Source organism: Daphnia magna, linkage group LG4 (assembly GCF_020631705.1).
Source record: "Daphnia magna isolate NIES linkage group LG4, ASM2063170v1.1, whole genome shotgun sequence".
Classification (NCBI taxonomy): domain Eukaryota; kingdom Metazoa; phylum Arthropoda; class Branchiopoda; order Diplostraca; family Daphniidae; genus Daphnia; species Daphnia magna.
Window position 1 is genome coordinate 7,483,629 of NC_059185.1, and position 56,541 is coordinate 7,540,169.

General features: G+C 42.3%; 2 protein-coding genes, 3 long non-coding RNA genes and 1 pseudogene across 9 annotated transcripts; 4 read left to right on the forward strand and 2 right to left on the reverse strand.

Moving 5' to 3' along the window:
* The first annotated feature begins 7,343 nt into the window (after positions 1-7,343).
* On the forward strand, positions 7,344-10,745 carry LOC123470965 (breast cancer type 1 susceptibility protein homolog). Of its 2 annotated transcripts, none has more exons than XM_045171665.1 (6): positions 7,344-7,425; positions 7,496-7,734; positions 7,844-8,253; positions 8,312-8,585; positions 8,644-9,845; positions 9,927-10,745. In XM_045171665.1, exons 1-6 carry the CDS (start codon positions 7,373-7,375, stop codon positions 10,572-10,574), a joined length of 2,826 nt encoding a protein of 941 aa, XP_045027600.1. In that variant the 5' UTR covers positions 7,344-7,372; the 3' UTR covers positions 10,575-10,745. The 2 variants fall into 2 exon arrangements, with proteins under 2 accessions (XP_045027600.1, XP_045027601.1); XM_045171666.1 differs by having other exon boundaries at positions 7,356-7,415.
* Positions 10,746-12,626: 1,881 nt separating this feature from the next.
* On the forward strand, positions 12,627-13,139 carry LOC123470967. The gene is made up of 2 exons (XR_006644653.1): positions 12,627-12,808; positions 12,880-13,139. It is a non-coding gene; the product is annotated as an uncharacterized LOC123470967 (long non-coding RNA).
* Positions 13,140-13,494: 355 nt separating this feature from the next.
* LOC123470966 lies at positions 13,495-14,625 on the forward strand. Its single transcript, XR_006644652.1, has 2 exons — positions 13,495-13,656; positions 13,745-14,625. It is a non-coding gene; the product is annotated as an uncharacterized LOC123470966 (long non-coding RNA).
* A 938-nt stretch (positions 14,626-15,563) lies between these two features.
* Positions 15,564-20,175, reverse strand: LOC123470968 (protein lin-54 homolog). Of its 4 annotated transcripts, XM_045171670.1 has the most exons (15): positions 20,047-20,141; positions 19,779-19,968; positions 19,573-19,715; positions 19,208-19,429; positions 18,921-19,148; positions 18,591-18,863; positions 18,157-18,532; positions 17,892-18,034; positions 17,716-17,832; positions 17,456-17,656; positions 17,064-17,344; positions 16,761-16,998; positions 16,439-16,677; positions 16,201-16,388; positions 15,564-16,101 (listed from the first exon to the last, which is right to left on the reverse strand). In XM_045171670.1, exons 3-15 carry the CDS (start codon positions 19,705-19,707, stop codon positions 16,085-16,087), a joined length of 2,658 nt encoding a protein of 885 aa, XP_045027605.1. In that variant the 5' UTR covers positions 19,708-19,715; positions 19,779-19,968; positions 20,047-20,141; the 3' UTR covers positions 15,564-16,084. The 4 variants fall into 4 exon arrangements, with proteins under 4 accessions (XP_045027605.1, XP_045027604.1, XP_045027602.1 ...); XM_045171669.1 differs by lacking the exon at positions 19,779-19,968 and having other exon boundaries at positions 16,201-16,376; positions 20,047-20,175; XM_045171667.1 differs by lacking the exon at positions 19,779-19,968 and having other exon boundaries at positions 20,047-20,175.
* LOC123470969 lies at positions 16,862-18,155 on the forward strand. The gene is made up of 2 exons (XR_006644654.1): positions 16,862-17,000; positions 17,066-18,155. It is a non-coding gene; the product is annotated as an uncharacterized LOC123470969 (long non-coding RNA).
* Positions 20,176-23,720: 3,545 nt separating the features above from the next.
* On the reverse strand, positions 23,721-29,461 carry LOC123471046 (annotated as a pseudogene).
* Between the last annotated feature and the right edge of the window lie 27,080 nt (positions 29,462-56,541).

The window sequence follows — 56,541 nt, forward strand, 5'->3', positions numbered from 1 at the left end:
GCCGTGATCGGATACACCGTTCGGCCGCAAACGATTTTTAAAGCTCGAAAAATGATGATGGGCCTCTACCTGCCAATTCTAGGAATTCGACGTCAAAAGCGCAGCCGCGTTCGGAATTAGTTTTCAAAAATTCATAGCGGCTGAACGGTGCGTCGGATCGCGAAAATTTTTCGACAGCTGAGATCGCGTGATTGCGCTCTATCCAGCGGTACCCGATGAGGAGCCGTGCGACCGCTCCTTCCGGTAGCTGACTCGGCCGGTTTCGGCATGTCCGATTTTCACGCGTATTTCACGGTCCAGCTGCTCCTGCCCGGCTTAATATGTCATTTTCCCATTCGTAGGGCGATCCGAGTTCACGTACAAAAGTTATTCACGGTCAAACATGGCGACAGTGCGCTAAAATTTCAGCGGAAAAAGGCCCGTTTCCCCGAATTTTGTAAACGGTTCTTATGAATTTTGCCGCCTTTTTTCCGCCGAATTTCTCCGGAACCCGGTTTTGGTCTGGCTGCAGCTCCTTTTCCTCCTCGTCCCTCCCCCTTGTCCCTCCCCCTTGCCTCCCCCTTATATTTCCTCCTCTTTTTTTTTCCTCATGTATGCTTATTTTTCGGCATAAATCCTGTAATACCTTCGGTAATATTAAAATACTAAAGTATTTCAATATTTACACTCAGGGACAAGACGTGCATAGCACAATACCTTCGTGTAAATTAAATCTGGAATTGTGAAACAAAATGATGGTGAAAACGAGCCGCGTTCATCGGTGGCTATGGCAGGTGCGTGCGACGATCCGCTGCCGAGATTGGCGTGTATGTTTGTCAACTTTTCTTTGGTTTTCTTGGAAAATGGAGCAGTTAGGCCCTTGTTAATTGCTTGACCCCCCACTGACCTTCTTTCCTCTTTGAATTTTTTTATATTTTTTAATCATGACGGGTTGGACACCGTTCGATGCGTTGGCTCACGCTGATTCCGTCAGTATGAATGTCAGTGCTAGCAACGGTACCGTTCGGGAGTTATGATTAATTTTGCTCGTTCACACCAATTCCCCGACTCCCACAAGTGCCTGGCTCGTCTATCCCATTGCGTCCAACCCCCATGTGATTTTTTCTATCAAAATATTTTTTCGGTCACGAATGATCACGAAACCGGTATCATTGGATGCGGCTCGTCGAGGTCGTTCCGATGGTGAAGGTCCCGCCGTGATCGGATACACCGTTCGGCCGCAGACGATTTTTAAAGCTCGAAAAATGATGATGGGCCTCTACCTGCCAATTCTAGGAATTCGACGTCAAAAGCGCAGCCGCGTTCGGAATTGATTTTCAAAAATTCATAGCGGCTGAACGGTGCGTCGGATCGCGAAAATTTTTCGACAGCTTCCATCGCGTGATTGCGCTCTATCCAGCGGTACCCGATGAGGAGCCGTGCGACCGCTCCTTCCGGTAGCTGACTCGGCCGGTTTCGGCATGTCTGATTTGCACGCGGATTTCACGGTCCAGCTGCTCCTGCCCGGCTTAATATGTCATTTTCCCATTCGTAGGGCGATCCGATATGACGTACACAAGTTATTCACGGTCAAACATGGCGACAGTGCGCTAAAATTTCAGCGGAAAAAGGCCCGTTTCCCCGAATTTTATAAACGGTTCTTATGAATTTTGCCGCCTTTTTTCCGCCGAATTTCTCCAGAACCCGGTTTTGGTCTGGGTGCAGCTCCTTTCCCTCCTCGTCCCTCCCCCTTGTCCCTCCCCCTTGCCTCCCCCTTATCTTTCCTCCTCTTTTTTTGTGCCCGTATTGTAAATTAATCGGGCATAAATCCGGTAATACCTTCGGTAATATTAAAATACTAAAGTATTTCAATATTTACACTCAGGGACAAGACGTGCATAGCACAATACCTTCGTGTAAATTAAATCTGGAATTGTGAAACAAAATGATGGTGAAAACGAGCCGCGTTCATCGGTGGCTATGGCAGGTGCGTGCGACGATCCGCTGCCGAGATTGGCGTGTATGTTTGTCAACTTTTCTTTGGTTTTCTTGGAAAATGGAGCAGTTAGGCCCTTGTTAATTGCTTGACCCCCCACTGACCTTCTTTCCTCTTTGAATTTTTTTATATTTTTTAATCATGACGGGTTGGACACCGTTCGATGCGTTGGCTCACGTTGATTCCGTCAGTATGAATGTCAGCGCTAGCAACGGTACCGTTCGGGAGTTATGATTTATTTTGCTCGTTCACACCAATTCCCCGACTCCCACAAGTGCCTGGCTCGTCTATCCCATTGCGTCCAACCCCCATGTGATTTTTTCTATCAAAATATTTTTTCGGTCACGAATGATCACGAAACCGGTATCATTGGATGCGGCTCGTCGAGGTCGTTCCGATGGTGAAGGTCCCGCCGTGATCGGATACACCGTTCGGCAGCAGACGATTTTTAAAGCTCGAAAAATGATGATGGGCCTCTACCTGCCAATTCTAGGAATTCGACGTCAAAAGCGCAGCCGCGTTCGGAATTAATTTTCAAAAATTCATAGCGGCTGAACGGTGCGTCGGATCGCGAAAATTTTTCGACAGCTTCCATCGCGTGATTGCGCTCTATCCAGCGGTACCCGATGAGGAGCCGTGCGACCGCTCCTTCCGGTAGCTGACTCGGCCGGTTTCGGCATGTCCGATTTTCACGCGGATTTCACGATCCAGCTGCTCCTGCCCGGCTTAATATGTCATTTTCCCATTCGTAGGGCGATCCGATTTGACGTACACAAGTTATTCACGGTCAAACATGGCGACAGTGCGCTAAAATTTCAGCGGAAAAAGGCCCGTTTCCCGGAATTTTATAAACGGTTCTTATGAATTTTGCCGCCTTTTTCCGCCGAATTTCTCCAGAACCCGGTTTTGGTCTGGGTGCAGCTCCTTTCCCTCCTCGTCCCTCCCCTTTGTCCCTCCCCCTTGCCTCCCCCTTATCTTTCCTCCTCTTTTTTTGTGCCCGTATTGTAAATTAATCGGGCATAAATCCGGTAATACCTTCGGTAATATTAAAATACTAAAGTATTTCAATATTTACACTCAGGGACAAGACGTGCATAGCACAATACCTTCGTGTAAATTAAATCTGGAATTGTGAAACAAAATGATGGTGAAAACGAGCCGCGTTCATCAGTGGCTATTGCAGGTGCGTTCGACGATCCGCTGCTGAGATTGGCGTGTATGTTTGTAAATTTTTCTTTCGTTTTCTTGGAAAATGGAGCAGTGAGGCGCTGGTTAATTACTTGACCCCAAGCTGACCTTCTTTCCTTCTTGTATTTTTTATATTTTTTAATCATGACGGGTTGGGCACCAATCGATGCGTTGGCTCACGCTGATTCTGGCAGTATGAATGTCAGCGCTAGCAACGGTACCGTTCGGGAGTTATGATTTATTTTGCCCGTTCACACCAATTCCCCGACTCCCACAAGTGCCTGGCTCGTCTGTCCCATTGCGTCCAACCCCCATGGGATTTTTTCTATCAAAATATTTTTTCGGTCACGAATGATCACGAAACCGGTATCATTGGATGCGGCTCGTCGAGCTCGTTCCGATGGTGAAGGTCCCGCCGTGATATGATACACCGTTCGGCCGCAAACGATTTTTAAAGCTCGAAAAATGATGATGGGCCTCTACCTGCCAATTCTAGGAATTCGACGTCAAAAGCGCAGCCGCGTTCGGAATTAATTTTCAAAAATTCATTACGGCTGAACGGTGCGTCGGATCGCGAAAATTTTTCGACAGCTTCCATCGCGTGATTGCGCTCTATCCAGCGGTACCCGATGAGGAGCCGTGCGACCGCTCCTTCCGGTAGCTGACTCGGCCGGTTTCGGCATGTCTGATTTTCACGCGGATTTCACGGTCCAGCTGCTCCTGCCCGGCTTAATATGTCATTTTCCCATTCGTAGGGCGATCCGATTTGACGTACACAAGTTATTCACGGTCAAACATGGCGACAGTGCGCTAAAATTTCAGCGGAAAAAGGCCCGTTTCCCCGAATTTTATAAACGGTTCTTATGAATTTTGCCGCCTTTTTTCCGCCGAATTTCTCCGGAACCCGGTTTTGGTCTGGGTGCAGCTCCTTTCCCTCCTCGTCCCTCCCCCTTGTCCCTCCCCCTTGCCTCCCCCTTATCTTTCCTCCTCTTTTTTTTGTGCCCGTATTGTAAATTAATCGGGCATAAATCCGGTAATACCTTCGGTAATATTAAAATACTAAAGTATTTCAATATTTACACTCAGGGATAAATATGATAAAAATACAACTCTTAAATAATATTAAAAAACTCTTACCTTGTATTTGAACGTACTGCTCACGCGGAATAGGAATTTTCAAGTCGTCCCCATGCGTAGCTTTCGTACCACTTTTTTTGTGGAGACGGAGGTATTGCCGGGAATACAGCGTCCCAATAAGATTCAGGACAAACTTTCGCTCATCCACGGTACTCAATTTGGTAAGGTTTTCCTTTTTTATGGTAAACGCGTCCTACAACGATTTTTTTCTTGGTTACAATAGAAAAATAATAGGACTCCTGCGAACTTACCTTTAGAGCATGAAAAGCGTCCTCGTCCTCCTCCTCATCCTCGTCTTCCTCTTCCTCGTCGCCACTTTCTTCAGCCGATGAATTATTAGTTTGTTCGTCGACATGGCGGGAGCTCGTCGATGGAGCTGGAGACGATCGGGAATCCGCTTGCGTACCCGCTTGCGTACCCGCGTGCGTACCCGCTTCAATCACCACCATCGCCTTGCTCACTTATTTGGGAAACACTAAATAGCAATACATATTGTATGTAATATTGTGCATATAGTAATTGTAATATATAGTTCTATAGTTAAATGTAGGTACTATATAGTACCTGTGTTTAATGTTTTCTTATCATAATACAATTATTCCGTTACATAAAACTTATAGTATGTATTATATATAAAGTGATAAACATATATATAAGGTATTCGCCCATTATTTTTGACAGCTAACTATTAATACAGTTTTTAGAAAAGTGTTTCTCCTTTTTTCCAAACAGATTCAGGTATTCATTTTAAATAGTATATAGTAAACAAAATACCTTTTGTTTGTAAAACCAGCCCTTGGAAAAAATTAAACTAGTTTTTGTAACAAGTTCCTTCTTTTAAAAAAATTTTTTTGATATTACACTATAGCCATTAACGTGAATATTAACGAAAGAGTTCTTTATGTAACGGAATAATTGTATTATGTACATAATGATTCCTTACATACAAAAAAAATATTTATAAATAGGGCATGGTGCCATAAGACGCTATAGAAATTAGGGGAGTTTTTTTTTTTTTTTTACCTTCCACTGCCCTCAGAAGATTTGTTACTTTTTGTAGCTCCAACTCCAAGGAAGTAGCTTTCTGGAAATGGAGATATTTTTTTAAAATACAAAATAGAGCTATTAAATTAATAAGTGTTTAACTTACCTCGTCAGAGGCTGCCTTTTGCGCCACTAAGGCTTCTTCCAGCAGCTTAACCTTGTCCTTTAGGGTACAGTTCTCCTCTGCAAGGTTCTCCGCAGTCATTTTCCATTCCTAAATAGGGGTTAACAAATTTTATAAATTTATGTATTAAACAAATGAAAAAGAATGCACAATTACCTGAGTCGTGCCAGCAGCAATTATTTTTTCATCAGTGGCTGCTCGGACAGTAACATTTGTCTCACCCACTTCAGCCTGCGACTCATCTATGATGAGAGGCTGGGGGGACATAGACTGATCCTCTTTCTTGAAAGCTGACAAAGGGTCATTGCTTACCGGATCCAAAGCCTAATACAAATACAATTAATTAATTAATTTTATATGACTTATGATTAGGATTAACTAACCGTTGAACTTGTACACACTGTTGACAGAGGCGGATTAGTGGCTTTACATTTTCTCTTTGGCCTGGAAGACATTGTACTTAAAACTACTAAATTAAGATATGTTAGAAAAATAATATAGAAATAACTTATATACACATCTATCAAATTACCTTGTATTTGAAGTCACTAAACAATTCACCACACGTGTCAAGTTTGAATTTTGATTCTTTGGGCCTGTTGTCTGCTGTGTATATATACGTATAGTGGTACACGATCGCTTTCCACGATATACCGTGGAAATCGACCCATTCCACGATATACCGTGGAAATCGACCCATTCCACGATATACCGTGGAAATCGACCCATTCCACGATAGTAGGCTCCTCCCCTTCTGGGCGGGGCTAGCCATTCCACGATGGTTTTCCACGATATACCGGTACACGGTACACGCATAGCCCACTGGATGTAATAGCAAAACCAGGAGCCCCCTCTTTTCCCCCTTTAAACTTTTTTAACCCCCCCCCCCCCTTTTTTTTTTACAACATGGAATGGACTTCAGCGCGTTCTACTGGTGTCGAAGTACAACATTTTTCAAAATATAAACATGCCGTTTTTACAAATACTTCGCTATATATATAACAATTGTGTTTTACGTTTATTTTCAAATTTTTTCTTTGTTGTATGAATACAAATGCAATGGAATTATTTTTTGAAATTTTCGTTTATTTAATGTAAATATTGTATAAAATGGTGCTATCACTGAAAAAAAAAGGCAAGAATCAGATAGGGTCTGGACCTAAAACCTATTCTCATTTAATGCACTTGTCAGACACGTTAACCACTCAGCTATGCTATACCTGAAATATATTATATAACTAATAAGATAACTCTACTACTAATAAGAATAATAATAAGTCTTTTTGGATTGAAAATTTTTTATTCTTGATAATACAGGGCCTTTTCGTAACTTGACGTTTAGCAATAATAAACACAAGATAAAATTGATGCTTAATAATTTTTTGTTTACTTACATCCTTGTTATTCAATTAAAAAGGAAAAAACATAAAAAAAAAAAAATTCCAAACCTGTAACTTTTGTCTTCAATTTCAACACTTTCAAAAAGTAAAAAGAACTCTAACATCAAAACGCTAAAACGACAACTAACTGTTTTTTTTTTTTTTTTTTTTTTAAAAATTTTTAAAAAAAAATTAAAAATATTTTGGGGGGTAATAAAGTTCAATAAAAAAAAAAACCTCCCCCCCCCGGGGGGGGGAGAAATTTTTAAATATATAAAAATAAAAAATAAAAAAATTAATATAGTGGGGAGGTAAAAAGGGAAAGCGAAAAAAAAAAAAACCCGCCCACAAAAAAAAAAAAAAAAAAAAAAAAAAAAAAAAAAAAAAAAAAAAAAAAATTTTATAAAATTTTATTAATGATGTTTTTAAAAAAAGTTTAATGATATTTTTTTTTAATAATAAAAAAAATAAAAAAAAAAAAAAAAAAAAAAAAAAAAAAATACCGTTTGTAACGAGAATCAGGCAATGATAAAACGTTTCGTGGAACGAAGTTGGCAGTTAAGCAAATGTAAAAAATGGTATAAAGATCAGAAGAAAAACGCTGCCACTTAATTTTGTGTTAACGATCTTTTGATTTTTTTCGTTTAGCAACAGTTTACTTCATGACCCTGTGAAAGCTATGTGTGGGCATTTATTTTGTCGAACTTGCATTTTTGTGAAAGTTCACCACCATACAAATTATACAGAGACTCAGTCAGACTGTATTGTTTGCCAAGATGTAGACTCAAACAGGGATATTGAAGAGGTCAGTTTGAAGATTAGCAGACTCTCTTCTTGTCTTCTTCAGTTTGTGAAAGACTTTTGCTCTGAGGGAGGCGTCACAGTTGGTAAAAGTTTTGTATTAATTGTTTTTTAAATGTATTTCTGTTAGCCTGTTACATTGATATCATTTTGCTTTTCATCACAAAAATCATTCCGTGATCATTTTGTCCTTAGCTAGTTCAATTGGCCCAAAACAGAGCTTAGAAACAAAGCTGTTAATCCTAACTGAAGAAAATCTATATTCTCAAGAAGTGAATCTGGCAATGGAATCTGAAACTTGCAGTGGCCCTATACTAATATCTGGCCTACCATCCCCTCGGCTAACTAGCCATAGAACTCTGCAACCAACACAGAAAGTTGATCAATGGCTGATGACTTATTCAGATGAAGGTCCATCAACCATGCACAAGGAGGAAGAGTGTGAAAATAGCGTTAGCGTTAAAAACTCTGAAACCCTTTCTTCTCAGTCGTTGAAAGTTTCATCGCCGTATTTGACCTCTTCGTCAAACGGTAAAGAGCTGTCATACGACATTGTTTCAGCACCCAGTCCACCACCGCCGCCAGGCGAGGACATAGATCATCAGGTAAAACAAAAATGGTTTCTTTTAGCTGTTTTCTGGGTATAAAAAATATGTTCGTTAGATTAAACGGGGACGACCACGACGTGGGAGAGGTCGTCCAAGGAAAAATGCCTTGCCAATTAGTTCGGGTGAAAATTTCGCGAAAAAACGCGAGCGTTCGAATAGCATTACACCAGAACTAAAAGTGTCTGGTATCAAAACACCTATTTCACATACCAACATTTCCGAAGATATAGATGAAGCTATTGCATCCAAGTCCACGAAAACCATCACTACTAAAATGCATTCCTTGATGTTTCCCTTATCAAAAAATAACCGTTTTCACCTACCCAAAGGTATTGAATAGTTTCAAACAAATAGTTTCCTTTTATTTTATCATTGGCCTATTTTTAGGTTTAGTTCAAAATGAAATAAATATGACGCAAGACGAAACAAGACAAGTACTTGTCGATACCGGCGTTTCGTCAAATAAAGAAGTGTTTGAGAAACAGGCAGATAGTTTCGGTCGAGAATGTACCGATGGTGATCATTCTGTAAACCATCATACAGATACCGAGTGTTCTACAGCAAACCGTGAAGATACACAAACTCCGGAATCATTTACATCGAATGGATTAAACCTTCAACTACTGCCTTTAACAAGTACTTCGAGCCCTCAGCCTGAAAAATCCAGTCTGTCTCAACCGATAGCCCATCATCTGACACCAGTTTCTCGTCCTAAAACGCAAAACCATACAACTTCTGCAACAAATAACCGTGACATATTTGCCGATAAATTACGGAATCACGCGTCGTCTCTCGTATCTATTGGTAAACGGCGTACTGTGAATTTTTTTTATAAAGGCCGTGTCACCCCTAGGATATCAATTCATTCATTTGAAAGACAACCGATTATCTTTACCCGTTTGGGGAAATTGGGCCCTATTCTTGACAAGACGACAGCATACTTACCGTTTTCATATGGTTCGCGTGTTGACTCACAGAAAATGACCTATGCTCAGAATACCCAAACCTCTTGCTCAACATTCGTCTCACTAGCTTCAGTTGCGACTCAGACAGAAGCGATTGAAGCTCCATGTATGACTACGGAAGTGCAATCACAATTTAGCCTGAGTCAACGTCAAGTAAATGTCCTCTCGCATAATACGTTACACATGGGTGATCTACCAGTATCGCCTGCTAAACAAGCGCGGAACGAAGAAAATGGCGAAAATTTTAGCAGAAGAGAGTCAGATGAATGCAGTGAAAATATGTTCGCCGAGGCATTTAAGCGGACCAAAAGTTTGTCTTTGAGTGATAATGAAAATGAGATGGCGGAACGAAAACGGAGAAAAGTCTCGTCGCTAGATATTGTCAATTCAGTTCCAGTTTCGTTAATGCCATTATCTGTGGAACCAAGTCCTAGACTAGCGAATGAAGTGCATCGAGAATTACATGAATTGAATACGGACGAAGTTGCAGCCTGCAAAACTGTGGTGATGGAAAGTGATCCAGATTCGGACGAAGAGGATATTCTTACATCTACTCCTCCACGCCCAGCTCCTCCAAATCGAACCCCGTGCAAACGCATGGTTTTTACGTGTTCAGGGATTCCGGTAAGTCTACCTTAAATCTGCAAACCCACAGTTCATTCATTCTGAATATGAAGTATTAATAACCACCTGGTTTAAATGCAGCGGCCACAGGTCAAATTGATTGAACATTGGGCTCAAAGGATTGGGGCCGAAGTATCGCAAACGTATAACTCTTCTGTTACGCATGTGATTGTTTATCTGGACGACGAAAACTGTGCACAGCGAACTCTGAAATTCTTATATGGCGTCGCTAGCGGTATTTGGATTGTAGGAGTCGACTGGGTTCATAAGTGTATCCGCGAGAATAGAGTGTTAGATGAAGAACCATTTGAAGCACTGGATATGGATGGAGAAGATGGTCCTCGCCGAGCCAGACAGACTAGTCAAAAGGAAAAGTTGTTCGAAGCTTTCGAGTTTTGCTGCCAAGGGCCCTTTACTGACGTGACGGTTGATCAGCTCAATCAGTTGTTACATTTATGTGGTGCAGCCACCGCGCCTAGTCCATCGCAACTAACAAAAAGACGGCGATATACGATGATTGTCATCCAGACCGAGGATGACGTCAACTTGGAAATTGAACGTACAGCGGTCGACTGGTTCAACAGGCACAAAGTAGTTAGCGTTTCCCGCGAATGGGTTTTAGATTGCTTGGCCGCCTATCAACTTCTTCCAGTACTCAACCAATTCATAGGTAAATATTCCGTTTCAGTGCTGAAGTTGATGGGATTTGATGCACGCCTTGGGGTATAATGACCATTTTTCTGTCCCGATGCTCAGCATCATTTAAGTAGTCCATCAAGCAGATAAAGTGTGTCATTTTTTTTTTTTTCTTTAGAAGGGAAGCTTTTTTTTTTGGAATCCTTGTACTTTTTTTTTGGATTTTTCCAAGTTTTATTAAATAAATTGAAATTCTTCCTCGTTGCCTGTTGTACCTCCTTTTACAAAAATATCAATGGTTTATCAAATTCGATAAAATTAAGGTAGGAGAAATTGAATGTATATTATTAGGATGACCGTTTAACAGAGTAATTAGTTTAAATAATAGTATAATGTAACATTGTTTGGAGCTCATCCATGGATACAACTGCTCGGTTTACTTGTCTGCCTCTGTTTCCAATCCGAGTGAAACAAAAAAATATAATAACTTGCCAAAAAAAATGTAAGTTTTCCAGAAAAACTTGGGGAAAAAAGTCAAAATTTTGACTTCTCTAAAAAAATATCATTTTAATATTTATGCCTTTTTGACAATTGCGTTTTCTTAGATTTTTGCAAACATTTCAAGAAATTACTCAGGAAAATCTTTTATCTGTTCCCTTCAGGAAGGAATCATATTTAATATGCCATTATTTCATTGGTGTCCTACCCTCGTTCATCACTCCAACTTCCCTTCCACATTCTAAATTATAATTCTAAGTGTTACTATGTCATCATAAAATGTTCACAGCACAGCAGCAAGGTCTATTAAATAATAAAGGCCTATAAGATCCAATACCTTTTATGACGTCGAGACTCGAGAGCACTTACAACAGATATATCGAACCGAACCGTTTGAAAAGTTTGTACCCGGGTCATAACCGATTGACTTTTTTTTGGGTATGTCAATGTGGTTGAAACGGGGATCGGGTCCTAGGTAATCAGGCCCGAAACCTACGAACCTCTTTTTACTTTGTGTGTATAGTATCCTGCACAAAAACCCGAACATCAATTTTACTGTTATTGATTTTTTGAAACAAATAAGATATCTAGACTATTACCAAAAAATTTTTTCGGGGCTCTACAACCTGCCCAGAATAGCTCTTTTAAAAGATCTTTAAAAAATTGTACGCTATTTACTCGACCTCAACCTTGTGTTGACCATTTTATTACCCAGCCTTTTAACGCACACTAACAAAGGAAAAACGAGTCTACCCGCTAAGGTGCCGCCCGCTCAGATATAAGACCCTTTTCAGCGGGAACGTGACATTGGACCACCCGACAGTAGCCCTTAAGGGTAACCCGACACCAGCCCCCCCCGACACCTGCCCCGTCCGACAGTAGCCACCCCCAACATTAGTCCCCCCGTTTTTGAAGGGGAGGGGGGGGGCTACAGTCAACGAAGAACGTGACCCCAGCAATGTTGTTAGGGAGGGAAGCCTGTGTCGTGAAAGCATACGACACCAGCCCCCCCCCCCCATTTGTATTCATCAATATTTTATTTATATTTTTAAATAGAAAATATCTATTGAATCTTGCCACTAGGTATCGGCCCCGACCCTAATCGGGGCGCATTTTGCCAATCGGGTTTCGAAATTCAGGGCTCAGGGCGGGGCGTTCGGGGCTCGGGGTGAAAATTTTTGAACCCCGATCTCAATCGGGGTGTTTTATCGGGGTGCCTAATCGGGGATGCAACCCCGATTGCAATCAATCGATTGACGTAAAAACATAATCGATGGAGTCAAAATCGACTATTATGATGAAAATCGGGAAGTTCGCCCCGGTAACCCCGATAAAAACCCGACCCAAATTCGTAGTTTGAATACAGGCGCCATTTTTGAAAAAGGCGTCAGGGCAAGCGGGTTTACCTCGATTTTTGCCCCGCCCCGCCCCAGCTGACGAAGTGGCACTCCGATTCATCCCCGATTGCCTTTTCCCGGGGCGGGGCGGGGTGGTTAACCCGATTATGGCTAATCGGGGCCGATCGCTACTTGCTTGCCACTGCTATAGGGCTGTTCGTAGTGTTCGACATCTTTTTTCGCATTTGATTTTATCGTGCAACGCAGCATTCGACGGCCGATTCTGTCTGCTATGACTGTATTTTGTTAGGTCACGCCTATTGCACCTCGCCGGTGAGGTACTCCAATGGCCAATACATGCTATTGCACCTCACGCGGCGTTGCCAAGTTTTATTTTTTTTCAAAAATTATTTTTCGTCTGCCAAATTATTTTTGTTTATTTTCGTCTGCCTAACTTGCCCTAAGTAATTTTACCACGCTGATTGTAACCAGGTTAGATTAGAATCTCTTCTTTCTTTTTGTTGATATTGTTTGATTAACAATACTGATTTTGTTATTTACAGGTGTTTGTAAAGGAAGAGTATAGAGTTGGGTAAGTATATCTTACCCAACTCTGCCCTGTAGTGTCCATCCCCTCGTCTACCCTCCCCCTTAAAGAAAAACAAACAAAAAACCCGCTACCCCGCCAATAGGTGACTTTAAAAAATTAAATCGGTGTTCGGATTTTTCTGCAGGATACTGTACATGTAGAATAACCTATAGTGTTGTTTGGAAATTGGCTTTGTCTATAGAACAACAAAATTAAACGAATCCAGTAAGGTTCCATGGTACCTCGAATAATTGAAAACGCTACCGTTTATATTTTTACAGAAAATTTTACAATTTGTCTTCAGTAGTCATTCATTTTAATGATCCGTCTTCTATTTTAGAATCAGCTCTTTAGATTTCAAAGGTTCAAGGTTTAATTGCAATATACCACTATCACGATTATGTCACATTATTACCTCAGAATAGGTGTGGACAGGTGTGCACAGCTCTTATTTTTTCACTGAGTTCCTTTTAAATGTCGGTCTGGTTTCCAACGTATGTCCTGAATTTCAGAAGGGGGGCTGGTGTTGAATGCCTCATCGACACCAGCCCTTACTTGAACGAATTTCCCAAGGGGGGCTAGTGTCGGGGGTCCAATTTCGCATTCGCGGCCGCAATCACAGACGAAGCTTCGTGGTGGTCTCAAGTCAGGAGACAGACGACGAAGCTTCGTGTTGGTCTCGAGTCAGGAGACAGACGACGAACGCAACCATAGCAGCAACAGCAGCAGGAGCCCTTGTCCTCAACAGAAGGTGGGATTTTTTCACTTCATTGATCCTGAAGGTGTGGCACCTCGCCACCTTGCTACGAAGCGCCTTAAAAATGAGTCGATTTTGGCAGACGAACCAGCTTTGAAGAAATTTACGGTAGGGAGATCACGTAGCAAGAAATTTCGCAATTATATGTCTACCTGTCTCCAGCCGTCGCATGCAAGTTTGATTCACAAGCGTTATGAGCCCCATTTTTTGAAAAAGTCAGTCACTTTCCAGTGTCCTAAGATTGACCATTCCATGGCTCGAAGAATGAAAGAGAGGAAAGGACCTTAACTCAACAAGGTGGAGCAAAAGTATAAGTCTTTCACCTCCATTCAATACAAATTATTGGACGTCGCTCGCCCACTACTCTTCATCTCAGAGTCCATGTCAGCTGACCAGGCCAATGTAAGCTCAGAAATCTTGGATGCATGCAGCGACACGTTACGCCTGCTAGGTCACACGTCAAAGGCTAGCGAAATAGCCTTACGGCTAAACGATGAGAGAACATCCCAAGTTCACCGACCTAAGATTCGAGTCTCTCCTAAAAGATCCCGAATTATTATTACCAGACTTTTAGAAAATTGCACCTTTCGCAACATTGCCAATTTTTTATTTTCTCATCAGATCATATCAGATATCAGTTAAAAACGAAAAACTTCGATTTTTTCTGCTTGCTCTGTCTGTTGGCCTCAGCCAAAAATAAACGCAATCACGACGTCGACACTCCACACTTCTCAGTAGCGCTCGGCCCTGCACCAATCGGAGAACTTTTTAGTCGATTCAGTGCGCAATTTTCAAAAAGTCAGATTTTTCGAAAATTAATAAAAAAATTCCGTTCGAGAGAATCGAGTTTGCCAATCTCGATTCTTTTTGTCCTTGAAAATCGGAAAAGAAATAACGGTTCAATTCATTCACTTTTTTTTATTTATTATATTTACTAAAAATAAAAAAAGTTAAAATAGAAAACCGGGTTTTTTGCTATCTCCCTGAGAGGCGACCAGCCTAATTCACTAGCGAACCTGATGGGGAATCTGGAAACCCTTTAGTAAACACACGCCGTTCTGGAGATAGGGCGATCGTGTACCTTTCCTATTATATCGTGGTTTGGCGGTTATCAGGAGTAAGTATGAGGCAAGAGGCCTTCCAGAAGGAGTCGTCAAATATTTGCTGGCCGCAGATCGTTCCTCCACATCTTCTACATACCAAAGCGCATGGAACGCTTGGGTTGATTGGAGTGTTCAGAGGAATCAGGATTCCCTGTCGCCTACTGAGCTCTTCTCTATTCAACATACAATCTTAACTGCTCTTCAGTCACTTACGCGACCTCGAGCAATTGTACAATTTATCCCAACATCCACAAATTGGTGTTAAAATTAAAATTGCTGTTGCGGATTTTTGTGTAGGATACTTTACAAAAACAATCAATTAATCAAAAGAAACGACAACGTAATAAATTAATCGTCATACTTAGTTATATGTACGCCTATATGGAAAAATCATCTTTATTGTAGGTTGTAGGTGACTTCAACGTGTTTGTTTCTGTAGCTACATTATTACTCCCAAAAGTATTAGTAACTTTGGAGTTTTAGTCTTGCCGAGTTGAGAAAAGTTGTACACTCCTAAGTCCAACGGCTGAACCATGCGCAGTCTTTTAGGATCTGCATAGCTTCTTTAATCGGTAGGCTCTAAGAGCATTCACTTCAAAACAAAATATCAACATTCAATGAAGCTAAATAGAACATTTGGCTATTAGGAACAGCTCCACCGTTCACCAACGATGAACATTTAGCCGCCCCAATGTTCATCACAAGAACTAATCGACGTGCGTGCGATTCATACTTAATTTGCAGTGATTAATGATCATGTTATTCACTGGTTATTTTTTTATAATAAGACAGCCATAATTCGCAACCCAACGCCGTTTTGTATTTTAAAAACCAAATTTAAAAGAAGTCCAGCGAATAACAAACCGTTACAAAATATTCAATATAAATTGTTGGATTTCCATAGTTCACTTAAAAAGAAAAACATATATCAGCTAGTGGGTTATTCAATAAGCTATACTATTTTATCACTCATACGAAAATGCACAGCGTCAACACACGCAACTTCCCCACGTCAACAAAAAAGGATTTTGAAGTGTACACCGATTTTCCACTATCCATTCAAAAAAGAATATTTGGTGTCCATTTAACTTAATTCATCTCCGCAATCCTTAGGTTATGATATATTTGAACCACGTCAAAAAAATCCTAAATCACCTCTCTCGAAGCCATATTTTTACATCTAAAAAAACTCAAGATGAACAAAAGGAGAAGCAGGCAAAACAATAAGGACAGAAGGATAATATATCTATGGCATGCGCTGAGTTCTATCAACAAATAAACCCCGACTCAATTTTATTACTAAGCATGGCGGCGTGTTTTCAAGGGCTGGCAGAAACTAAAACAAAACAAAACAAAAAAAAAACACAATTAGTTGGTACACATCGTTTTTAAAGTTATTTCAATAAGAAGGCATCCAATAAAGACATGATAATACCTTTGGCTTTGGATGCATATTCTATTATTTGAAGTAAACATCGACCGAATTCTTCAAGAACCAGACCTTCTGTTTCGGCCGAGGTTTTACGCAACCTTTCAGCTTCTTCAGCTTGGGCAAGAAGGCACTGACACGTAGCCTCCACGACTTCTTGGGTGATGAAACTGAATGGTGGCCTACTGCCGAAACTAAATGATAATGACGGAAATTATAACAGTTATTCGTTAAATGGTACTACCTTGACCCAGACGCCGATGGTATTGAAAAGCCCTTAGGAGTATCAGCCGATCGGTCATCTTGTTTGCTATTATGGGTGGTATTGCTCACCGTTCGACTATCGTTAGAGTTACCAGGGTTATGTTGAAGCACTGCCATTTTAGACGTTCTTTTTTCCCCAGTTCCTGGAGGGGAACCAGCGGGATCGACACAGTTTTTACATCCGATGCATTTACAAATAGCCGAGCATGCTATTTTAGCCTAAAAAATATGAAACCAATGAATAATGATGACTGGCTGTTGTTATTTTTGTTGTTATTTAAAAAGCAGTTCAATCAACAAACCTCATAGCATTCACAATAGTTCTTCAAACAGCCCGAGCGCTTGCAGTGGCATCCCTTATTATGACGTCTGGGTTCTGGACCCCAACCGACACCAATTTTAGGTTTAAAGGCGTGTGGATTACGATCCAGGCAAGATCTTATTGCACGCAAACGTAGTTCTTCATGCTCCAAGTTATTGGCGCAGCAGACGCAATTACAGCCGTGGCAAAACTCGCCATTGGCAAAACAATCACAATAACTGTAAGTTAAATTTTTAAAAAACTTAGCAGGAATTACTAAAAGACAACGTTATGATGAATTTACAGTTTGAGGCACTGTGACTTGGTACAGTTGCATGGCTTGCGAGGTTTGAGGCCATTTGATTCCAACACGCTTTGTGCTTTTGCTTGAGAAGCAGCCGTCGACATTTGAGCAGACTCGGGAGAAGGCGGAGGAGCTGCTTTTGGTTGCTGTGACAAACGAGGGGTCGCACTCGAACTAGTGACTATTGGTGATGTGATCGATTCCGAAACGACAGTAGCAGCACTGGTTGTAACAGCCGAGAAGTTCGTTGTTGCTGGCGAACTATTTGTCCCCATTGAATTCTTAAGATAACAGCGCGAAACAGAATTTGATTAAAAATACGTCATAGTATTGTAGAAGTGGGTCGATCTATGCTGAAAAAACGTAAAGCGAAAAGTAATTAGGATGCTCACTTGAGAAGAATACTGAGCTGGAACCATCACAATGTTGCTTGTCAGTGAATTCATCGATCCAGCTGGCAGTATTATACGTTGAGCTCCCTGCGGTACACTAACTGTTGAGATTGCACCCTTTGCTTGCCCAAGCGTCTTTGTTACGGATGGAAGGGTACCTTTGACTGATTGCTGGGTCACTGTGCTGTTTGATGGGTGGATCTGCAGGGCAAGAAACAGTGGTGATTCTGACAATACCAAAAATTTTTAGTTAATCTCACTTTAATGGAGTTTGCAGTAGTTGCGCCTATTAGAACTTTTGAGGTTCCTGGTGCCGTGATTAAGTTTCCCGTTCCATTATTTCCACCAGTTGGATTGACGACGCGAACTAATTGTATCTAAGACAGGTACATTCTCATTTTTATTATAAACTTTTACGTGAAACCATCGATACAACCTTGTTTCCCGCAAGCTGGAAATGCTGCTGAGTTCCACTTTGTTCTCCTTGTGGACCCATTGCGGGAAGGATTCCAGCAGCTAATGCTTGAGCCGTTGTTAGCCGTATGTATTGTGCTGGTTGTGTTCCACTACTTTGCCGGACTACATACAAAAGAAAAATTTGAAAAATTCTATGTAATCGCACGTGACATTAAAAGATAAATTAACGAGGAGAACGGAGAAAAAAACTCCCAAATTGTAATACATCGACATGTTTTATGTACCTTGGGCTGAAGTAACCGAACCTGGTGTAGAAGGTCTAAGCACAAACTTTTGGGGGCTTAACGGATTCATATTCGTGACACTCCCACCACTTGGTCGAGCCTGAACGAGTGCCGCCATCGTAACTTGACCCGCAGCGTTCTTTATGAGTAAGCTCGTTGGTTGGCTTTGCATGGAAGACGTAGATGAGACAGTCGATGCAACAGAATGCGGTGGAGCTGGGGCAATCTTTGTGGGGGTTTTCGTCGGCCCACTTCTTACCAATGTCACATTGCCTCCTGCGAATTTTGCTCCTTGTTTCCCGGCCAAAATGTTGTTTGCGGGAGTTGTTTGGCCTCCCCAGGCAACGGCAACCTTATTAACAATTAAAGGTTGCCCCTGATAAAAAAAAAAATGAGAACCAAATTCCAATGCTTGAAAAAGTTTAAGGGCCTACTTTCTTGGGCGAAATAAGACCAAGTTGTTGAGCTTGCTGTAGCGTAATGGTTTTTGTCGGGCTCATAAGCCGAACGGATTGGGACTGAATTCCTGTAGCTTGTGGCCCGGTACTCGAAATTTTACTTCCATCTGTGTTCAAGGCATTGACAAAGCGCAAATTCGTATTTGTTGTTAATAAAGATGTTAATCCACTTGTTGATGCCGGCACAGTAAGAAGCAATGGCTGTCCATGTTGGTTTTGGCTTGTGGGCGCAAGCACTACTTTGGTAACCTAATGATTATAAATGTAGGTCAAGTACAAGAAGAAATGCAAGTGAGATGGGCAAACCTGGGTTGATGCTGAAGCTGAAACTGTTTTCTTGATTTGGCTTAACGGAAATACATTTCTTGCTATTGGTTCGGTAACCGGCAGAGAAACGGACATGGGAGTGATAGATGATTTACTTTTATCATCACATATATTATTTGTCATAATATTGAATCCAATGTCACTTTGATCCATGAAACTTTCCATTGGAATTGATTGTACACTTTGACTTCTATTCACTTCCAGATTCTAAAATACAAGTAAATTGGAGTATATTCAGAGACTATTGAGTATTATTAATATCTTACTTGCACATCAACATCCATGGCTTCAATAGACATAGTTTCCACTTCTTCCGAATGACCTAGATCATTCATGTTTAAACTATGATGATCACTTCCTAAATGCACCACTGTTTCACTTCCTTGGCCATGGTCGTCTACAATGCTAGAAACATTGGACATATGAGACACTGCATCATTAGATTCCAATGCTCCTTCTAATCCGAGCCACAGAGAGGGGTTGTTGGCCTACCAAACGATTTGGGGTAAGTGGAGGGAAAAAATTGATTTAAATTTGTTTAGTAGACTCAATAAAATATTACATCTAGAAAAAATCAGTTTGCTCAAGATGTTACGTTTATTCAACAAAACCCGAAAGGGCAAAAGCTTACCAAATCTGACACATCAGTGTTCACCAAATCAGGAGGTAGGTCTGACACTTCAGTTGTTATAACTTCAGTTTGTTCATCAGTTTCTGGATTAACAGAAGTAAGGGAAAGAATGAAATCATCTGTTTCAACTTGCATAGCGGTACCTTGGGAATGAAAACAAAAGTTAAAATTGTGGAGGTTTTAGTCAAACTGATGCCTAAACATACTATGACACAAGTTCAGACAGAAATCTAGGTCCTAGTTAGCTAAATACTTTTTGAATGTGAATCAGGGTTACTTCAAAGTTAAAAAGATTTGGAATGAATATCGAAAAACCCGCCTGCAATAGGCGCCATTTTGAAATTGTTTTCCTAAGGGCATCAACCTGGGTTGATTTTTATGCCGTCAGCCTCATAACTGAACAAAATCAGCATTGCAAAGTTTGGAGTACGTAACATTATTAAGCCATTCAATTGTAAGACAAAATAAATATACCTTCATCTCGTGAACTCGACATCATTTAAGAGGAATCGTACGATCAGCCCGCCATGAACTTATTCAAAGCGACGCCTGCGATTGCACCCTTCATAAAGTTCAAATAACTGTTCATAGATGGCGAAGACCACCGACTTGGAAGTCAACACAAGAATTTGGAGTGAATTTGGGAAGTAGTACAATAGGTAGATAGGCTATACGGTACAATATTACAATAACTGTAACAAACAAGAGCGTAGTGGTATCAATACATATTATATCTGCACAAAATTAAAAAGTTTCAGGTAGTTATTTGCAGCAACCACGTTATGTTTTAACCTGTCATTTGAAACAAGCCAATTTGCTCCAGTGCCATGTTTATAGCCTGTCTTTGTTTTTAAATTTTATGTACTTCATTAACGATATGCGTTACCATGGAGGTGAACGTGTCTCGATCTACGTCATATGTAGAAATTTTGTTCTCTACTTGTATTTTCGTGTTGTTGTTGTTGCTGTTGTTGTCATTGTTGTTGTTGTAACATAATCACAAAAACACCCCAAACGAATCTGGTTTGCCCGACAATTGCGACAATTTCGTACAAAATTTGCTGTCTATAGAAATTCAGAAAGCCTTGAAATTGTAACGCGTATTATAGTGATTAAAGCACGTTTTTGAGCGCTGATATTTAAGGACAATTAATGCAGAGATAAAATTCAGTTTAAAGAGTGTATGAATCTAATGTTCTACGCGTACGTTGACTATCCGGTTAAAGAACTACAATATGTTTGAATTTTCACGGAACGCGAAATTCTTCTCTCCCAACCAAATACACCATAATATGCCCAGGTAAAAAAAAAAAAACGGCTGCTTAAGAAGTATGCGGTGTGGTATACGATGGCTTACTTTTAACTTCGCTTCAAGGCAACTGAAAATAGCGAACGCAGATGTAGGTATCGTATCTGTTTTTTAGAATGCGTTTTCATAGCGGAAAGCGCTACTTTATCGATGTTGGAGCATGTACTCGATTAAGAAATGTTAAAAAACGATATGCTGGGAAAAGCAACTGGGACTGAGTTTGTTTAATCTTTCCATCGAGACTAGGAACCTCCTTACCATTATAAAATGAACGACAAGGCAAATAAGGGGTTAAAAAGTAATTTACTCGGGGTTCGATGATCATGTTGTTGTTTATTTTATTGTTGGTTAGATTGTTTCATGCTTACTTCAATCACGGTCATCCTTCTTTAGCACAACAATTAAAACTCGGGAATATTCTCGGTGAATTTAAGAGGATTTTTTCTTTCTTTTTCTGTATGTGTTGGTTTTTTGCTAAATTTGTGCATTACAAAATAAGTAATACTGTGTGGCCTCTATAAATGTTAGCTGTCAGCCTGTTATGTTGCACTTGGTGAATGCAGCTCACCTGTAATCTTGTGTTAAAAAACCGTAAAAAATTTTTATCACGTGCAATAGAAACCAAAAATGAATGAACAGTGGGTTACGTGGACTTCCCATTAAATTGTTGTCCAAATAAAGGACGATTCAGTTTCAATTGGATATATCACAGACGTGTTGTCTTTCCAAGATGCATGGGGAATTCAACGCTATGCTGCGTGCTTCATGTATATTTTTGTTCTTTTATATATAGTTGACCCGAAACTTTTTCGTGTTAATTTTCAGATGCTTGAATTTTATCGCTGGATGCTTCATTAATCATAGGCAAGAAACATTCACTGCTTTGCTAATGGAAGCGTCGCCCAGCACCAATGAGGCTACTGTACTGAACATGGTATTATTAGCAAATGAAGACGTTCGACTTTACAATTGATCGCTTACCGTTGCGTGGGTATCAGGGACTACACCCAGCTTGGAACAACCCAGCTCGGATGCAGTAGCCATAAAGAAAGTAAGGAATAGTAGCAGTACGGATACTAATAAAAGAACTATGTATTGGAATGTCACAATTCATAATACGTCCCCACAAACATTTACACTCGCCAGACTAGGAAGGAACACAACGTGCTCCCAAATGACATGAGCGAAGATATAGGAATATGGAAAAGAAAATGGGAAAAGAGAACAGTTCAGTCGTGTAAACATCTCGTAATGAATGTTCGCATGGAAAATGAACAACATGCCGTAAGGCGTGGTCAAATATTCCAATGGTCATTAGTGACGCTTGCGTTTTTACAGTGATACGTAACAATCTATATTTTCTTTACGTACATAATTCGAACAGTATTATCAACAAAATGCATCCACGTCAATTTACAAATGAATATGTTTTTCATGAGAACCAACGACTTCATACTGGGAATCAGTTTCACGGTCTCATATTTGAGAAAGACCTCAGTCGGTCAATTTACATCGTCCAAGTTACCAAAACAGTGTGGTTCTCGGCAAGTTTGAATTAAGCTGCTGATTGTTCTTCGAATTTTGTCACCACACGCAATCGGTTTGGACGCGTTCCAATCGTGCTAGGGGTGCGAGCGCTGGTGTCAGGATTCAAACATGTCTAGATCGCTTCCGTTCCTTTCGTTTACTTCTGAGAGTTTCTCGATAAGTAGAGGAGGAAGATTTCCAAATCCTATCGAAAGTGTTGAAAATTAGATGACATGACTTTTTTTTTTTTTTTTAATGAAATAATGTACCTGGACAGACAACGGTTAGATCAGTTTCAGGGGGCCAGACTTCTGAAGTCAGAAGCGGTTTGCAACTGCAGTAGAAGGGCATTTTGTAGATTAAGTAGATGGTTTCACTAAGGCGAGCAACGTCGAGTCGGGCGTGTCTGGCCATTAAACCGAACTGAAAACTTTTCTGAATGGCCAAGACTACGAGCTGTGTGACCCCAAGGTTTTTGCAACCCTTTACCGCTGCCACTGATCACATTTATGGCATCAGAGGATTCCGTTGATGGTTTTATCAGTTGCCACTTCTCAGGAAACGTTAGACCGTGAAGGCATGCTAGGCGGAAAAAACAGCCTGTCGCGCCCCCATCATTTCATTGTATGTCCTGTGATTAGACCCACTGGTGGTTCGACGGAACAGGTATCGGTTGCATTGAAACTCGTTCAAGTTGCGTCCGAAATCGTGATGAGCGAGAAGGATTGGTGTTGGAATTTTGACGGATTCTCCTTATTGTATGTCCAGCTGAATGACGATGGAAGGCGCAACGGAGAAAGTCAAATGAACGGACGGATTCGGAACCGGGGTGTGCCTTCAGAGCGTTGTGATGCACATTAAAACGCAAAGCACTCATCGTCGATCGTGGTGGTTCAGCAATGGCACGCATCGCGCAGTTTCGTCATGCAGCTCAATTAGCCTTCGTTGGTTTCAGCGCGCTTCACTAAAACGAACGTTTCGGTAATTTCGCGCTGTCGTAGAGGAAAAGAGGTGAGGGTTGTTCTTGATTCATTTCTCGATCCCATTTCTTGCAGCCACCATTTAGCCGAGTACGTTAATCAATTGGGGTTGCCCGTGTTATTCTATTTATGCCTCTCCATTGACATTTCATGTTTCCATTTTTTAATATTCCATTCGGAGAGGAAGCATTAAAAAATTTGCACGGCAAAACAGTTGAAGCTCTCCCGTTACAGTTGAAATTGGACGTTTCCTTCTTTTCGCCCCGTCAATCGGTAGCGGCTTCCCAGAGAGCTATTTAGCCACATTGTGGCACCTTAACCATTTTCTTTTCTTTTTCTTTTTCTTTATATATATATATACACTATATGTACATATTTGCCGGCTGAGTTCTTGCGCTGCCATACCTTGGGCTTGGCATTCAACATTTTGTCCATTTTCCGTACCCGAAGATGGTTGACGAACAAGAGTGTAGATGGAAGACGTTTGGGCTAGATGCGCAGCATATGGACAAAGTGTTTCAAAACCCAAATCATCACGAATTCACCATCGTCTGGGGAGACACTTTATTTGGTTGAAAAGGGGAGTTTGTTTGTTTGTTTGTTTGTTTGTTGTTTACTTGTTGACGTTGGCCTGCTTTATCCGTCGTTCAAGTTGTCTTACGCACTACAGGAAAATGGGAATGTTCCTCATATCCGGGGGCGCAATCACTTGCAGAACTTCCGACTGATTAGATGGACTCTGCCCTTCAGGTTTGGGTCCATACGATTCGTAATTGGACGGTTTCTGACCGCACAGCGACGCTGCTGGCGACTCGTCGTGATTGTCAGCTCCACCACTGGCCATGTGCTGACTGGAACTGCTGCAACCGCAATGTTGACAATGCTGACAATGTTGGTGGCGCAGTAAATGCTGCGTGGGCATGGACGAAGGATGCTGCCCAGCCAGCGAACCACCGTAGATGTTGCACGGCTGAAACACCTGGCAGCTTTCCTTGGCCAGCAAACTGAGCAACTGCGCATTGTTTGGCAGTTGCATCTCATACAGCTGCGGCTCATAATAGCCGGCCAGTCCTCGCCGGCAAAGATGTTCGTAGGTGCAGACGGACGGCGTCGTGGCCGTACCTTTGTTGGTGTTGGACGAAGACGTCATCGAAGAGGCGGTCGAGTAGTAGGTCATCGACGGCGCCTTGTAGCCGAGCTCTTGATAAATGTGCTGGTGTGAATGGTGTGCATCTGTGGCCAAGGGTCCGCGCTGCCGATCCACCTCCTCGTAGGGCTGTTCCATTTGATCGGTGGGATCGGTGGCGACGCCATCCCGAAACCGGATGAAACCACTGTCGTTGACCAACACGGAAGAGACCTGCGGCTGCGACGCATTCATTGGGCAGCGCGGCCGTTGGTGTTGCGCTTGCGACGAGGATCGCTTCGAATCGTAGAGCGCTGTGAAAGCCGAAGAGGACGAAGCCGATGAAGTAGCCGAATGGCTGGCCATGGCCGCCCGGTCCATTTGCTGTTGAACCTGATGAAGGTGCAGATGCTGGTGTTGATGAGATGACGTCGGATTCGAGTAGCAATAGTTTCGCAAATTGACCGACGGGTAGGGCGACTCGTCCGAGGCGACTGACTTGATCGGCGACAGATCGGTCATGGCGCCTCCAGTGGCCGCATCGCCAGCACCCGCTCCATTACGTGCCATGGCGCCTCTGTTGCTGTGGCAGCAAAGGGTCGACAGCGTCTCGATTGAACCGTTCTTCAGCGACCTACCGGCAAACATCCACAAGGAACCCTTTTTGGTGGTCGACGAGGAAGACGGGCCGCTAGAGTCGCCTTGCTTCTCTGCTAGCGTCGTTTGATTGTAGCGCAACGGTTGGACGGCAACGTAGGCGATGAGAGTAGCCATGATGAACTCGAGGAGACGAGCAATCAGCTGATACGTCCACCATGGCCAAAAGTTTTCTGTTGCCACTGGCCAGTGATCTAGTCTCTTCTGTTCGGCCGCTTGTTCCATGCCGGACAAGGACGAAGGAAGACCTAGCACCTCGCGCAGCGCATCGACGTTCAGGTTACGCTCGCGTTGCAGGCCCTGGTAGCGAGCCAAGAACTCGGCTGTTAAGACGACTGGAACTGCGCCATTGCCGAGACCGATGCCGTGGCCGGCACTGCCAGCCGACGTGTTTGGCTGCTGTCGCCATGGCAAACCGTAGACGCCGAACATGCCGTAAAGCTGGAAAGCGGCCACGAGCAGGGCTAAAATGGCGGCGGCCAGGGTGACGCGGACAGCTCGCAGCAGCGTTGGATGAGGTAAGTATCTGGGCAAAAGAAGCGCCGTGGACGTGGAGGGCAGTCAGGTGGCTGCGCACCGTCTCCGTCTGCAGGCTGACGGCAGCCCGGGTGGCCGGAGCAAAGGCTGCCAGATAGCCGAGCGACAATGCCAGCGACCACAGCACGAAATAGGCCTGACTGGCCAGGTGCAACGAGAAGAGACCGCCCACGGAACCGACGACGATGTCGATGCTGAGACTCAGAGCAAAATGAAAGGCCACCAAGGCCGCCCAAAGAGCCGGTTTAACTAGCACGCTTGGCATCACCTAAAGAAAAAGAGAGAAACGAAAAGACAAGAAACAACAATTCATTAAGGATGAGAAACCGTGAGACAAGAAACTGAAAGCTGAAAGAGAGATATACCGGTCTCTCGGAGTCGTAGTATAAATAATTATGCACACAACAACAAGTCGCTATCCAATATTCAATGACCCGAATGAGTCCCAATAGGCAAATAGGCAAATAGGCAAATAGGCAAATAGGCAAATAGACAAGAAAATGGAACTGTTAACAAAGCCTTTCGCCAGCAGTTGCCACAAGTGAAATCGTCCCATTACGCTATTACACGCACTATGTTAAACAGCCAAGGTTGAATTAATTTAGCGAAAGTTTTGTGGGCGGTCGCCACGTCAATAGAAACCCTCTCCATTGTCAGTTCATCCCCGGCATTTGGTTAATCTCACGTCAGCATGACAGGAGGAGCCGTACCGGTAATCATTTGGGCTGGGCTTTGGCCTTCTAGCTAAAGCGATCGGCCAGCTTAGGAGAATGGAGTGTTTCGCTCAGTGTCATGGAACGCTAGGTATTCAATTGGTTTCAATTTTCGAGCACGGTTGTTTCGTCGCCAGTCTCTCTCTTCCTTTTAACGTCAATGATGATCACAAAAGAAGAAGAAAAAAGCGGAGAACAACGGCAAGTTCACGGATTTCGAGTGAATTCTATTGGATGTGCCACGTCAGTATGACGAACGCAGCCCAAACATTCTCTCGGCTTTTATGCTGAGCTAATGAATGGCTCCCAGATACGGTTGGGATGTTGCTGCGACGTTGAGGCACAAGAAGAATCTAGCGAGAGAGACGAAAGAAAGGGAGCCCCCTTTAGGTCCAGACCCACTAAAAATGTTACTCTCTGTCCTGAATTCGAAGAAATTACCTGGTCGCCATCTTTTGTGCCCACTCACTTCTCTTTCCCGTCTTCCCCACTCTATTCTCTACTCCTCCAAAACCACTTAGGGAAACAAATTGAAATAAAAGAAATCGGTTGATGCTCGCTGGTCGTTGGGACTGCTGGCACACACAGATGGAAATACGAAAAGAATGAAAAGAATGAAAAGAAAATCAAAGAAAATCAAAGAAAAAAAAAGAAAGAAAGAAAGAAAAGGGAGAGGCGCCCATTATTATCACGGGCCATCTTGGCGTTTTCGTCGTCGAAAAATGACTCTTCACTTTTTCTCTCTTCCAGAAAAAGAAACGATGATCGTGTTTTCCACGGAAAGAATGGCGAAGAAGAGCTTGCAAGAAAGAAAGAAAAAAAAACTCAAAATTAAAGAAGTGATAACCAACGACGAAGAGGCACTATAGTAAAGAAGAAGACTAGAAAAGAAATAGTAGTAGTAAAAGAGGGTCGAAGGAACTGCCAAGAAAGTAGTAGAAGAAGAAGAAGAAGAAGAAGAAGAAGAAGAAGAAGAAGAAGAAGAAGAAGAGGTTTCTCCGGTTGCGCCTCTGGCTAAGGCTGATAGCGGTCGCGACCACCACTCACGTCCCATCGCAGATGGAGGAACTCAAATCCGATAGGGCACGCATTAAGTGAAGCGTGACATGGGAAAAAATGCTGTTGAATGCTTGTCAGTCAGCCGTCACCGTTTCGGAGAGTGTAGCCGACGATGGCAAAAGAGAAAAGAACACAACAACAACAACAAACAAAAACGAAAAGACGAAGAAAAAGAAAAAGAGATGAAAACGGCCTTTTTAGAAAGCTTTAACGGAGAGAGAGACTATTAAGAAAGCGACAAGTGGATTCAAAGGGAAAAATAAGCGTTTTCTTATTCTGTGTCGCTGCCCCGTTGTCTATTTGCCTATCCCTCTATCCCTCTATCCCTCTATCCGTCTATAGTCTATAATTTGTTTGCGTGTTTGCATGCGCCAAGGTACACGTTTATATTTACCTGCAGTTTAGTGGCTTTGAAGATTCCGAGAAGAAGGACAGCCAGGGCGGAACTGAGGCATGGGAAGGCCACGTTAAAGATGCTAAAGGCTAATGCAGGTGGCAACAATCTCTTGTGATTGTACGCGTCGTACAGCAAGTGGATGGACCGTGTGATGGCCAGGAAGAGAACCAACAGCTGAATCGACAAGCAATGACTGGTGTTCAGTAAGCGTCTCGTCGAAGATCGCAGTCGCAACAAATTCGACAGGGCGAACATGCCCAACAAAGCGAACAACGACGACGCGCCGTACACCTGAATGCTCCAGGCTGCATCGCGATTAGCGCCACTTTCGTCCTCACTTTCTACGCGACTCGTCACGTCTCTCGTGCTGGAAGTCGACGGATGGCCTCGGCTCGCTGGCGTCGATGTTTCGCTGGGTCCTGACGCCGTCCTGTTTGTTGTAGGAACGGGCACTGTCGATGGGGCGCTACGGTGGTGGTCGTTGTCGTCGTCGTCGTCGTCGTCGTCGTCGTCGTTGTGTCTAACATGCCATCGTCGTCGCCGTCTTCTTCTTCTCGGTCCTTCTTCTTCTTCTTCTTCTCGAACCGTTTCAACGGTGGTACTCGGCATGACGGTGGTGGTTGTGTGGTGTCTGGTACTGGTCACGAAACGATTGCCAGCGTGGCCAGCTCCGCTGGAGATCCACCAGCGGCGGAATGGTAGGTCGGAGATTGAAGGGCTGGTTGTTGCCGGGATTGCGGGCCGTGTTGATCCGCGACGGCCCCTCAATCCGGGCACGTTCGGGTTGTATTGGCGGTTGGCATCCGACGGAGGCGGCGTCCGATCGTAAGGGGATGAAATCAAAGACGCGCGTGTCGAATTCGAAGACGGGCTTCGGTCGGACGGGCATCGACGTGCTGCTACTACTAGGCAGAGCACTCTTGGTTTCGCTGGCCGACGTGGACGCCTCCGTTGTCGTTGGGCTCGTTGACGAATGGCTACCGTTCGACGATGTGTGGCGGCTGTCTGGCGCAACATGGCGTTCGTCGACCTTATCAGTGTGATCGATGTTCTTGTTGGATGACGCCACGGCCACCGATGCGGTCGCACCCGATTGGTTGGGGCCGAGAAGGCCACTTTACTGAAGATGGCGCCCAACGTTTTGTCCATGGAGCTCGGTCTGTCACCGCGCGAGAAGACGGGAAGGTCGAGCAACGACAAACCCTGTAGCAGCAGCGGTGGCGAAGTGACTCGCTGCGTGGATCGTCTCTCGCCATTACTGCCGCCGCCGACTGTGCCGGTTTGTCTCCGTTGCCGGCTTCTAATTGGTCGTGTGTCACTGTCGACAGAACCATCCGCCAACGGCCCGACGCCAACACCAACGCCATTCCAGCCGAGATTGTTGGTGCCTTTGTTCGTCGAGTGCAATCGCATTCGAGAAGCATGTTGATGATCGTTCGGCCATTCCCTCGTGTGGCGCACAATAGCGGCAGCACGGCCAACAGAAGCGCGATTTTTGAACAGGCCATTCTCGACGGTGACGGTGACGGTGACGCTAACGCCGACATTCAGTGGCGCATGCTTAGTTGGCGATCGCGTTGGTTTTCTTTTCCTCCTTCCACTAACCTATCGGTTGATTAAGAGTTCAAAAATGGTTTAGATTCGTCGTCTCGAAAATTGATGCTGCACACACCGAATTTAAAAGCAACATTTTCAATCAATTCAGTTAATGCGTTCATTTTGACAATGGCCGGTCCGGCCATCATAGAAGAAACATGGACTTTAATTAACTCGATGACTTGGAAAGCCCAATCAGTTTCTTTTCGGTTTCAGCATGGTAAATGAAGCTCGTCGTCTTCTTAGTAGTAGCAGAAGACGGAGGGGGGGAAAAAATGCGGGGAGCAAAACTTCAAAGGCGTTTTAATGCACAGGTAAAACGAGTAGATGTACGTATTAGAGTGTGTCTGCGCGTAGGATGCAGCTTACGACTGCTACAAAAGAAATGTGGGGACGTGGGATATTGAGGATGAGAGAAAAGAGATGAAGGGGAAAAAATAAAATAAAATAAAATAAGTTTTGAGATGAAAAGCGTCCCGGACATGATAGAATGAATTCTAGCTTGATTGAAATCCATTCTCCCCCTTCCGTCAAACCGTATTGCGCCTCGCATCCCCTCACCTCCCCGTTTTTTTCCCTCCCTGTCTCAGAGCTGGATATACAACCAGACGACTTGATAGGACCGAAACCATCCATTAAGCACGTTTGGTCCCTCTTGGCTTTGCCGTGTCGTTGAGTGCCTGATTACCGTATAACGAATTTCGACACTGAAAGACACTTCCCTTTTAAGCACTCGTCCCCCATCTTTTAAAAACTCTGAAACCTAAAAAGGAACCAAAAAATAATAATAATAGTAATAATAATAAAAAAAAAGTCCGACCATTTTCTCTGTATACATTAACTACGAATCGAGATGACGAATACCCGTTCCCCCTCCAAAAAAATAAATAAATATAAAAAAATAATAATGATTAAGACTTGAAGCTAGGCATATGGACGAATTCAAAGTCGATTGAAATTCGATAAAGAGATGGGAGGAGATTTCATTTCCTGAGAAGAGGGGAAAATCTCTCTATCATCGGGAAATTCTAGTTTCTGGGTTTTTTATTTTGTATAGATCTGAATGCCGACATTCCAGTGGCTCAATTTTCACCGCTCGCTTGTCGAATGGCTCAAATTATTGCTATTTTCGGATACCTGTAAAAATGGATGCGCTCGCTTTGGAATCGGCTTTTGAAGATGCACAGTGCGTTCGTGCAGCAGTTGTATTTATTTGTCAAAGGGTTGTACGAGGTCGATGAGATTTTGCTACAGCTCAATTGCCTTGGTTGCAATCGAAAGGCTAGCGATCTCCGGGCCATCGTCCCAAACGATCAATAAAGTCATACGGAGGAGCTATAGGCAGAAAGTATAGAGCAGAGGAAAGGCGATTGGAGTCTGGCATAAGGAAGGATCATTCACATTCACTCACAGGATGCAACTTGCGCTCGCCCTACTGCGCATTTAATCTTTTAGAGCTTTTGGTAGCAACGAAAATCTCCATCGCGAGTAGTGCTAGCAACAACAGCAATTGTGCTATAATCTAGAAAAAGCAACATCGCCGCGCTGTTCGCAGCGCTGTGGTTAGGCTCTTGCAGTAATAGCTCTGTATACTATCCAGACTATCCAAGTCGAGTCTGAATAATGGTACCAATATCACTGAAAAATATCCTTTTTTTTCTTTCTTTTTCTCCTGGGGAAGGGCGGGGAGAAGGGACGGGGGGGATGGAGACCATATTTTTGTTGTGTTTATTCCTCAAGAGTGGAATACTCTGGGCGTTTGGTATCGCGCAGCCAGCGGATTAAACAGCTGAGCCCTCTCCTTGTTTGGGATGGACAACAGTCTCGTCGACCCCAATCCGCATTACTAAGCAGAGATCAACTAAGGTAATATAGCGTGATACACAAGAGCTCAGCCAAGCAACGTTTGACTCATCGTTACAGTTGTGATGCCTGTGACACACACACACACACGCCATCAACTTCATCAAGATGAAGTTGATACGAAGGTGGACGTCGGATGCAAATCGAAAAGGAATAGCGGCCAGTGGCTGATAGTTTCGTGACGGGCGAATTGAACCTCCTCTGACACGTCGTCCCGATTAGATTATTGAAATTCTTCTCTCTCTCTCTCTCTTTTCTTTTTTTAACGGAGTAATAAGCCAAGAAAAGGAAAGATAAGGGCACATAGCGTCGTGACTCGCAAGTTGTGTGAGTCACGCACAGAGGGAGTGGTGCATGTGGCAAGCCAACCAACGAGTTTGACGATGTGCTGTGTTTACCATCGATGGTCCGTTAGAGGGAGGGGGGTGGAACGCGGGTAGACAGTTACCTAGAAAGAAATAAAAAAAAAAAGAAAAAAACCTCAAGACAAACTGAACCGGTGATGACGAGACGAGTAAGGGCGGACATTCTTTGGCCTTCAAGAAAAGTCGCTGGTTTTTGGGTTTGACACGAGGGTATACAGGCACACGCCTGGAACAAGAAAAAGAAGAAAAAAACAAAAAAACGGAGGGGGTACCTAGGTGAAAGCTATAGCATACCGTGTTGTACCTGTACCTAATATCCAGGTACACGAGCGAGAACACAACTATGCCCCCGTCTCTCCTATCCGTCCCTGTCATCATGTTTTCCAATTATGCCGCAGTATGGTATCGAGCGGTGTAATGTAAATGATTGCAACCCCCCTCATGGCATGGCAGAGACCAAGGGAAACAAAAACAAAAATGAAATGAAATGAAATCTAAAATAAAAAAAAATGAAAATAAATGAATAATAAGAATGTCAAATGAAATGATGAAAACCTATTTGGAAAGAAGGAGAAAACACAACGACTTGCGATGACTATTTGTTTGGTTTTCCTAAGGGATGCGATGTGGCCTGTCGGATGAATGTCTAGACGTGTGACATTTCGCTATTTTGTTCAACGGACGAACCGCGTGCGTGCAACATCAAATATTCGTTACGTCCGACTGGGCGTGTCTAATCATTTTCTGACTCGTTTTGCTCTTTTCATCTTTCATTCTCTTTCCTTCCCGACGTCCATCCGTTTCTTGCCTTGGTCTCTTCTTTCATTTTATACACACTTTACGTATATCTTCTTTCGAGCTTCTTTTTTTTTTTTTTCTTTTTCATCCGCTTTGCGTCTCGGCCGGCACATCGATCTGGGCTTATTCTAACGTTTCATATGTTTAGGCAATACACATCATTCCCCAATGGAGTTCCAGAAAGGCAAAAGGGAGCTCAAGGAAAAAAAAATAATAATAATAAATAAATAAAATAAAATAAAACGACATCTTTGCAGTGGAGAGAGAGAGAGAGTAGAAGCACTATACCTTTTATCTGTAAAGGCTCTTATTGATGATATGGAACCTGGCCATGAGAAATAAAATAAAAAGAAGGTGCTTCCAACAGCTGTTCACCTCAAACTACATCCCTCCCATCACATAAAAAAACAAAAAAAAAAAAAGACTTGACATATTTTTCAATAAGAGACATGAAAGAAGTCGATGAGCGCTACAACTGCGTCATCGTATTACATAGACACACACCCACAATTCATCCAGTAGTTGTATCTAACCTGCAATCTTTCTTTGTCCTATTCAGACAGACATGAGTTTTCTTTTTTTCTTTTTTTTTTCTGAAAATGTCGAGTGCCAACCCCCTCTTCTGTCCTCAACATATTGTAAGAAAACAGCAGTCGGAGAGGAGCTAAATCGGAGGTGAGACTCTTAACAATTCACGAGTGTACTGTGTCGCAGTGTTCGAGGCTTTTGTAACGAGGAGGACAAATAAATAGAGAATAGAGGCCGTAAAAAAAAGGGAGTAGTAGGATAAAGCGGATTTTCATCGATACACATCGGTGGGATGCATGTAGGGGAGAAAGAGAGAAATCCGGGCCGGCAGGGAAGGGCCTGGAAAGGAGGAGACGATTGCATGCGACGCTGAATGGAAATGGATTCGGCATCTGTCATGCCGTTCACCCAATCGTACAAAGGCAGATAACAGGACTTTGACCACATGGGCACGGCGATTTTTAATCGCTGATTCGCTCTCTCGTTTAATATTATTAGATGTGGAAAAGCTAAAGGGTTGTATGCTCTTCTCAAAAACAAAGCAAACGAAACAAAACAAAGAAACATGAAAAGTCAGTCAGAGAAAAAAACAGAAAAACTCCAGCTGTCCTAAAAACTCAACAAGATGATGGCAAGGCTATTGATTTTTTGTACTTTTGTGACGGTCGAGTGCTAAACAGGAAGAGAGCCCAAGAATCATTGGTCTTCCAAGGGCGGGGGTATAGTAAGAACTTGACTCGTCACGCCGCTCGTCATCAATTCTATTTACGTTGCTAGCGGAATGTTCGGATGTATTGAAGGCGGCAAAAAAAACGCAGAAAAAAAACGTCGTAATAATAAAAAAAAGACGAGTTTACGATATATGATGAATATTTCATGTTTCACATAAGCTGCTTCGTCGCTTTCTTTTCATTGGTTGCAAAGTCAAATGTTTTCAGGACATCAACCGAAATAAAAACGTCTGTTGGGAAACGAACGACGATTCGAGTCCATATGATGGAGGATGGCAATAAATGGCCTCACTAAGGCAAGTGCAATACTCGTAGACTATTAGGCCGACAGCAGAACATTCTTTGTCTGCTACATTTCCTTGTGCTTCCGACATTATCTTCGATGCTGCTCTCTTGACTCTGTGCCATCGATCGCTATCTCGAAAATATAATCAAAAAAGTCTGACACCCAACGCACTATACGACAGGCATGCCGGGGATGATATGTTTGCTCACGTATCGATCGCCACGATAGGCTAGAGAGTAACCGCTTCTGCCCGTAATCTGTTTGGCATATCGGTCTGGATGCAGGTAAAGGCATCGCCTCCAGCAGTGCGGAAATTGTATTGTAACAAAGTGGTATAAGGTATTGGCGTGAGCCACCAAGGCAATAACAAGATGGCAATGCTGTATGTCTAAGTTTCGCCCTCGATCATTATTCATGTTCGCAGTTAGGAAATAAAGAAAACAAAAATAAATGTGAGGGGAGGATAAGAAAAAAATAAAAAAGGGAAAAGAACGAGATGGAACAAACAGACTTGTGAACAAAGTTTGTAAAAGACTTTGTCTTGCGATCGGCGTGCCAGAAAACAGAAAAAAAAGAAAATAAAAGAAAAGAGAGAAAAAGAGAAAGCAGAGAGAGAGACCTCCTGTTGGGCCTACCTCCACCCCCGCTGTGCAGTGATGTCGTCCCTTCTACCTATCCATCTACGGATCTCTGTCGACATGAAGGAAAACATTTCCACAATTCTCGTGTTTCTTTCCATGTAGAACACGGCATATCGAGGTCTGTATTGATATTCTTGCAGACGTGAGCGATGATTCGGCTATCCCTTCTTGTAAACCAGGGGAAGAGGCTAAAAAGAAGCTACAGGAGCAGCAGACAGAAGTAAACAACTGCTGGCAAAAAAATAAAAAACCAAAAACCAAAAAGAAAGAAAAGAAAAAGCTTTTCTAAGTTAGTTGGGGGTTAAGCCAACGTTGGCATTCCTCTTTTAATGGCATTCCGAAAAGAACGATCCCTTTATGTAGAAGAGAAGGCTCTTGCACTGAAAGATCAACTTGCGTCGTTTCCTTTTCTTTTTTTCCCAAACAAACCCGGATGCTTCTACAGCAGTAGGGGGTAGAACAAGTTGGAACTTCCCGGTTTGCGCTTGCTCAAGAAGCGAAACAAAAACCAAAAAAGTTGACTTTTTTATTTCATTATTTCATTATTATATATACTGTATATATACAATTGGCATATATATTTTCTTTTATGGCCTCGTTCTCTACCAATAACGCCATATCTAGGGCTCGACTGCTGAAGTCCAAACACTTTTTCACGACTTTAGCATCGTGGTGCAATTCTTTCATAGAGCCGTCAGACTCAACTGGTAGTTGCTATTACTGCTCCAAATGTACTGCCGGTCTCTATTCTGTAACTGTAGACCGCTTACGCTTCTTTTGTTGTGCATAGCCGCGATCTGTTGGTCATCGATCCTCGCGCATATACGAGGAACGGACTCCGAAAGGAGGAGCCCTTTGCTTTCGCGTACACTACACGCACCCTCCTTCCCCTTGTACAAAGAAAAAGTTGACACAATGCCCCTGTTTGTCTGCGGCTTTGAAATATGCTTATACATCACCGGTGCATTACGCAAGATTAACCAATTTTGAATGTGTACTTAACAGTCTACGAGTGCATATACGCACTTCATGGGACCGCATCACGTCAGCATAAAAAGTAATAGAATATGTCCCAATGATACGTCGGACAAAAAAATAAAAATAAAAATAAAATATAAAAAGGGGGAAAAAAAAAAATTGTTTTGGAATCGACGGAAGCCACACTGAGGGTGCCACTCGTATATCGACCTTCTTTTCTTTGCTTCGTCAAACCAGTATAGATGTACGCAGTTGTATTATTAGACTCTAGGGTTACCGGGTTATCCCAGAGGTTAGGCTATTTTAGTCAAACGACACGACCCCCAAACTGGCTCCTTCTTCTACTTCTTTCTTTTTTCATATTATTTTATTAACATTTTATGTGTATTTGTTCTTTTTCTAGTTCCGTATATGGAATCGAGTGAAGAAGCAAATAGTCCTCTCTGAAGCGCGTCGTTTCTCCGCGTCAGCTGAAAAGAAGCTTGAGAAACGCTTTACCAGACCAATAAAGGTCGCAATGATCACCGTCCTTTGCATCTTTTTAGCCTATCTCTTAAACAATAAAAAAAGAAAAAGAAGAAACCGTTTAGGAAGACATTCAGAGTGAAGCTTTGTGAAAATCTCGTCAAAGAAGAAGGACCAAGCCGCTAATGTGGGCTTTCAGTTGTATCTCCGAAGGCGAATACATCGTTCTATATTCTATACAGAATGTAAACACACACACACATGGACACAGATTCCATATCGTCTAAATAGGACAAGGATGAATGCATTAATCCGCCGAAGAGAAAGAGAGAGAGAGAGAAAAGAAAGAAAAGAGCCGATGGTGTAAACTAATAGCCCCCGGTGACCGCAGATGGTCGGGCACATATTTCCATCGATTGATTCTCATCACGACGCACGCAGCGAGCTGAAAACGGTCATCGACTTGTTGTTTCACGGCATCTTGCCGAGAAAATGAAAATAAACACATCGTGCGCCACCTCCGCAATGGCTTTAACGGCAAGGTGAAAAAGTCAGAATATTTTGGAACGCACATGACGATGGTTGGATGGGGAGCGAACAAAGTTGGGGGCTGCCAGTGAACGTCTTGACCCCGTTACATTAAAAGCATCGATGCCGAGGCGATTTCAAAGGGGACTCGCTCAATTTCCCTCTGCACGCTGTTTGAATTCTAAACGCAGCGTATACCGCCCGCCCGCCGCCCTTGTAAACTTTCGGTAATGTGACTAGATCGTCATCCCTCTGCGGCGGACACCCGGCTCATAAAGACCCATCGTGGCTGCCTGCAGTGATGGAGAATCACCCAAAAAAGGTGGCTGTATTTTTATCCCCGAGGGCGAGGAGCAACTCAACAAAAGGTGTGGCGAATTGCTACACATTTTCGCACTCTTCCCAAAGTCTTCTTGCACGTTTTGATATGCGCAAGATGCAGCCAGCAAAAGCCATAAGCAGCACGCCCAACAATATCGCCCGAACATCCTCAGCTGAAATGTACAGAACAAACCGCACGCAACTGGTAATTAATCAAAACTCGGGTTTACTTTTTTTACGCAGCGCATTGCATTTCCTCTTCCTTTTCATTATATTCATTCCGGCGGCAACCGACACCTTTTTTTTTTTTTTTTCGTTTTCAGGCTACGAAACGTAAAGAACAATACAATTTCTGTTAAGACGGGAAAAAAATAAATAAATGAATAGAAAAAAGCGAAAAGAGCCAACACTATACTTTTGTACAGTTGTAACAAAAGAGATGTCGGTAGTTTTACGAGGCCGCATTGTTTGGCCCCAAAAATATTGACTCGACCCCTTGAGATGATCTACGGTATCCGTCATTTCGTTTTCCTGCGACAAATAGTCGACTGATTCTTATAAACACACACACCCACACACACCCACAGACGCACACACAACTGAGAAAAAAAATGCTGGTTATTTTATTGTTTCCTCTTGTTGATTTAATCCAATGTAAAAGAAAAGGAGAAAAATTATATAAATAAGAAAAAATACATTTGTATATAGCTGCAAGATAACTTTTTGTTTTTTTCCATTTTTCAACGAATAGAAACATTGAACACTAGAACAAACTTGTTCTCATTTTCTTTCCATTTATCTGTGGTTTCTTTCTTTTCAGTTTTTTTGTCTCATTTCATTTTATTTACTCTTATCTGGCTGAGAGGGCTACACAACTGCTGACCACTCTAAAGGGTTTGAGGTAAAAGGAAGCTTGGAAGATATACTTAACTTCCAAGCCGTATGGGTAGAGAAGGAGAAGACACAAATAATAAGCTAGTAAGTATTTGAAATAAGGCAAAAGCAACGAAAAACAGAAAAAGCTACCCAGGTTGAGTCCAAAAAGGGCGGAAGGAAAAGCTGACAGCCTGTTTCTCCTCTTCTCTATAAGTGCGTTTGAGCTGCCGATGCCTGTTGCATCACGGCTGCCGTAAACCCCTGGACTCCTCCTCCCGTTGCCCCGTGCGCTTTTCCTCCGAAGAGCTAACGAGAGAAAATCGTTCTTTCTTTCTTTTATTTTTTTTTGTTCTTTCTTTTACAGGTGATGACAGGCGCAGCGATGTCAGAAGCGGTGCATAACCAGATGGCATCAGCAGCGGTGGTCGCTACATTTTGTCCCGAGGTCTTCCTGTCTTCTCCTCACTCTAGGACGTGTTCATTTTTTCATTTGCAGGTGTTATTCATACTTCGCAGCCATTGGAACTGTATATTTCACTTGTAGGGTACAGTAAAAGCTCCTTCCATACATGAAACTGAAGCTGCTGATGTGATAAACCCATGGGTCCCGACGCCTAGCCAACGAAAGTGGGAACACTGTCGGTGCTGTGTGTGTGCGGGCGGAATTTACACTCACGCGCGTCTTTTGCCAGAAGCCATGTGTGGCGTGTACTGCAATGTCCCCACTTTTTTTTGTTTTTGTTTATCTTTTTTTTTGTAAAGAGGAAGAACTGATACGCTGGACGTGAAGCTGATTATAAGTACACCAACAAACAAAAGAAAACTTGCAGACAATTACTGAAAAAACAAAAAACAAAGGAAAAATATTCTTCATTCTTCTCGGTTCTTTTTTTTTGGTAGTTGTGCCGTTAGTAAGATGCCTGAAACCACTTATTAACAGCCCGGCCCTCTCTGGCAGAAGCCAGGGACCAAAGGTTAAGAACCCCAAATGAAGAGAAGAGGAGAGAGAGAGGAAGGGGATGAGAGGAGAGAATTCAGTTGGTGATAATCTTGCAACCTGAGCAGCCGATCCCGCCTATAGCTGGAACTTAACACCCCCATTTATAATCGTGAAAATACAGCCCTGAGCAGTTCGTTTGCCCTGATGTTTGGCTAATTCCGGCAAAACAAGTTGATTCTTCTTTTTGTTTTCTCGTTGAAGCTCATTTTCAATAATAAATTCAGTCGCCGAAAGTTCGATTCTTTTCGATTCTACCTTTTTTTTTTTTTTTTTTTGCCATCTCATTTCGTGCATAGATCTAACGGATAATGGGAGCTAGCGCCTGTTTTATTTTTTTTTGGCGGAGAAGGGGGACTTTCCTAAATTAACGTCTGAAAAAAATGTACCTTAAAAGAGAGAGGGCAGTATCAAGCTGAGTATCTGGAAGATAATAACAAGTCACCAAAACCCAGCAGCAGACGGCTGGCAGGATGTCGCATCAAATGGAAATGATGTCGTCCCATAACACCACCGGGGGATATGTAGCGTAGGAATCATCCATTATTTTCTCGTATCAAATGTTTCAACGTCGTCGCGTTGAGAGGCAAGACACGATGCTCCCCCCTCAACCCCCCATAACACTTTTCTTTTCTTTAACACTGCTTTTATTTTATTTGTTTTTATTTATTTTCCATTTCTCAGTGTTGTTTTTATTTAGCCACACCAAATTTTAGACAACTAACGAAAAAAAAACCTTGACTCTTCTCTCCAAAACTTAGACATCTAGGATGATAATTTGGACTTGAACCCATTTAGAAAGTTTTGGTGTGCTGTTTAGCCCCAGAGACAGAATAACGCAGGGTTTTTCTTCCAAAGACGATGGACAACGTGAGTTGTCAATAATGATCTTATTCGGTCAAGCCAATTTTTCTAACAATGAAAATCGGTGAGAAAGAGACCTTGGCCGTTGCTTTGAACTAGCAGGTCTCGTTACTCGTTAAATAAGAATGAGCTATGGTCTTAGCTGGGGGGTGAAATATAAAAATAACTAAAATTCAAGCATCAAATGTGCTCCGTCGGGAGCAAAGTTATCGATGATTCTGCTTAACAAAGTCTACCTCGGGTTGCAACGTATTGACGAGGCCCTGTATCGTTTTTTTTTTTTTGTTTGAAATGTCTCCGGAAACTGGCGGAGATTTGACTCCGCATAGAAACCGGCCCCTGTTATATTCTGGCATGGGCATTTGCCGCTCATGAGAAGATGGGTGCGACCTGTACATTCTATGTGAAGATCTTGCTTGTTTACTCCCACTTGTTTCTTCTATTTGTTTTATTTGTTTTTGTTTTATTTCCTATTCTTTACATGCAGAGAAGGCTCTGTCCCCCACCCCAGAGCCTTACAGCATTTATCTGTTTCCCAGAATCGAGAAGTATGGCGTGCTGGGCCCCTGAATAGCATGCTTAGTTCAGATCTGTCATCATTCGATTTTAATCGCTTGTCGGCAAAAAAAGAATTCGATAAGAGAGGATGGAACAGAAGCCAGCGTTTTCGCAAACGTGCTGCTGCTGCCGGGAAAAAGGCGGCAGATCGAGGGGGTTGTCCCCGTATAACAATCCCAGAAAACAGCAGCAAGTACGTTGCCTCGTTCCTTTTATTCCTCCCCGAGTATTCCGCAGGGATCGGTCATTGTATAAGGAAGAAGACTGCCGAGCGAGAACCACCGCACGATAAGCTCTATATCAGATTCTTTAGACCGTCAACGAGCTCGTTCTCAAATCAAAAATCCAAATCAAAAAGAGAGCAAGCAAAAATAAACATCCCCACGGCTTACAATGAGAAAAGAAAGAGAAGAAGAAAAAATAAAAGAAATAAAACAAGATTGTACTGGCTTTTTTTTCTTGATGCTGTAGAATGCAATTTGAAAGCCATATTGGATGCCTGCGCCGGCATTAAGGTTGTCCCGGCAGCGCGTTTGGTCATGATTCTATTGGCTCATTTAGGGGAGGAGACGCTGCTTTCGTCACGTCGCCTGAAAACTCTACGCCGTGGGAATTCGGATGCAACTAATCAAACCACATTGGGTTAGACCCATCAAAAGGGATGTCGAATGTTGTAGTGACAATAAGAAAAACACGGAAGAAGAGGAAAAGGAATGCGGCAGAGGCGCAACGGTTGAAAAAAGAAGAAGAAGATGAGAAAAGAAAAACTCAATTGTGCGTCCATTTTACGTACTCAGACATGATTTCAAGTAGCGTTCCGCTGCGCCTGAAATCTCTTTGTAGAAAACTGCATCACTTCACTGCCCATGCCTGTCGGTTTGTTTTTTCGGCCTCAACACTTGCTGTTTTTTCTTTTCTCAGCTACTATTGAACAAGGAGATTCGGTTACTACCTTCTTTTCTCTGGTCAGCTAAGAGAGGCAAATCCAGACAATAAAAACCAAAAGAAAAAATTACAGGAGGAGGGAAAAGAAAGAAAAGGATCGCTTCACATTGGGCCGGGAAAGATCAGAATGACCCTTAAAAGTGTGGGTCATTAAGATGGGATTTGGTTTTCTTTTTTCCTATTTTTTTTTCTATTTCGTTTTCCCACCTCAACGTGGAACCGGGTGAAGGTCGCAGAGCTACTGGCCAAGAAAAGCGAAAAGAGAATTGAAGCTTATGATGCGGTTTTCCTATAACACTAGAAGTCCCTTGATTTGATTGAAAGAAGTGGAAAAAAAGAAAACAACTTTCGGCCAAAAAAAAACCAGACGTGCACGCGTTCAGTCAACGGACAACGGATGAAATCAATCAACGATTACTAATCATTATCACCGCAAAAATTAGTTTTCTTTCTTTTTTTCAATCAAGCGTCCTCAGCCATTAGTATTCCACAATCTAGGTAAGCATACTTTAATCGGCATCGTACCGTCGTCTTGCACAGATGCTCGTAGCGCACAGCTGGTGTCGTCTCGCTTTGACAAGTAATCGCGGTCACTGGTTAACGACTTTCAGTCCAATGTACTTGAAACCAGAAGTATTTCACCAGCGGGAAAACGAGAACCCTCCTATTTTTGTTTCATCGAGCTTCTGGACAGTTACTAAACAGCTGCGGCTCTTTATTTTTTTGTTTTATTTTCCTTTCTTATTTCATGTGGGAAAGCTGCACCACGCTCAGGCAGACCCCAAAGAAGGAGTCAGCAAAGGCCTGGCGTCCAAGCTGAGTGAAACGGTTCAGCGCTTCCGGTCGAAACTCACTATAGCCAAAGAACCGACAAGCGGATCGGACCCTAACCCCTCAAAAAAAAGGGAAAAAAATCTGGCCAGATAAAAAGTCCCTAAATGGTGCTCGTTTTGGTTAGGAGTAGGAAGGAGAAGTGTTAGGCGATTGGGATTGTAGTGGAGAACAAGTCCACGTGTTGCGTGTCGTCTGCTCAGGCCGGTTGGAGTCTCGACCAGACGCTGCGAGTTCCGGGAGGACGATCGTTATCTGTTGGAATCTGCCCGTACTCATGGCAGTGGGAGGCCAGCAGAGTGCCAGCAGCAGAGCCGTTCCAGAATGTGTTATAGACAAAGCATATAGGACTGCAAATAGAGTCGGAGGTCATTCTCAGTCATCTCCCCGATTTTGTGTGTAGACAAGATTCCGGAACATTGTCCAGACCATGGGAACATAACCCCACGTTGACAGCGTCATTGCTTTCTCTCTCTCAATGAAATAGCACAAGAAAAGAAGGAAGCTTTCCATGAAAAGGAAAGAAGAGAGGAAAGGGAAAGAGTTGTCAGGTAGAGATTCCAGTCAGCGTTCGCGCTGCTCCCGACGCTCGACGACCTCTCTGTCGATCTCGTCTAATTTGTTAAATCAACCATGTGCACGCCGTCCTTTGCATTGCATCTATGCGACCCTTTCTATTAATTTCATTTTATTTTTTTTTAGTTTTTGTGTTTGCTATTTTAACAGTACCACTATTTTACTGCTGGAAATAAAGCGGCAGGGGAAAGTATGGAAAGCACCCTGCATCAACTATATTGAAACAGCAATCAGAAAATCGATTAGTGCAGTCTCTGGTGGTGGAATCGGCCGCGAGTGGTGCAGCAGCCAGCGCTTTGAATTGGCGGCTTTTTTGGAACAATCAAAAAAACGCAAAAACAACACTGCGCTCTCGTGAACGAACCGTCTCGACAAAGGAAAGAAAACAAGGCAAGAAGAGGAAGCTCGGCGTATGATTACCCGTCTTGTTTTTCTATTCTAATCTTTTAATTTCGGTGCATCACGAAATAGGTAAGATCTGGAAGCCAACAAGAAATAACATGATCTCTCCAAGCCTCCACACCCTCACACGCCCACACACACGCAAGAAAATAAAATAAAGCGCATTTGCTACAACACAGTCTAACCTTGAGCGGAGAGAAAGAAAAAGGTCAGCAAATAATAAAAAAGGAAAAAAACATATCATAAAACAGGCTACCCCCAAGCCTGGGTCCCCGGCGAGAGAAGAAAAAAGAGCAGAGATAACCCTCCTGCCACTAAAAGCCACGATGAAACGGAGGAGCAAGAAAAAAAGGCGAAATGATTATGAATTTCATCAGGACTTTTCCGTTGCACTGTTGATGTTTCTCACTTTCCGCTAGGTCTGCCTTGCCAGCGATATTACCTGCAAAAAATTCATTGGTGCTGCCTGTCAATGACAGGGAATCATATGAAATCCGAGCTTTCTCTTTCTTTTTTCTTTCCCTCATCCGGCAGGAACAGAAAGAAACAGGACGATATGCTGGCGTGGATTGCAACTGCTGAAGAGCAGGATACAATTAAAAAAGAAGAAAAGGTAACTCACTCCCCACTTCGCGCCCCATGGCAATGGCAAGACAAGTCATGATCACCAAATATGAAACGTTGCCGGCACAGAAGGTCGGCAGTGCCCCAAGGATCATGCAATACAAACTGTCATCTTGAAAACAGCAGCCGACTCAGGATGTTTCACGGGCGGCCTCCAGGGCGATGACCTCCAGAACGCTCAATAATTATCCCCCCCCGCAAAAGGTTAATAAATAAACAAAAGTACCTGAAATACCATCAAACCGGAAGGGGGATGGTAACTGAGCCGGTTAAACAAGAAACTAATAGATGAAAAGCAGTCGAAAGACGGTAGACTGTTCAAACAGACCCTCTTTTTATTCTTCCACTTTATTTTTCCGTATAAAAGCAAGGGTTGTGTAACACTTCCCTAACTAAAGTTGGTCTGTTTGATTTCTTGTTAGCTGAAACAAACATGGTGCCATTTTTCCTGCTACCCGAGTGCTGTCAAGGGGACACCGAGGGTGTGTGTGTTTAAGGGAGAAGGACACGAAGAAAGAATAATCCCAGAGGAAGTGACCAGTTCTTGTGAACTGAGGGGACACTAGAAACCATTCCACACCCCCTCCTCTGCTGCTCTTTTTTTTCATTGGTGTCTGCGTATCCAAAATCAAGCAAGCGATACAACATCTTTACCGGTCATTTCTGGACCTAACTACATTTTTTTGCTTATCGGATATGTCACAGAAAACTTGTTTCTGAATTCATTTCTCGGCAATATGTGTTCGCGGAATGCTAAATGTACCCGTTCTTACTGTCGCATCAAAAGGATTTAGTTTTTTTTTTTTCGCACTGTACTCTTATTCTTCAACTGAATCGTCTCACTGAAACGAACAAATTGCCAGCCATCAGAGGTAAATAATAAACATTGCGCAGCAACACTATGCAAGTCTTTCTTTTATTTTTTTTTGTGTTTAGTTGTTTTCAAGAACAACCAATATCAATAACTCACCACTGTAGTGAATTAAACTTAGGATACGGCGTGTGTGTAGCGTGTGTTACTGCTGGAGTTATAATACTGGAAAAGAAAATCTGCTACTTCTTACGATGACGGCGAACTAGAGAACGCAAACTTAATCGATCTATTATCCGCATGTTACATTTCCCTATATCGATTTTCTTTCCTCCTCCTCGGCGGTTATTTCTTTGCTTTCTTCCTTATCGCTCCTCTTTCTTTTTTTTTCTTTGCGTTTTCATGTTTGCACGTCGTTGATGGAGCTCGGTTATTAACAAATGTCAAAGCCAAAATTGCTTCACTTTCTTCCGGTTAGTTTAGTTCAAAATAAGAAAAGAAAAAAGAAAAAAGACACACATCGCCGATGAATCGTTAATGTACCGAAGAACAATGAAGGAATGTTCCCTTTACGGCAAGGGAGAGAAGGAATAAAAAAAAAAAAAAAAAACTTCCAAGTAGTAACCACTAGGAAGTAATTGCATTGATTCTTGCAGGATTAGTTACGGATGAAAAGGACATTACTAGGTATATTTCCCCAGTGAACTGCATCACGGAGAATACAGGAACAAAGAACATCCTGTTAGAAAGAAAAAAACTTTGAAAAAAATAAGCAAAAAAAAAAGAGCTAAAGCGAAGAGTTAGCTTGAACATTTATCAGAAATGTTTGGCGAAAAATCAGCTGACTGCTTTGCGGTTCTTAGTGAAAAAAGAAAGAAGCCAGTTTAAGAAAGAAAAAAAAGAAAAAATGGTTAGCCTGTTTCATTGCATATTGTTGGCTGGTTATTGACCTTTCTGTGGGACCAGAGAAAAACACAGAAGAGTGTGTAATGTCGGAAAGAAAAAAAAAAAAAAAACCAAAAAAAAAGTATTATGTTCATTTTTCTTTCTTGGCTCTTTGGTTATTCGGATGAAGAAAGAGAGGGGCCAAAACGGAAAGGAGGTACCATAACGGCGTCATCCACCAGCGTCACGGGGGATAGCCAGCCCACTTCGAGGCTCCGGGCATTACACACACGTATATTCGGTCTGGCCGAGAAGGGGCTTAATTTGCGAAACAGGGGAGGCGGAGAAAAGTAATCACACAGACAAAGATAAAATATAGAAAGAAAAAAAAAAAAATAATAAAATGAAAGAATGAAAGATAATCGTTCAGGAAAGGCCTTTAGATGGGAGGAAAAAAATGAGAGAGAGGAGAGGAAAGACTTAAAAAGGAGAGGGAGAAACAGAGAGGAGGGAGAGGGAAGAGAGAAGAAAAGGAAGAAGAAAGATCTGACGAGTAAATGCATATTTTACCTTGCTCATATAATACCCCCAACTGAGGATTGCGGGCAGATACAGAAAAGCTGTGAGGGGAGCCTCCCGGAGGCTCTAACCGAAAGAACCACAAGGAAAAAAATAAAATAAAAAATAAAAATAAAAAATAATAATAAGAGAGAAAAAAGAAGAAAGAAGAAGAAGAAGAAGGAAAAGAAAAAATTCGTTTGAAAGGCTGTAGGCATGTTGTAACCTCCGGGGATAAGACGTTCGCCGCTTTATACCACGCAGTCTGATAAATGATCTTCCGGGACTTTACGCAAGCAAAGCGTGAACATCAATGCGGAAAAAACGGCACACACCGCGAAATTCTAGTGATAATCTCTGAAACGAATATAATATTTTTTGTATATGCGTATGTGTAATCCTTATTTCATGTCTGGTGACACTTTTATTACGGAAGAAATTGAAAATCCCTAAGTGGATGTCCTCGGTTTGTTGCCGATCAGGGAGGCCAGGGCGGCTTCATTTAAACTATTTGACTTTATGGGCGAGGACGTCAATAGACGGGCGGCGGGGAGGACACCAACGATAGGAGGGAACAAGGTCAGGACATTTGGGAGGAATGCTCTGGCGGGGAGACAGGAGGCAGGGGACGGGAAGAAAAAAAAGCAGAAAAATCATCAATCCCTCTTGGCCGAAGCAGGTCAAGTATCAGATAAGAAGAAGAAGAAGAGGAAGAAAAAGATGCATGTACATTGCCTCTGAGAAAGAAACGGATCTGATAGACCTTTGCCAAAATCAGATTCCAGTTTCGACTTGTCTTCAGCCTGATTGCAATACCTTGCCCTTCTTTCTTTCTGATTCGTTTCTATCTAGGTTTTCTTACGACGTACAAGGGAAAGGCCGGCACATCGCTTTACGCTTTCGTACAACCAGGCTTCTAGTGGGTCGCTTCCAGTCCGCAAACGTTTCAACATCATACCTTGGCGCTCATCAACAACCCGCTGTTTCAAGGCTGGTTGCCTTTAAAGGCGCGTCCATCAGTTGTCACGTTACCATTTGCAACAAGTTTATCAACGTTTTTACAGCCAATCCTGATTAGTACGAATTCTGTACATTTCACAGAGGATTTTTTCAAAGCGCTGCCACACGATCACTGCGACTTCAACCACCGGGATGGTGGGAGCGCTGGTCACCTAAATAATGATAGCCGACAAGCATCTTAAGCGTTTCTCTTATTTATTTTTGAATCGTTTTAGTACTTTTAGTATTGTAAAATCGGAGTTAAAAATTTTTTCTTTCTTTATATGCAACTGCTTCCTTGTCCCAAGCCATTTATTGTACAACGCCTTTAAATCGGAAAACAAACAACGAAAACAAAATGTTGGCTCGACCTATATCATCTGGTACCCCCCATTTACGTGTATCAGCTGTGAAGCCATCGTTTCGGCGAATTGCCGTAAATCAGTATAAAAGAAGTAATAAAGCATTTCTTTTTGAAAAAATGGTTGGATGAAGAAGAAGAGCGAAACAATTTGAAACACTGCAGGCCATTAAGCAATAGCTTTATTTGGAATTGAACCAGGACAAAGAAGGAATCCCAGGGATTACAGCTTTTGTCTTGTGCTATAATTACTATCATAAAGAAAAGATGAAGAAACAAAAAACAAACAAAAAGATGGACGAAAATCTTATTTAGAAGAAAGACGGCGCTCCCAATCGAGCAAGCAATCGCACTTGCATCGGAATATTAGACGGCCTAACTAAGTAGATAATTTTAAAGAAAACGAGAAGAAGAAGAAAATTGAGACAATGCTCGCTATGTCCCCGTCGCCAATCATCCTAGCCTGTATCATCACTCTCTAATTCCCAAACCATAAACCCTCAAACACCAAGAAGCCTTTCCAAACTAGAAAAAGAAGAAGAAGAAAAAAAAAAGCAATGTTTTTGCCGTCCCAAAAGGAATGCACTTAGCCTAATCCGATCAAGTCAAGCGGTCTCGTTTTCCCTCAGAGAAACTCAACAGTATGAGAATGGCTGTTAATACTTTGGCCCTGCCTAGTTTTGCGTCTAATAGTAACCAAAGCAGCAGTGGGTCAATTATTTTTCCGTCTCCGGCGGGAATATCGTTGCAATAATTATGTAGTCAAATAGTCTATTCAGACGGGAAATATTAGAATCAAATTACGTACTATACCGAACTTGCTTTGTTCGCATTTCTCTCTCCCGAAGCCCACCGCCGGCCAGTTCGTTGTAACAAAAGCAAAATACTTTCAGTCTATGCAAGGTTTCTAGTTTATATCCTCATTTACGAGAAAGGCTCCCATTACAGCAAAAGCGAAATGCATTCCGGTGATAACGACTGTCTGCTTTCCCCTACCCTAATCAGAGCAGCTGGAATAGTGTATATGCTTCAGTACCACAGCTGCGAAGTTTAAAAAACAAAGCAAAACAAAACCAAACTTATTTGAATTATATTAAAAAAGAAATTTATTAGAAGCGCTTCTCATCTCTCCCGAAAATATTTCCATTCGATCAGCGCTGCAATTGCTTTGAAAAAACGAATTGTTTCCAATAATAACCGGACACCTCGTGTTGCTCTTAAGATCTTGCCAAAATTTCCTTTTTTTATTTTTTTTTTAAAAAAAAAAAAAGAAAAAAAAAAAGAAAAATGAAAAGAAAAGGTAGAACTTGTTTGCCTATTCTGTTAAATTGGAACCTAAACAGGCACTATGGTTGAATCCCAGTGATGTGCTCAGTTCAGTTTCTAAGACATGTGGGAAAGTAACAACTCCATCTATAACTCCTTTCACGCTTCTTTGGGGCTGTTTACAACATGATATGCTCTGCTATGTCAACACACAGGTGTATCACATGCAGACAGGCCAGATAGAACAGAGAGACACACACACACACGTGGTGACGATTCCTTATCATTGACAATACATCCAAACAACAGGAAACTCCATATTGCACATTCCTGGCACATCATAAATCCCAAATGCATCGGACCGAGTATAAAACTGACGAGGTGGGTAACGCCCACCACGACAGTGACAAGCTGCCGCTCCAAACTTGCGCGAAGCGGTTGTAACGCCCCTTGTTTTCTAAACGGATTTATCGACTAAACAACTCTGCAACCGGGCTGCTCAGATACGCACGACCACGATCATCAAATACAAATGAAACCAGATTTCACATGAGGAAATAAAGGAAAGCCCACCGGGTTGATCCCATCCCAGCCATCACGACTGATCAATAGGGCCACCACACCATCATTTTGTTTCCATTCTTTTTTCCTAATGTCCCGAAAATGGATGGAATAATAAATAGACCACAAAGAGGCTCATCCAATCCGTATTCATTCCCGTGTTTTTACTCAGTTTTCTTGTTCTCTTTCAAATTCAGCATTAAGTAAAGGAGCGGAAAAGAAGTCGTTAATAAGCCCTAACATTGCGAACAGAACTTTGCCCTCCCCCATCTATCACTTACGATTTTAGATTTTCTGTTTTAGCATCAGCAGAGAAAGAAGGAAACGAAGAGAAGAAGAAAGAAAGAAAAAGAAATCTCTAATTGGAAAAAAGGTTATCTGGTGATAGGAACACTTGTTCTCTTTGAAAGTCCCTCGTTTTAGAAACAAAAGTTGAAAAAAAGAATACATTATTATTTTGCTTCTCAATAGGCATTTCTGTTTTCCTTTTTCAATTCTTTATTGGAAACGTCCCCCGTCCAAAAAATTATTCAACAAACAACTCTGCCACTTTTTCCTGGGATGGCTCGGCCAGCAAACAACACACACAGAAATCGTCTCCGCTATATCAGAACTCTGCGGGGACAACAGTGGTCGAACTTGATCCGATTCCAGCGAATTTGATATTTCAAATTCCAAGGTATTTTCCCTTTATTTTATTTTGTTTTTGTTTTGTTTTGTTTAAAACGTAAGAATGAAACCCTGAACCGTTTTGAAAATCTTAAGCTCAGAGCATTGAAACACTAAAACTTGGATTGCGTGCGTCTGCATGCGTGCTTTTTCCGCTCAAGCTCCACCGCACGCGAGACGAAATCGGAGAGAAGAAATCTACGGAAAGAACCGTGGGCTGTAGTTATTGGTCCAGTGTCTCGAATGACCCAGGCCGCTAAAGAAAATAAGGCTGGTTTGCGCTGTACTGGGTGTGCAGCGTACCACACGATCCTGCCTTTTTAGACTGCTGCTCCTGCTCCGCCCCTTCCGCGCCTTGACCTGGCGGGTGTCTATATAGTACTGCCTTGGGGCAACAGAGGAAATCAAAGAAACAAAAGCTTCATCACTTTTACAGCAAAAGATGGAGGGACCAACAGCCCCGGCGGCGTTTCCCTAGGTATATATATACGAAGAGTATGCTAACTAAATAACAGAAAAGCACAGAACTACTGCAGGGAGTAACCATCAAGAGAACTCTGTCCTTTCTCTATTTTTCTTTTTCTTTTTCTTTCTTTCTTACTTTTCTTTTTTTTTTTTCTCTCTCTTATTCCCACGTTGTTCATGCACACAAGAATTGAGAGAAAATACCAAACACAACACAGTACTCTGGCAGTTATAATTGTCCCTATGTTTATATTTTAGAAAATAGCCTTGCCTTAAGTCAGACTATAGACTAGTAGGCTATCCCCCCCCTGAAAAAGCTGAAAACTACCAGATCATCAAGGACTGGGTATTTTATAGGAACATATTTTCGACAATGCTAACCGAAGATTATTAAAGATGCAGGCTGGCCAGTGATGTTGCTGTATAGATAGGCGGCGTGAATTGCCTTTCTAATTCTCGTTCAGAAAATCCCTTGATTGCCGACGGGAGAATGTGCAGCGGAATGCGCCTGCTCGGAAGCTATTGTCCTTTGTCAAACATGAAAGTAAGACAGCCAGACGGGAGTGCCGGACCAAAAAGCTTCTTGGCCGCTTAAAGCGGCAAAGAATGTCTCATCTACATGGCATTTGAACCCCCCCAAAGCTAAAAATAGAAAAATAGAAAAAAAAAAAGGCTATTGTTATCTTCTTGCACATTTGGTTGAAAAGAAGAAAGGCATGTGTGCGGAAATCTCGGAGATCCGCCATGCACTCGTGGATGATACAACGTGAAGTCATGACGCTATACCCAGCCACTTTAGCGTCGGTGGGATTATTTGCGCCAAACATCATATATTCATTCCAAAAGCGAAGGGGATCCGAAGAAGACTGGGAAAAGAATGAAACGCAAAAAAAAAAGGAAAAGAGAAAAATCTTCAAATGAAGAATTTACCGGTGACGTTTTTCAACTGAAATCCCAAGGCTCTTAACTCTAATGAATTCCCCCAATCAAAGCTTATCTAATAATGATTAAATTGTCCGAATTCTGGCAACGCTTATCTTCGCTTTCGATCAAGTGGAAGAGAACCTTAACGCCGCTATCTGCCATCAATTAAGATTTCAGTCGACAGAATAGTTTTCAGCCATTGCACGATGAGGAAGAGGCAGTTCAGAAGTCAATTCGCCCCTTACGGAAGGCGTTTATGTGTGTATTATTGTTGTAGGTGAAGTCGGTTAACGATGGCCCGTCGGCAACCTTCGAGCAAACATATTTGATTGGTCATTACCAACAATTTTCCCGTGAATCGGAACGACCTTGTACAATTTTTTTAAATCATTCTTTAAGATACTGGAAGGTGTTAAGTATTCTTGGAGTCTAAAAAAAAAAACAAACCCAAAAAAGCAAAACAAGTCTAATTCAGATCCTCCCTATTCCCATGACGAGAACACCGGGATATAACATCTGAATTTTCCCCCTAGCACGGAGATTTTGTCTTTTTATTACCTCCAGGTCTTCTCCTCTTTTTCCAGTTTGTATGCCTCTTATAGAGATTGGGGACTAACAGTTGCTCGGCTCTCTGTACCTCAGCTGATAAAGTAAAAAAAAAAAAAAGAATAAAGGAGGATTTTTTCGTAAGGATCTGGGGTTTCTCTTTAGTTTAGATTGGTCTAACATGTGATTCCTTGCAGCTCCCAGTCGAGGAATAGCATTGAATTTCAAGGCTCAATCAAACAATAACAAGCATCTCGGTTAATCCGAAGATGTAAGCCTACCTATAAGCACGCGAAGACTAGCAGAAGCAGAAAAAAAAGAAGGAGTTTTTCTGGTAGCATTGAGTCAAGCTCCATCAGAACATTTAATGGTTGTGGAGTGGATTAATGGAAAAGGGGATCATACAGGGAGATAAGGCGATCAAAGTAAACCTGTCAAACGCACAACAGTTTGTCCCCTAAATACAAAGAGTAGTTCCAACAATTTAGATGGATTCAACCGTCGTTCGAAACAGACTATCAAAGCCCCATAAAAGCAACAACATTTCCTGGTCGCATCCCTCCCCTTTTATTTTCTTTGCTCCCTATGGCTCAGGTATATTATGCATTGTAGATATACACAATATGGATGCTGTTTTCTTATTGCTTTATATTTCTTTATTTCTACTTGTTGTTTAGGTTTCTTTTCACTTATGCTCTAGTATCAATCAAGAAGCCAGGTTGACATGCAGTTTTGAATGCATCTCCTTGCATGCACCAGTGTATGTTCTTCTTAATACTAACAGCCCACTACTGTGAGCAAGCATGAAGCCCCATGTGGCTAAGCGACTCAGCGAGCTATAATTTCCTTGCTTCCTGCCACCTTCTTGATGCTTGCCCTGTAAGTCTGGCCCTCAATATGAGATCAGCTTGACATGGCCCATCTTTTCTTTTTCTTCACCATATGTTCACTGTATTCTTATTTTATCACTCCGCACTCCCTACGCATCAAGTAATTATTTCTTGCTCCCTTCGATCGCTGTAGTATATGATGAATAGGAATGACAACACTGCACAGAATCAGCGGGAGCCTAGGCACGTTGCTAGACCCAGGCTTTTCCAGTCAGCCTCCAGTCAGTAAAGAAACCCGTTACTAGAATGCTGCGCCATATTTACCTTCCACCTTCTTTCTCTCTGTCTCTCTCTTTCTTTCGTTCTTTTCTCAGTCATTTCTTCTTGGACAAGTCAGAACATTATCTATGCCCATAAACACATTCACGGTGTATCCGATGAATCTACACATTTTGATGTTGGACTATTTACGTCTGGCTCAAACTGTAGTATATTTATGCCTCATGACCAGCTCTCTATCAAATGCGCATACCAACACAAATTGGAGAGTTGAGCGACAAAATATAATCAAGCAAATTCCCCTGGTAAATGGCCTATGGGGCAAGTGTCGCTTCACTTTTTATATGTGCCAAATTTGCACCAGCTACAAGTATAGCTTTATACAAAGTCCCAACACTTTTTTTAGTAAGACCCATCTGGCAAGTGTCTTTGATTAAAAATAATAATAATAAACAAAGAGTGTGTGTGCCTTTAATTTTTTCTCGGTCATTCTGTCCACGTCAATACCTAAAATATGAAATTGTGATTACAGCAAACGTAGAGGAATTTTGCATTAGCAAACTCAACACTCAACTGGCGCTGCGTTTAATTTTCAACCATCGCCTGATATCAATCGGACATAAATTTGTATTGAACAGTAAACGTAGCCGCCCTCGCGAGCAAAGGAAGCAAGTTACGCACCTGTAGGACCCCAGGCTCACGGTTTGCAGGGCTCGGCAGAACGTCGGTGTTCACTGCATCATCATGGCATTGCAGTAAATCTGCTGGGTACCGAGATCGCTGCCGAAAAGAATCTGCGGTGACCACGGTGCATATTATATCTGGCTTCCACAAACGCTGGGTGGTTGTTGTGTCATCTATTTGCCTCAATCTATATTTGCAAATATCTGTAAGGCGGGACTGTTATTGAACGTTTTACACGGATCCACGAACTATCAATAATCTCGCAAGTGAAAATTCTTTGTAATATAATACATAAACAAAAGAAACAAAAAAGCAAAAAATCAAAAATCAAACAAAATAGACTTTTACGAAAAACAGAATAATGCAAATTACGCTGTAACTAACTGAAAGAAATTCTTTTTTACAGCGATAACGGCGAAGGTCGCCTAATAAAACATTGAGATAATATAATCGTTATTTGCCTTGAAAACCCATGGCATAAGCTATCAATTTTTGGGCGCATTCTTCCATGCTCCCTTGACGCCTGAGATAGTCAGTAATTGGTTCAGAAAAAAAAAAATGCTAGAAAGAAGCCAATGAAGAGTAGAACAGATGTGGATAGAGGAAGAAGAAGAAGAGAAGAAAAAAAAAAGAGTTGGATCAGGATAGAGAAGAAAGGAGGAAAGAGACTGAAAAGAGGAAAAGAAGCGCGTAGAGGAAAAGAACAGGAGCAACAGATATAGGAAAGGAGTTATATTGTGAGCAATGATGTTATCCTCTGTTCTCAACACTAACTTTAGACTGTAGCTAATAATCTCAGAAAACCCCGAGAAGAGCATATGGAAAGCAGCAAAGCTACAGGGCAGCTCTCCACAAAAAACAATATTATTGTGTCTTCCTTTCTATGCAGTGTGGAGATGAAAAATCAGCTATAGTAATCTTGCATGATGAATTAGCCAGATTGTGAGATGGGTTGACAATAGAGCGTACAAAGATCTGGCCAAGTGTAGATAAGTTTAAATATAAAAAGACACACTTAAGGTACTGGAAATACAAGGTCTCCTTTCTTAAATATTATTCGAGCAATGCATTGCTTTTCCTGCAGCCTCGTTTTTATGCACATTTGTTTCTCGTTGGGAGATTGATCTACAGAAAGGAGAATACGGGGCGTCGCTTTGGCAATCACCACAGACAAAGATCGGTCGGCGGTTATAATTCCATCAAATGTCTTTTCAGTTTTGGTATTGCCTCATTTTTGTCGCATTTTGCCATTTGATGTTTAGCCATGTTGTTTCAGCTCATTGAGAGTTAAACCTCGCATGAACTACTATATAATGGACAAATGGTAGACTAGCATTGAACTATTAGCGGAATCAGTCAGCCTGAGGCACGGAATTTGCTATTAAAGGAATGGAGACAGAGGAGGAAAAATGATGCCGGCGAAGCAGCGGATTCGCGCAATGGTGCTAGTAAACGATCTCCCAACTGGAAATGAGACATTGGTATATGGCAGTTGTTTGCCTCTCGCTTGGATGGATCAAGCTGACCAGTTGTTATGCACTCGGCAATCTGTTCCTTTCTTCACTTCACCTAATGCATAATAAAGGAACTACTTTTTGGCACTTGTTCACACGCTGTCCGTTGGACCGGACATGGCTGGTGGCACAAACCTTACATCATACGGTCAATTTTAGCTCTTGGATCAAGGATCATTAGGATTCATTCACCATCTTGCCCTGTCATTTACAAACAGCTTCAGTCTCAAATCTCTTTAACATATGCCATACAAAAACAAATAAGAGGAAGAAAAAATAATAAATGAAGGAGCTAAGCTAGTGCTTTATTATCGCAACCAGGGTCAAATAAGTTGGAGAGGCTTTGAAGACCAAGCAAGTTCAGGTGCATCTTGCCCTCCACAAGCCCAGTCTCAAGAATTTAAGCAACAGGAAGGGACGGCAAAAGATCGAGAGTGAAATTAAATGATGAGGTCATTAAAGAAAGTATCAGCTGGGCACTGAAGTAACTAACTCTGCAGATTAGATTGAATCTAAGGTTAGAAAAACGAAAAGGAACAACAACAAAAATGGGAGAAAAAAAAAAATGAAGAAAAAGAAAGAAAGAAACAACTAGCCAAAAGTTTTGACGGTCTTGTCACGTTAATTTTCGATCTTTGAAGAGAGGTTTCACGAGCAGCATTCACTCACTGTTCCTTGCCCGAACTTAGAAATTATGATGGGAATGTATCTTTACTCAATATAAGATAACTACCATTACATATAATGAACAGATTATTGACAGGCTGGGATTTTGTGGCCGTCGTTATGGGCAATTCTAAAGGTTTTCCAGGTTCCTGCTGCTTTATTTCTTTCATTCGGCACTTTTACAATAAGTCAGATGAATACAGTGTTGGAAAAATACACAGCATTGGCACTAGAGCACTTTTCTGGGTTCGTCAAATAGAATATTCTAAAATTCTACCATCCCCACTCTCAATAGTCTATTCGATTTTCACAGCCAATCTTTGCCCAAAAAAAAAAAAAAAAAAATCCCTAAAGTCTGTATTTTCAAGCTTGAAGCTGAATGATCCGCGGCGAAGGCCATCACCTTCCCTTCCTTTCCCTTTCACGCTGATGCCAAACACATTTTACTAAACACTTGACAACAGCGTCAACGTAAGTGATTCTTTCATACGTTTATTCCAGTAGGTTCTGTAGACGTCGGTGGACTCAGATGGTTTTCTCATTACTCTGCTGAAGGCTTTCTTTTTTTTTATGGCTCGAACATCTGTCTCAAACATCTACAAGTCAGACGGAAAGAAAGGATAAGTTGGGGCCCAGAAGAAGGAGAAGGTCGCAGGAGAGCGCTTTGATCAAAAATTCACTGGCTTCGTGGCTTTTATGAAAAATTACATCTTGCATTGTAGTAGCCGCCACACATTCTTTTTTCAATGTCTTTATCCTTACTGTCTGTTGCAATGCCACGTCTTTTAGTAGTTAGAAGCAATCAACTCTCAGGGCTCGATAATAAGGCGCTCCTCCTGGAATAAATTGTTTCCCGTTTTCTAATCCTTCAAT

Coding starts and splice junctions, on each gene's coding strand:
- LOC123470965 (XM_045171665.1), top strand. CDS start 7,373: ATGATAAAACGTTTCGTGGAACGAAGTTGGCAGTTAAGCAAATGTAAA. Junction 7,426..7,495: donor TTAAGCAAATGTAAAAAATG/GTATAAAGATCA, acceptor TTTTTCGTTTAG/CAACAGTTTACTTCATGACC. Junction 7,735..7,843: donor TGAGGGAGGCGTCACAGTTG/GTAAAAGTTTTG, acceptor TTTTGTCCTTAG/CTAGTTCAATTGGCCCAAAA.
- LOC123470968 (XM_045171667.1), bottom strand. CDS start 20,071: ATGATGTCGAGTTCACGAGATGAAG. Junction 19,149..19,207: donor CCATGGATGTTGATGTGCAA/GTAAGATATTAA, acceptor CTTGTATTTTAG/AATCTGGAAGTGAATAGAAG. Junction 18,035..18,156: donor TTCGGTTACTTCAGCCCAAG/GTACATAAAACA, acceptor TTTTGTATGTAG/TCCGGCAAAGTAGTGGAACA.